The sequence below is a fragment of the Mytilus edulis genome, chromosome 8, assembly GCF_963676685.1.
Source record: "Mytilus edulis chromosome 8, xbMytEdul2.2, whole genome shotgun sequence".
Taxonomy (NCBI): domain Eukaryota; kingdom Metazoa; phylum Mollusca; class Bivalvia; order Mytilida; family Mytilidae; genus Mytilus; species Mytilus edulis.
In genome coordinates, this window is record NC_092351.1 from 30463121 (window position 1) to 30535209 (window position 72089).

At 32.2% G+C, this 72089-nt stretch overlaps 1 protein-coding gene across 1 annotated transcript; it reads right to left on the bottom strand.

The window, feature by feature from the left end:
* Nucleotides 1-946: 946 nt before the first annotated feature.
* Nucleotides 947-6834, bottom strand: LOC139485318 (uncharacterized). The gene is made up of 5 exons (XM_071269735.1): nt 6215-6834; nt 5283-5553; nt 4722-4910; nt 2802-3077; nt 947-1229 (listed from the first exon to the last, which is right to left on the bottom strand). Exons 1-5 carry the CDS (start codon nt 6698-6700, stop codon nt 1021-1023), a joined length of 1431 nt encoding a protein of 476 aa, XP_071125836.1. The 5' UTR covers nt 6701-6834; the 3' UTR covers nt 947-1020.
* Nucleotides 6835-72089: the final 65255 nt, after the last annotated feature.

Sequence of the window (72089 nt, forward strand, 5' to 3'; positions counted from 1 at the left end):
AAAGGGTGGTGGTGGTGGGGACGAAAGATACTAAAGTGACATAGATTCGTTGATATTAAATAGCCAACATTGCATTGAGAAAGGAAATAGGGAATGTGTCAAAGTAACAACAATCCAACCATAGAACAGACAACAGCCGAAGGCCACCAATTATTGGGTCTTAAATGAAGCAAGAAACTCCCGCCTGTACCAAGTCAGAAATATGACAGATGTTTTCTATTCGTTAGATTCGTAAGATGCGTTAGATTTTTCATTTTGCTATTTGATAAAGAAATTTTCCTGGAAATTTTTTGTTTGTTCTACTTTTTTTTCTAATCCGGTTAGAAGTTTGAAAAATAAAACACCAAAATTTGCAGTGCTTCCAACTTAAATATACATATGTAGTGCCCATGTGGTCGTGTGGTATAGCGGGACGGCTGTAGTGCGGCGATTTGGTGTCACGATATCACAGTAGCATGGGTTCGAATCCCGGCGAGGGAAGAACCAAAAATTTACAGATCTAACATTGTTGGGTTGATGTTTAGACGAGTTATAGATATACGAGTCTAAATTGAAACTTCTTTCAAGCCTATGTTTGCGTTGGATTAAAACTGCATTTTGTATACGTGTGCATGTAAAACAAATTTCGTTGTAGAAGGGTATAAAAACAGCAAAAATAACATTTTCCAAAAGACCAAAAAAGTTACAAAGTATATTTAAACATAAATGAAAGTCTTCCTTCATTCCTGTAATTTTCAATGGGCTAAGTGTTGGTACTTTATTCTGCAGTTTAACTGTTTTTAGTCGAGCACATCTGGTGAGTCTGGTTTCTGGCACACAATATATAAGTCTGGTATTTTGATATTTTTTTAATGAAGATGAAAATGAAAAACTTGGGTGAAATTGATGACAATCTTAATTAACAGAATTCAACAAATATATACAAAATTACAAATATCTTGAATGCAATATGACTTACAATTTTATATTTACAATTTTAAAATAAATCAAATAACGTTTCAACAACTGGATGATATTAATTCATCTCTCTTCAAATTTAATGTTATTTGTCTTCATATGTTCATTTTTACAAATCTCTGCATAGCATAACTCAAGTTTGGTTTTCATTGTTGCAAATTCCGTTATGCCTATAGGGACTGTTATGCACTGTGAATCTTTTTCAAAACACTGGACTTTATCTATTAATGGTAAAGCCATTTTATCATCTGTCGCGCCATTCTCAAAGCAATCTGTAATAATTATGAATTAAAGAGTTAATATTTTTTTTGGTATCGAAATGAGTGTTATTGATAGAATGGTTTGAATGTATTTAAAAGGCCGGACCAATTTAAAGTCATAAGAAACGAGTGACCGGTGAAAAATAATGTTCTTCCAATTTTTGAACTAATGCATACAAACATCATAAACTTAGTCTTTTGTGCACGAATTTTTCCTTTTTTTCGCATAAATTTCGTATAATCGTCAATTTTTTTTTTCAATCGGTCAGTGTTGTTGTGGAAATATGGTAGGTAACTAAAGTTCGTGTTTTGAAACCGAAGTTTAACGATGGTCACCTGTTTGTCAACAATCAACAAAAAAGCAACAAAAAAGCATGGAAATTGAGCACGTGTTTAGCATGTAAATTCAGATAATAGTTTATTTTAAGGACATCCATGCGTATTGCGATCACCGGATTTTTACGAGATGGGTCACACTGAGGTCACTTTGCATACGGAAAATATGTCGGGGAAAATTGCTTCCTGGAAAGGAAGCAATTAAAATAAAGTAAACTTCTTCTAAATATGAATAAATTAAAGAATTTTCTTTAGAAAAAAGTATATGTACATAAGTTTTATAATGAAAACTATCAATTGAGATATAAAAAACATATGCATTATTTTTTTTAATTTGAGGTTTCTTATGACTTTAATTAAGATATCGAAACTAAAAAAAAAATATAGAACACTTGCTTCATAAAACAAATAGTTTAAAACAAAATAATTAGATAAAGAGGCCAACTTTTATTTCCCGAGAAACAAATTGGATCTCTTATCAGAGATTTTTCCCCTTCAAGTTCGCATTTCAGATTAGGAAACTAAACTGTCCAAAAAATAAAAAAAGGTATCAATTTATACGAAGTGTTGAATATGTGATAATAAAATTTTGTCTTTGGCAATTCATAATTTTACTGTAACAACGTTGTTATAGTAAAATAATTACTTAGTGTCTTTTTGATGTGGGGATGTATACATATCCTGTCACGCCCACTATTTGGATTTCTAATTGTATCCATCTGATGAGTTGAGCCTTTTTCAACTGATTTTTATAGTTTGGTCTTATTATGTACAGTTACACCACTGTCCAAGTCTAGTGGGCTGGAATAGGCGCCTTTAAACTAGTTAAACCTCGCAACATTATGTATTTGCGTGTTCCATGTCAGGAGCGTGTAAGTCGGTCGTTGTCATTTTCGGCCGTGAATTATAAATGTTTTCCATTCACAATTTTGAACAAAATTAGGCTAACAATTTTTCTAGTTTGCACTGTTTTACATTTATCATTTCGGGGGCTTTTATATCTAACTATGCGATATGTGTTTTGTTCATTGTTGAAGGCCTTATGGTGACCTATAGTTATTGATGTCTGTGTCAATTAATCTCTCGTGGAGAGTTGTCTCATGATCAATCATAACACATTTTTGTTTTATTACTATTTCATATTTACAATTTAAATTTGATGGTAAGACAGTGCTACATTTTTGTACGTTGTATCGAAATCTGTTTAAAAAACGAAAGATTGTGATCATTCATTTACATATCAATTACCTTTAAAGTTTTCTGCCAGATGATCATGGCCAGATTCTCTCAGGGCTTTCACAAAGCAGGGAAGGGCGTTCTCACCAAGACCAGTTAGAGCATTTAACATTCTGAGTATTCGAGTACTTCTGTCAGCACCTGCGTAAATACATTCTATCATGTTTATTGGCATAACTAAATCTGTCTGTAGGTATGGAACTACATGATGTACGTCTATGATATCATTGATTAGTCCCTGTGTTCGTCTCTGAAGTATTTGTTTGTGGTACTCTGGCATTGGCTTATCTACAAAATATACATCAAAATTGCGGATCTAATGTAAATTCTTCTCAATTAAATTATATCCGACTTAGAACATTTGTATGTCAAAACTATGATGAAAAGATATTGATGTTTATGTTGCAACGATAATACAGTTTATCATATGTTTAGTAGTAAATACAGTAGTTTTGCATATGTGATAAATAGCCTGCTGTTTAATCCATATCGCGCAACGTTGATGCGCACCCTTTATCGCATACCCTTTATCACACCCCTACTTTTTTTTTTTTTTTTTTTTTTTTTTACATAAAGTCAGTTTTGTTTTTTTTTTTTTGCTTAAGAAAATTTTCCCTCAAAATAGGTAAATTTTTTTGAATGACGTCATTGTTTGGTATGTGACGTCACGAACGTCGAGTTTTCATATTGTATGTGACGTCACGAACGTCAAGTTTTCATATTTTTTGGCATACTAAATGCAACTATGAAAAATACAAAACACACAAATTAATACAATAATAAACAAAATATTTTTAAAACAACAGCACGCAAATTGTAAGGTAACCCAGGTGCTTCGGATAAGTAATTGAGCAGTTCTTTTAAGGCCTTTGAAACAAGACAAAAGTAGAACTGAAGGTAACCCAGTGCTATGGATCAGAAAACAGTTCATATAATATAATACTCTTCTGTTGAAATATATGATAAAGTGTATAATACATGGCAAAATCCGTATCACATGCCGTATCACCCTCGACCAATATCATCCCTCGGGCCTAAAGGCCCTTGGGCTGATATTGATGTCTCGGGATGATACGACATATGCTACGGATTTTGCCATGTATTATTCTCTATATAAAACTTTCGACTTAATAGAAATATTCACTCTATTCCAATACCTTGCAGTACACCTCACCCTGTGTATGCAGTTTTTGCTTGTTGTGTTATGAATATATTTACCTTTGCTACACTATGCGTATCAAGCAGAGTCATGGTGAAAACGTAAAGGGTGTTTTTACATTGCAATGGTAGTGGGAACCATTTTTAAAGCATATGCTATAATGTGTTCACAAATATTTCAAACTTCTCTTAAATAATCACACTGAAAATTTATTATGATATCCCCCTACATAAAACCGCTATAAAGAGCCTTTGATTCAACTTGACTGAAAAATGAGAGTTGACATCTTTTTTGGTATATAAAATCAAGAATAAAGAATATTTGTAAATCGTATTGAATGTATCTTTTAGTTGATTTAGTCGATTTAGTTTACTGGAGATACGTTCATTTGATACACCTTAACAGGTATCCAAGTAAGAAAGAATACTAAAAAAAATGTTCATTGGTTTCATGATCATATCCCAGGACAATAAGATAAATAATGCATTGTTAAGTTGAAAATCTATCTGGTTTTCGATAATAGTGTTCTGTTGATGCTAATTATGTAGAATTGTTTGAGTTAAATGCGCATCGGCGACTACAGAGCCAATACAAATATCAACTATGGGCACTTTTAAGAGGCAGATAACCATTTAACTTTAGTTGATCATCTTCAATGAAGAAATTTTAATGTAAACATTCTGTATTGTAGTATTCAGATTTATAAAGCTCAAAACAGATACATGGCGCATTCGTGGTAGTTAGGTGTCGATATCAATCCTTAAATAACTCACCTCGAACTATGTCGATTCCGATCTTCCTACATGCTGTGTTTAGGCTAGTCAGCGACACTTCTTGGTCGGAATTATACCAGTACTGAATTATTCTCCAAAATTTCTCTGCTGATGTAAGAGAACTATTTCCTAGCTCAATGTAACTTGGGGAGAGACCAAGGGCAGGTATAAGTTCTAGCCATCGAGGTCCTGAATCAAAAGTATGTAATTAGAAGAAATGTTATCATTCTGTAAAGTTAATTATATAAATCTCTTCAATGGTGTCTGTCATTGCATACGCTTGGTTTTAAATATTCGGCTTTGAGCGTTTTTGAGGAATGTTAATCCAGAAAATAACTACATATGTATAGCTTTTACACGGTTTTGTTTAGCTCGTTTATAAACATCAGCGTTAAAGCATTGAATAAATGTATATTTTAATTTCCGTATTTATTTTAATATACACAAACAGCTGCAGGGCATTAATTATATTAGCACTTGTGAATACTTGAATTTTTTTCAAATCAAGATTAATATTTTTACTTTGTTAAATCCATATTAATGACACACAGTAATAATTACCAATAAGACTTGCAAGTCTCTGTAAAGCCGACTTTACATCTTCTGGCAGTGATTTCCATTTTTTCTTCTTGGTTATTTCAGGTCTAAGTTCAACAAGTATCATCAGACTTTTTACATCGTTACTTGTTTCCAACGTTCTCTCATCAATCGTTGATAATAGTTTGGAATGATGGTTTAACTGAGAAGTTACACCTTGAATCAGTTGTTCTATGTTTTCTTTTACTGATGCAGTAGTATCCAACTTTGTAATATTGCCCAGTACATCAACCATCTATAGTTAAATCAAATACATTAGATAATGTAATTTCTTACGCAAGATACATTTAACAAAGATCTGCATGGTGCATTATCATCGATAATGACTCATAGACAAGTTTTAAAAGGAAGATGTCGACGGATATCACAAGTGTAGAAGGAACTGCTCAATGGTCAACTGTAGCTTAGTTTTTATCGATAGTCAGTAAGAACAATTCGAATTGCTCAATCTTCATATTTTCTATATACGGTATTTCAATTGTGGACTGTTGTTTTGGTTTTTTTTTTAAATTGGTTTGGCTTTGAAACCCTCTTAGAATTTCCAAAGAAAATTCGTTAGTCATTATATGTAACAAATGAACTTTTATGAGAGAAAACCTCTGCATGTATATTTCTATTTAATGAAAAAGATAACAAATTCTGCAGAACTGAATGTCATCGCGAAAAAGAAGAAAAAAGAAGATAATAAAGCAAAAACAACATAATGATTTTTAAAATCATTTTTTCTGTATATGATGACGATATATGTACGAATGTTTACAGGACAATTATTCAAATAAGCTTTAATACAAAATAGTATATATATTATTGTTATTCTTTAGTGTCTTTTCGTATGGATTATTATATGCTCTTACGTCAAAAATTACAAAAAGTATTGAGTCATATATTATACTTGCCTGTTTCTCATAATTATTGGACCGCTCACATTGTTCCTTGAGATTTTTTTCAGAGGCATGACAAAGTTTTTTGTACTTTTCCAATTCCTTTTCGAGTTTCTTGTTTTCTTCCTCCTGACTACTGTATAATTTTTCTAACTTTCTCCGCTCTTTCTGATGTTCATCTTCTCTATCGCGTCCCAAAACATTTGGCTGGTTTTCTTTAAAAGCTTCTAACATATTTGCTCTTTTTGTTTGGAACTCTTTTTGTTGTCTTAAATCCTTTAATTCTCCTCTTTGTAAAGTATTTAAATGGAGCATACCTTGGTAATTGTCCAAACTTCTTCTTGTAGATCCATTACGTGTAAACTCCGTATTTTTTCCGGATGATCTTCTCAGGCTTCCATTCCGGCTAAAACAAGACTGGTCTTCAGTATCAGAATCATTAGTATACCAATCCTCTACATCTTTCTTACGGCGTTTCCTAAACAATTTTCTAAAACTCATGGTTGTATAGAAGACCTGAAGATAATGCTCTGGTCAAAGTGTTATTGACTTTTTCTAAAAAGTATATACATGTACTTTATTGAATCTCTGTTCTTCTCTTTTTCTTCCTTTTTTATAAAGTTGTTACGTATAGTTGTAATCTGCAAAATAAAAGAAATTATTATACTCTAACTAGTTGATGACAGTCTATATTTAAGAATTGAGTGCTTCTTTTTGTAAATTCATTGGGGCTGTAAAAGCGTTGACCGAAGTACATTTTGTATGAAGCGTGAAAGCTCTTCATTTTAAAAAAGTGTGCACGGTCAACGCTTTTAACAACCCTATGAAATAACTAAAGAAGCATTCAATACTTATAATAACATTTTTTTGCTAAGAAAGTGAAAAATCGATTTTCGTTATTCATTTCTTTAAAAAAAACTCTGCAATTATTTTGTGGTAGCACGTGTTATCATGAATAATAAACTGCATCGGGATATAAAGGTGAATTGTAGTATGGCGCGCAAGCTTTTATATTCAATCAAAATAGCGGATTCTTCCGAAACATACATGTAATGTAATTATAGTAAAATTATGAGCTGTAACGACTGTGTTTATATAAAACATTTGCATACAATTGTTATTATTGTGCTACATGTAGCTACAATTGAAAAAAAAAAAATTTTACATAATTTTAAACTGCTTCAAATTTCGACGTTATTATTATAATGTCCTTTTACGTTCGTTTTGAATGTAAGGCACTTATGTACCTTTTTATGGATAATGTCCTATCTACTTTCGGATTACCTTACCTGTACGAAGGAGAAACAAAGCAGTGCTGATCACGGATCAATTGAAAGTCTTTAAATGTCAATCAGTAAGCGCTTTAAATATAATTTTAAAACAAATATTTACAGATGGATTTCCAAATATTTGTTCATTGATATATATAAGTCTACATTTTAATTATATACATATATGATCAAATATGTTATAGGCTGGATTATAAATTGGAGTTTGAATTCTACATTTAATTTACACCGTCATATATTAATTTCATGAATTGGTTTTCTTCAAAGATTAATCGTTACCTTTTTTACAAAACTCATAAATTGATTAACATGATGATATCTGCGTTTACTTCTTTTGAATTGCAATATACTGAAAAACGCCAAATTTTGTTGTTGTTTTTTTTTACTTTTCAATTTCCATCGCCATTTAAATCCAATATAACTAACGATTACTGATACTTTCATAAATCGTTGATGGCTGCACGACTGTTGTTTCTCGAAAGAATATTAAAAATACATGTAGAGTTTATATCAAAGCGATTGGCTCTCCCGTCGGCACTGGAACTCTAACAACGTGTAAAATACGAAAGTGGTCGTTAAATACATCCTATCAATTGCGAAGATATCAAGCATATACCGCTATACTTGGGCCCTCTCCCTGGATATGTTTGATTTTCCTTCTGCTTCCATAGTCGGATCCAGGGGCCTTGGAGCACCCCCCCCCCCCCCCCCCACTTTTTTTCGTGGGACAATTTGGTTAATTATATTGGGAATCATTGAAGTATGTCTGGAGCGCCCCTTTCCTTTTAAGTCAGTCAGCGGGCCTCCTTAGAAAAAGTTCTGGATCCGCCACTGGCCTTTCTTTAGAATTTTTGCACCTGTACATTAACCCCTTATTCAATCATTTCAATCATTGTTTTTTGTCATTTCATATATACTATCAATTTACATATTATAAAGCCTTACATTTTGAATTTAACATAAGAATTCGTTTAAAGATACCTCCCCCCCCCCCCACACTTAAAAGGGACAATTTTTAATCTTGAAGATAATACATGTTTGGACCACCAAATTAATAAATAGTTTTGTGTGTCTGAAATGTCCTTGTTTTTTCTCTCTGTCTCGGGTATTGTTAGGTGCATATCTTTAATATTAGGGATTCGGATATGTCTTGACAGTGTGCGTGCGTGAGCTTCCGTTATGAAAAAAAGCAAGAACAGCACGTCGAAAGCATGTGGTGGACGCAAGAAATTAACAAAGAGATATCTTAATCTGTAATACACGAGTATCGTTTTACATTGAGGTTACATAATAATCGAATGAAACTGGGTAGATTAAGTTGAAACTTTCCGTAACTCTTATTTTAATAAAAAAAAAATAAGGAGGAGGAGGGGAGGCTTATTAAGTATAAGGTAAAACACTGACTTAATCAGTTATACAGATTTGTAACAACAAAAAAACTCCTTCATTTTACGCAAGAATTGAAAAAAGGAAAAAATTAAAGTTGAATATTATGCAAACATAATATTGCTAAATGTTGCTCGTAATTACCCTAATGGTATAAATATTGTAATTAACTTCCACTATCCAATAGCATTTATTTATAGAACCACGTACTAGGGTATATATTCTATATAGATATATTGCATCATATATATATATATATATAGATGTGTGCAACTATATCTGACTCAACAAAAATTATTAAAGGTTTTTCTTAAGACTAATATTCGATTTATATAAATCATTGATTTATGTGACGTGTCACTACATGTTTAAATTGCAAAATAGAAATCAATTCTTTTTTTCAGAGATTAACATAGGAAGGAACTTTGTTCACTTCGATGGTCTTAGTGAATCAACGCGGAAATAGTTATTCTATTAATGATTTTTTTTAGGGAATGACATTTCTTAAAGTATACAGTAAGACAAATAATAAGTTATGCGATTATTATTTTTATCGTCAACATGTGTAGATATTTGATTTGTCGCATCAGTGGCATACAAAAGTATACATTTGTGTGTCTCTGGCAAAAAGACTAGTAGTTTCACGCCTAGTCCTTTTTTCTAAAAATATTTATCGATTGATACTAAGACCTTGTTGATTGAGTCTCACACAAAACAGTGAATTAGATAAAAATAGATAAAAATAAATAACAACAGTGAATTAGATGATTTACTGTAAATAATTGTTGAAAAGTTGAATAAAAAATTTAAAAAAATGTTTGTTCAAAAAATTCAAATTCACATTGCATAGGTATTGACAGGTATGGACCTTTATATTTTCCCATGGGAACTTCTAATATTCCCATGGGAAATATACTTTTAAACAGCTGTGGTGATAACATTGACGACAGTGACATGTTGAGCCATGTGGGGTTTCTTAAATTATATATCACTGAGCTAAAACAAAATATGTTTTTGTTATTTTGTAAAACAACAAAGTCATATTTGCCGATTCTGGAATACAAATTTGTCCCGCACAGTGTTTTAAGCTATAATATATGAGTATCATTTGAGGTTACATACTAATAGAACAAAACTGGGTAGATTTAGTTGAAACTTTCCGATACTATTATTTTCATAAAAATATTGCTCATTAAGTTTACACGGACTTAATCATTCATGCAGATTAGTAAACACAAAAAAATTCCTTCATTTTACGCAAGAATGGAACAAAAAAAATCAATATTATATGATATGCAAACATAATATTACTAAATGTTGCTTGTATTGACTATGATGGTAAAAGTGTTCTATTTAACCTTCATATTCAATAGCATGTATTTATAGGACCACGTACTAGGGTATATATTCTATATATTTATATTGCATCAGCGCTAAAATATGTCTATTATTATATTAAATTATAACTTAAATGGGTTTGTGGGTTAACCATACGTAAATCAAGGGTGTATATATACCACTATACAAATACCACAATACAAATATATATATATGTGCAATTATATCTGATTCAACAAAATATATTAAGGTTTTTTCTAGAGATTTATATTTGATTTATACACATCATTGATTTTAGTGACGTATCATGATACGCTTTAATTGCATTAAAGAGATCAATACCTTTTTTTTCATGTGTTCAGAGTCGAACTTTAGTGTGAAATTTTGTTCTTTTCGATTGTCTAGTGCATCAACGATGGAATAGATATTCTAATTATGATTGTTATTGAGGAAATGGCATTTCCTTAAGTCAACAGTAAGACAAATAATAAGTTAGATGAGTTGATTATTATTTCTATCGTCAACATGTGTAGACATTTCACTCCCGGTGTTTAGTGGAGTTCGTGTTGTTTCTTATTTATTATTTTTAAATGTTGATGTAAAATGGGTTTTTGAGTCTTTGTTTACTCCTTGGTTTTGCTTGTTATTGTCTTTGATTTGTAGCATCAGTGGCATACAAAAGTAAACACATGAGTGTCTCTGCAATACGACTAATAGTTTCACGTCTCGTCCTTTTTCTTAAAAGAAGTTTATCGAAATATACTATAAGACCTTATTGATTAATACTGCGTCTCAACTAAAGCGTATATGATACTGTTTTGATCCCATATTGAAATTTTGCTGACAATTTGCATAGAGGCTATTTTTTTGCCCAATAAAATCAAATATGTAATAAAAAATATACCATCATGTGCTACTTTTTGAGTAAATGAGGTCCAAATTTTATATATTTGCTCAAAATTCGGATTTGTAGACGTACTTTCCTTTCGACAGAAATACATAACTTTTTTGTTTTAAAAGATAAATACAAGCTGTTTTTTTGTTTGATTATTTGTAAATTCCTATTTTATATAAATGTCTTAAATTTGTGCAGTTTGTTTTTCAAATAACTCATATTTATCAAATGTTCACGAATGTAGTAAAAATTTAAAAAAAACCGTCATTTTTTATGCATGTTTATCAAATAAAAAAAAATTGCACTATTTACGTTTTCATGAAAATTGAGGGGTGAATGAACTTGTTTTCAAGTTCGATAAGTTTGAATGATAAAAAAACAGTCGAAAGCTGAATCTTTTCCCGATAAGTCATAGTTTGACGTCGCGAAAATAACAATTTACGTTTATTAACTCAGCAACGTCATTACCTCCCCTGTAACTGTATCGTATGCCCTTAAAATACAATTGATGATGGTCTTAAAGTATAGAATATATGTATTGACGTTGTTTATCATCTGAATTACTCTTTTTTGTATTCTTTTTATTTGTCTTTGTATATTTTTAACATTTACTGTTTAGTCCATTTTTGACAAAACGCTTTTGGCGAGACCCTTGTGTTACCCTTGTGTTATTTATCATTTTTTGTGTTCCTGTCTTTCATTTTTGCTTATGTGCTTTGTCTATAGACTGTCTACATGCCATTTTGGTTGTCTTTGTTGCCAAGGTTGTTTGTTTTTATGGTAATTAAGATTATAACACATCTTTACCGAATCCATGATTGTAAGTCAATGTCATTCTTTGACAAAAAGTAAAATAACAAAATAATCGGACTCCAAGGTAAATTCAATACAGAAATTCCTAAAACAAATGGCTCGATAACATCAAACGATTTTAGAACAACAGTCATATTGCGGATTTGGTACAGGCATTTCTTCGTGTTACAAATGGAGGGAAAAACAAACGTGTAACACAGCAACATTAGTGACAACCACCTGAGATAGCCACTGAATTACAGACTCCTTACTTGGTCGTTTAACACCAACGTGTAATCTTATTACAAACATTCCTATGACTTTGGCAAATGTAACAGAGATGGATAGATCAACATAAACAAAACTTAAAAGCATTTAATGTTGCAGAAAATAACATCTATCCTGAACGCTGATGCGCATTTTGTCTTTAGTTCAAACAGAAAGTGCCAAAAAGAATTAAGTTCAAAAAGATGTTTTAGACCTTCTCCTTCCTCACCCCATTCCTCGTACAAATATATTGCAATTGGTTTTTAAAGACACCGATACCCTAGACTGACTTAAGGAAGTATTCTTCTGCCGTTTCAGTCTCGTTGAAAAATTATAATCAAACTTAACTCTGTGAAACAAATTCATCAGAATTGTGAACTTTCAAATGACCATAGCAAAAAAGGAAGTGTACCATCATGTGATTTTTCTAAACCCATTACCTTTTTCCTGTCATATAATTATTTAAAATATGAAACCAGGTAAAGATAGTTTAATTCTAGAATGTCTGAACAAATAGTGGCTGTAACATTTTTGTTCTCCACAAACTAACTTCAATGAGTGAAACATGAGTATGCTTTGTTTATCGTCGAAGTCAGATATTCCTGAAAAAAGTATCACAAAAGCTATATTAATAATGTTTACCTCATAAAATGATTTAAACTTTAATTTTCTTTTCTATTACTAAAATTTCCCTTTCCCATTAACTTTTTACATATAACATTTTAAAGATCAAACAATTGCATTTTAGTGAACAGACAAGTCATTGGAATAAATGAATGTTATATAGCACACGAAATATATTATGGCACTATTATTATTATGATGATGATAGTTAAGGTTGATGATGTATTTACTTCTTATCATTGTAGAACTTGCATTAGGTTACCTGTCGCCCTTTGCACTTTACGACATAGTACCTTATTATAATTGTAAAAGTACTCACCAAATTTCTTTGGGAAACTGATTTTGACTAACTGATATTGTCCCCTTTATAGATTTAACTTTAAAAATTTCCAAATGTCGTTACATCATTCTATCTTTGAAATCGAAACTGTTATGTGTTTGAATAGGGTCATACTATGAGGTCACCCAGGATTATAGTTTACAGGCAACGAACTATAAACCTTATGGGATTTAAATAGAAATGGGTTACGTGTGGTATAGCTAGTCTATCTAAGGTTAGGTATACAAGGTCAAACAATTAAAAATATCTGTTCCAATATGCCACGTCAAAGTTTTGAACTTAAATATCTTATTTTTTAATATATATATAGCAAAACATTGCATATATATATTTGTAAGTTTTGAACATAAATCGAAAAACATTACATATGTATTTGTACGCTTGAACAAAAATAGAAAAATAGTTAGTTTTGAATAGAAAAATATTGCATAATTATAATATATTTGTAAGTTTTGAACATATTTTTTTTTCAATCAATATTTTGTTTTGCATATTGACATTTTCCATTGTTTTTTGTTTATAATTTATTCATAGTTTTGCTTTCTACAATTTAAGTTTAGTATTTTCTGATGAATATTTTACAAGTTGAATAGGTTTTGTGAATTTTGTATAATCGAAAAATATTTTCTACTTTAGTTTGTCATTTAAACTATTGACATTTTTCATAAGTAAATAAATGCCAACGAAGTTTACCGATGTATAATAACTGACTGCTGGTCTATTAAATGATTACGTGGTCCTTCATGTGTAGTCATGTGTATTTTCCAGATGTTGAAAAATCAAATGTTGGAAAATCCACGGGAAACTTTTCAAATGTAATCCGATCAGGATTATATTTCATAAAAATGGGTTATTCTAATCAATATAGGATTATAAATAACTCCTACTGTATTTCAACTATTTCACTGTGTTAACACGGAACCGCTGATTTAACATTTAAAATAAGATTTTTTACAAGAGATATATAATATACATATATTATAACATGGCATTTTTCATATCAGAACCCTTATTTGCCCTAAGTCATGATATCAGCCCGAGATCTGACGAGGGATAGTTATAATCCTGGTACCTTTGATAACTATTTACACCACTGGGTCGATGCCACTGCTGGTGGACGTTTCGTCCCCGAGGGTATCACCAGCCCAGTAGTCAACACTTCGGTGCTGACATGAATATCAACAATGTGGTCATTTTTATAAATTTTTTGTTTACAAAACTTTGAATTTTTCGAAAAACTAAGGATTTTCTTATCCCAGGCATAGATTACCTTAGCCGTATTTGGCACAACTTTTTGGAATTTTGGATCCTCAATGCTCTTGAACTTTGTACTTGTTTGGCTTTATAAATATTTTGATATGAGCGTCACTGATGAGTCTTATGTAGACGAAACGCGCGTCTGGCGTACTAAATTATAATCCTGGTACCTTTGATAACTATTTACACCACTGGGTCGATGCCACAGCTGGTGGACGTTTCGTCCCCGAGGGTATCACCAGCCCAGTAGTCAACACTTCGGTGCTGACATGAATATCAACAATGTGGTCATTTTTATAAATTTTCTGTTTACAAAACTTTGAATTTTTCGAAAAACTAAGGATTTTCTTATCCCAGGCATAGATTACCTTAGCCGTATTTGGCACAACTTTTTTGGAATTTTGGATCCTCAATGCTCTTGAACTTTGTACTGGTTTGGCTTTATAAATATTTTGATATGAGCGTTACTGATGAATCTTATGTAGACGAAACGCGCGTCTGGCGTACTAAATTATAATCCTGGTACCTTTGATAACTATTTGACCATGGGGTGATAAGGGGTCTGATATGAAAAATGATATGTTATGTTCTTTTTATCATTTACTTCAACAGAAAATACAGACAAAAACTATTTTTAAAACTTAACAAAAATGCTTTTTGTTGTAATATTTATTTTGCATGTTTTAATAATATAATTTCCTGATTCCCAAATTATTTTTTTGTATCCAACTTTGTTATGTTTTACACAAAGAAACGTACCAGTGAGGTATATTTTCTGGAATTTGCCGAATGACGTCGAAATGTCATCCGATAACGTTTTAGCAAAGCATGCGATAATAAACAGAAGCACTTAATATGAATATAAATACTTAGCATTGATATGATAGCTTTTGCATATGTGTAATGAGCGGAAGTACACAAGCCATAACTTCCCACCCGGGCTGATAACCCATATCAGGAGCAACACGTGCACAAAACCCATAATAGTGCCTCTCGTGCAAGTTACTTCCGGTGTTTCCGGTATCGGCTGTTTACTTTTCCATTGTGACGTCAGATGTTTTTTATGACGACGTCAAAATTTACGGGAACTTTTGACGGGATAGTTTAATACTTGCTAACAAATGCCATTGACAATTATGAATCATTTTATAGTACAACAAACATGGAGTAGTAATGATCGTAAAACTCTTCCAAATTTTCAATGTTTCACAATGCCTCTATAGGAAATGTTACCATAAATATATAAGGAGTTAATGATGCTGTTGTTGGACAACTATAGTATATTTGATTCATAATTTTAATTTTCTTTATAAAGTGTTTGAATGTTTTAGTTATTGCATTAGTTTATTTGCCTTACATAAAACTATTCAGAGGCGGATTAAGGGGGGGCCCCAGGGGGCCCGCCCCCCTTTTTTTGGGAAAAATTTGGTTGCTTATATAGGGAATCACTGAAGCGTGACTGGAGCGGGCCCCCTCTTAGGTCAGTCAGTGGGCCCCCACTTATGAAAATTTCTGGATCCGCCACTGCTATTGTCGGAAGTATATGATAAAGCGATTAATACATGGCCTTTTCCATATCAGCCTGGGCTGATATGGGGGTCTCGGGATGATACCCAGGCTGATATGGAAAAGGCCATGTATTAATCTCTATATATAAATATAGAGGTGTGCCTGAAAGAAAATATTACACATAATACAAAATACATAAAATGCGGGCGGAGAATGATATAATACTTAAATAAAGTGAGAACAAATATACTTTATAATGCAATTAAATTCTTATGTTTTTCTGCTGATTTAAAAAATGTACCTAAGTTATTCAATTCTTAAATATTTCTGAAAGATAACAACTGAAAAGTTTGCCGGTAGGTAGAAAAAAATCAATAGAGAATATTTTCCCGCCAAAATTTCAATCAATTATGGTTAATATCTCGAAAACAAGCACATTGACCTATATTTTTTCCTCATGTGGTTCCTTTAATAAGTTCCTATCAATATATCCTAGTTTTATGAAAAGCTTGTTATTTTGAAACTGAGTAGTGAACCTTATGAATGTCCGTTTTAACATGGTTGGTCACACTATAGGACCATGAATCACTCTTGAATATCCCACACAGATCATATAGTATGGAGTTTTAAATTTTTGAACCAAGTTATATCATTTCTAAATTTAAATATTAAATATAACCTGTGAAGAATTATAACCACTGCGTAAACGTTCCTTAGATTCAAATTTTAGATTTGAAACAGCTAGCATGTACATGTACCTAAATATAGTAATACGAAATTTTTGGGAAATATGTATGGAACTATTCATAAAAAAATGTTTTTATTGGATGAACGATAAATCTAAAAAAATATGTTATATAAAACAGTACATAAAAACATTTTAGGCTTATTAATTATTTCATTAGAATAAATCAATTTTGAGAAAATCAATACTAGAATATTGGAGATTGATCAAGAAGTTTAACAAACATAGTTTACTACGATAGATATCAACACAAAAATGTATTATTATCTCGGACGTTGGTCTCGGTGAATACACTTTTGGGGTTGATAAATCAGTTTCAACCTTTACAAAAAGCATAAATTGTTGATAATCATGCAGTATTGCTTAGAACTTTTTTTTTTATTAAATAGACCATTTAAATCTGACTTTGCATATTGCATAATATTATCTAATGCAAGTGCTTATTAATTAAAATGCGATGGTTACAAAATAAAAAAACGACTTGGTCAGATTAAATGGGTATCTTCCTCATATTCCCATTTTTTTAAAATAACCATTCCTTTTGTTCCGACATGCAAATAACAATAGACAATAGATGTTTTGATAAATAATTAGTTTTTACAACAATCAAGGGCCGTGTTCACACCAAACGCCGTGTACAGAAAACATGTTTACAATTGGTTTAATGTAATGTACATTAGTTTCACATTAAATTTGTTTACATCTATACACATTGTTTTACCTGTACATAAGATTTGTTCACACTTGTAACCTATATGTCATTTAAATGTTCATTACGTAGTACCGAATTCAAATTTTCGAACAACTTTTGTAGCAGTTATGGAACGACCATTTGACTTTAAAAAAAAAGGGGGGTGGATTTTTCCATAATTTGATTAAAAAAAAATCGGGTCATACAGATGATTAGAATGAACTAATATTCTGAATCCAAAATTTCCCATACATTATAGTGTTAAATATTGAATTGGTACCATCGATAAAAAAAAAACTAAATATAACTGACTATCGAGTGAGAAAAAATTCTGACTCAGGACCCCCCCCCCCCCCTTTTTTTTAAAGTAAAGTGGTTGCTCCTTTTAGAAAGTCATTTTGGATGATTTGCAGTAGTTTTTAAAAGATGTCTCGATTACGCATAAAAACGTAGGCTGCATCAGCGTGCTTACAGATGAAGAAAGGAGTATTTGGTAAAATGGGGGGTGGGAAGGTTTTTTTTATTTCTAATTGTATTTTAACGGATCTGTGATACTACATAAAGATAGATTAACCTAACCCTTTTTTCAGTAATGCATTGATGAGTGAATCGTTGTTTGAGTAAAGACCAATGGCAAATATTTCTGTCAGTGTGTACGTCACGCCGATTCGGAGACCTTTTCAAATGAATAATGTGTTCGGCAATGATGATGGATGAGTCTTGATAAGGTTTTATTAGGCTACGTAAAGTGTTTTTATAACAAATAAATAAATCAAGTTTGGACAAATATTTCTGTAAAGAACTTTATTAATAAGTGTTATAAGTATCAATGTTATATAAAAATCGTTTCTTTTTTAAATATACACGGGGAAATTAAAGTTGTGAATGTCTAGTTTAGTGTACACTTAACCTACACAAGGCCTACATCGACTATCGACTGCATGAAGACAAAACATGATTTAAACTACATGTAAACATTGAGTTTTATCAATGGGAACGTAATTATGTTTAGTTTACGTGTGAGTTACACTAACACAACACCGAGTTTAGGTCAATGTGAACACGGCCAAGGTTAATAAAACATTCACCTATGATTTACCTGTATTTTTTAAAAGAAAACAAATGTCCTACACTAAAAAATAATATACTGTTTATTAGTAAAAAAAATCAATTACCTTAAAAGATAAATATAAGACCCCGTTCACACTAGCATTTTTTTGTATCGATCTAATTTGAATCGATCTAAATAAAACCAGTTTGCGTTCACATTATCTTTAACCATAACGATCTCTATCGGTCTAATCTGAAACACTGGTGTTCACACTACAATTAAAAACGCAATCGATCTAACTTTTTACCCGTAAAACTGTAAACATTGTGTATACATAGAACTAATTTATCAAATTCATGTGTTGATACACTGATACACAAACTTGAAAAAAAATATTGGATAAAGTTATTGTTTCTCTTGAATCACAAGTTAAAATTTTGATACTGGTGTTATTGCAGTTTTCTTTTATTTTGAAAAAAATAACGGGAACACCGAAGTTACAACACGACGCCGGAAATACTGCGGTTCCTGCAAAGAAAAAAATCAACATAAGAAAAGAAGACACAGATTTCGCAAATCTATGCTACGGCGAAGACGACATGTTTTCAGTTTGTTTTAAAGGTCTTTTAACAGAGAAATATGGGTTAAACAACGAACTTCTGAGATATTTTTGCCGCTATACATACGCATACGTTATTTTCAATTTCATCGTACTAGTTTAAACCGATCTCTGCGTTAACATTTTAAAAAGTAAGATCGGTTTACTTTAGATCGATTCAAACTAAACTACCTCTTTTGGTGTTTTAGTTTAGACCGATTGAAGATCGATTCAAAGCGTTCACATTAGCCTTTAAACGGATCTTAAGTGAACCGGTCTAGTTTAAATCGATAAAAATGTCCTAGTTTGATTAAAAATTCATTGAATTTGTAAACCTAAAAAATTGTCATCCAAACACATAAATTGATGATAGATACTAATTTATGGAACGCCATAGCTGTCTTATGTGTCTTTTTTATTGCTTTTTTATTATAAGATGGTGGTTTTCTATTATAAGATGGTGGTTTTCTATTATAAGATGTTGGTTTTCTATTATACGAAGGTGCTTTTCTATTATAAGATGGTGCTTTTCTATTATAAGATGGTGGTTTTCTATTATACGAAGGTGCTTTTCTATTATAAGATGGTGGTTTTCTATTATAAGATGGTGGTTTTCTATTATAAGATGGTGGTTTTCTATTATAAGATGGTGGTTTTCTATTATACGAAGGTGCTTTTCTATTATAAGATGGTGCTTTTCTATTATAAGATGGTGGTTTTCTATTATAAGGTGCTTTTTTATTATAAGGTGCTTTTCTATTATACGATGGTGGTTCTCGTGATTAACCGGAAGTGTGGAGTTTATTTGAAAAAAGGGACGGACCAATAGACAACTTTCGAGTTCGATGCATTTCCGTCAAAAACTCTTGTTTTAGTGAACGTCATTTGTGCGTTTAGGGGCGTCGTCACTTCCGTTCCCACGTTGAGCGAGTGGTTGGAAAACTATAATTCTATATTGTACGAATTATTCGGCAAATTGAATTTTCAAAATTGACAATCAGCATTGCTGTCATTAGGGAATTGTCATTAAGTACCTACAGAACAACCATTATTTCATGTTTATCCTGCACAATGACGATCACTAAGACGCTTGATGAACGTAAATAGTGCAGGGATACAGGCGACCCCCTCTATCTGGTAAATGACGTCATAAAGGCGCGTGTAATTGACGAGTTTTTTCCGGTGACGGATGAACTCGAAAGTGGTCTATTGCTATTAATGAAATATGAAAAAAAAAAATCAAGAAAATCAATTAAGTCTTTAAAAGTTTTTAGGGATTATTATATTTTGAATAAAGAAAAATAATTAAACATAAATGATTTATATTAGTGAATTTATCAATATACCGGAATTCTACCACCTGCTAAAACCGGCATTGTTTTAGACGATATATATGGAAAAATGGCGGGATCTATTAAAAATGCTTTTAACCCAAGTCTAATAGTAAAAATATGTACATTCAGCTACATACTTTATATATAGCTAGTACCTCGGACAGTTTTGAAAAGTACTTTTTTTTAAACCATGGACTTGTGTACTCCCGCAATACTTGTGACACAGTAAAACCTGTCTAAACTGAACCGATTACAGTTAGTTGAAGTAGAGACATATAAAACAAGAGAGTGGAAACTCTGAATATTATACAATAATACCAATTGAAGAGGTTTCGGTCTGGAACATTTATGACAAAATGAGGTTTTCATATTATGACAATATTTTGAAACTTACTAAATAACAAAGTATTTTGATACTTCTTTTACAACTTCTGTGATATATTTAGATATCTTGTTAAGTTTTTGAAAAATTAAGGAATATTTCTGAAAACTTAACTACTTTCTTTCTTTATATATATATGATTTATACATGTTATATTCTTATCAAAGCATGCAGCTGCGATATTTCTCGAGATTTCACAAAGTTGCTTATCTCTAGTATTATATGTCTCTGGTTGAAGTACTTCTTAATTTGGCAAATTGTAAGACCAATGACTTAATATTCAGGACACAATGATTTTCAGTTCAAACAAAAACATTTAAATATTTGTTCATTATCGATCAAATTCTTTTAATGCATGTAAAAGTCACAGTTACATAAGTTTTCATTTAAAGCATTATCGAAGAATTTTATTTAGCTTAACCATGTAGCCAACCTTTATATATAAAAAATAAAGATAAAACAGGGAATTGGGATAATTCGATATAAAACATCAAACAGCACCAACACCACCAATCAAGCCATCAAAATAGAGACATACAGCGATAACACAAAAAGGAAAATGTACAGAAGGAAGAGAGAATTCCCAACTTGATACAGGCACTCTGGCAAAACTTGGCAGAGTGGTGGGGTTGAACCATGTTTATGGGTACACTAACCATGCCCCTCAATCTACTCGACTTCCTATCAAGATTTGAAAGACGCACAGCAAAAAGACTTGCACAATTCAATTGCCAACTCGGCGTCCTTATAAGTTAGAAAAATTGGTTATAATGTTTTTTACTTTTCTACATTGGCTAGAGGTATAGGGGGAGGGTTGAGATCTCACAAACATGTTTAACCCCGCCGCATTTTGCGCCTGTCCCAAGTCAGGAGCCTCTGGCCTTTGTTAGTCTTGTTTTATTTTATTTTAGTTTCTTGTGTACAATTTGGAAATTAGTATGGCGTTCATTATCACTGAACTAGTATATATTTGTTTAGGGGCCAACTGAAGGACGCCTTCGGGTGCGGGAATTTCTCGCTACATTGAAGACCTGTTGGTGACCTTCTGCTGTTGTTTTTTTTTCTATTGTCGGGTTGTTGTCTCTTTGACATATTCCCCATTTCCATTCTCAATTTTATAATAAATACTAAAATAGTTAGAGGATCTACAGATCTGTACGTTGTTCGTGTACTACCTCTACACAAAATGATACAGTTATATATAACCAATATACCACTTTAAAGCTTAAAGTTGTTGAAAGTCATGGGGTTTTATAAGATTAAGTATATAAAGAAGTTATGCAGTTATCCATTTACGTTCAAGATATGAAGGCAATTTAGTAAACTACAAATAAGTTTTAATAATCAGTTTAGTTATTTCTTTCAATGACTTCCAAACATTCAAGATATTAATCTATTCCAGAGTTAGTATTGCTTCTTTTCAATTGTGGAGTTAAATCCAGCCTGCATTAATTACTTATCATGTGTGCAAGGGGTCCAAATATTGGTCTCTCGCCCTCTTCTACATCATTTTGATCCACATAGCCTTCAATTCCATAGTCTTGCAAATTTGCTTCTCCTTCGGTAATTCCTACGGCATTTTGAAGTTGACCTGAAGTCCACAAGCTCAATGGAGATGAATTAACAGTGCGTAGTCTATGACCAGCCCATGCCTCTGCTCAAAATTTCAGCTTCCTGTTTATTTCGTCCATGAAAACAAAGTGGAGAGCAGCTAAGTTTGTCAGTTTTAGTGGGTCTAGATAACCTTCATCTTCCATGAAATAAAATAAGTTGTAAAAGTAACTAAGCACACCTTCATACACATCTCTCCATAGTCTTTCAATCCGTTGATTATGAGTGTTTTTTCCCGTTACCATACTGTTTGGGCCTTTTTGAATCAACATGTAGTTTGCCACAGAAACATTTTCCAATCCTTTGTCAGACCTAACTTTATTGGGTATCCCATACTTTGCAACACCGGAGAAGAAACAATCCAAAACTGTTCTTGATGTGTTGTTGTCGGTACATTTTAAAAATGTTATCAATCGACTAAACTCGTCAATGCCACCTACAATTACAAATCTCCACTTTTTAGAACAGACTTTGGAATATCAAATTTCGGAGGGCCGCATTCAGAGTTTATTTTATCAGGGGCGAACGTTCCATATTTTACACATTCAGTTCTTAACTTCATCATATCTGCCCTACTAGATACACCTAATATTTCCATTTCATGTGTCGAAAGCCTACATACAATGTCTGGAGTGATTTTCTCTCTCTCAAAGTTTGGAAATGCTTGCTGCAAGTTTAATTTCTGTAAAAAAAATTAACATTTTAGTATTCACAGCCATGGCCGCCATGTTGGTTCGGTGAGATTCAAATACACGCCACGCTTCCGGTTAATCACGGGAACCACCATCGTATAATAAAAAGCACCTTATAATAAAAAAGCACCTTATAATAAAAAAGCATCTTATAATAAAAAAGCACCTTATAATAGAAAACCACCATCTTATAATAGAAAAGCACCATCTTATAATAGAAAAGCACCTTCGTATAATAGAAAAGCACCATCTTATAATAGAAAACCACCATCTTATAATAGAAAACCACCATCTTATAATAGAAAACCACCTTCGTATAATAGAAAACCACCATCTTATAATAGAAAAGCACCATCTTATAATAGAAAACCACCATCTTATAATAGAAAACCACCATCTTATAATAAAAAAAGCAATAAAAAAGACACATAAGACAGCTATGGCGTTCCATACTATGGTAAATACTATAAAAAACAAACTTCAATGTTGTTGAAAAATCTTAAATAATGAACATTGTGATGAATTAGAAAATATTTGCTCTTTTTGTTGATCATAAGATTTTTTAAATGCATGACACACCTACTTTATATCAACAATCATAAATCAGGAAATATTTACATTTTTTGAAATCTTTTCGTTTGAACACTATGATCAATTGTGACTATGATACATTTTCATTTTTACTTTGAGTGAATAAACAGGGCTAAAAAGAGGCACACAAAGTATCATACCCTACAAGACAAACCAATAGGATGATAAAAGAGGGACGAAAGATACCAGAGGGTCAGTCAAACTCATAGCTTGAAAATAATCTGACAACGCCATGGCCAGACAAATAATAGTACAGTAGACACAACATAGAAACCTAAAGACTAAGCAACACGAACCCAATCCAAAACTGGGGGTGAACTCAGGTGCTCCGGAAGGGTAAGCAGATCTTGCTCCACACGTACACCCGTCGTGTTGCTTATGTTCTGTCAAATAGGGAAGAATGTTGTAGTTACGATAACTCATGCAAAGCAATACTGATATTCTAGATCTGCTTGAGACACACAAACACGTTGTTAACCATCTCTGTGCCATGGACTGTATTTACTAGTCACGGAATGCTGTGGACATTTGACAGTAACCCTTGAATTTCTTAACGCACATATTGAACTGATTTCTAATAAAAATAATTTCGTTCAAAAAAAAGAAACGGTAACGATATTTTTTAAAGTGGTCGGTTAAATGCATTTCTATGATGAGAAGACATTTGAATATTTACCAAGCTTTGAACAAGACCGACTCGCTGGGTCGGTTTATTCAAAATGCTAGTTCACGAAGTAAAATAAATAAGAAGATGTGGTATGAGTGCCAATGAGGCAATTTTCCATCCGAGTCAAAATGTATAAATTAAAATTTTAATGATTAAAGATCATTATACACCGAACACGGTACAACGCTCCCAAAATGACTCGTGTAAAATAATTCAAACAGGAAAACTAACGGTCTTATCTAGTAAATAAAAAAAACGAGAAACGAGAAACACCTATCAGCAAACGACAACTACCGGACAACAACCCTTAATTTGGATTGACCTGATGGTATTTTATTGTTCCTTTTTTCCTCTATATTTATATATTCATGTACAAAAACGTACATGAGACAATGTCTGAAAAAGTCTAATGTCCATGTTCCATTTTTCACCAGCAATTATTTTTTTTTTCGGGCATCTTTTTGGAAAATCTTAAGTTTCAGTATTAACTAGAGTATATCATGCACCAACTATTGCCAATTAAACACTCTTTCTTATATTTCTTCAAATAAAATATTATAATGTTCACCTCCCTCCCCTCCCCCCCCCCCCCCCCCCCAAAAAAAAAATCATGTTGTCCGGTGTTGTTTTCTGAAAACTAAATCGAAATTAAGTAAACGGGCTTTCGATTTTCACAAATATGATAGATTATATAGAAAACTTGTCCCTTTCTGGTCTCATTTTGTTGTAACTAAAGCATGTAATAAAATTTGCATTTTTAAGAGTCTTTTAAATTTTGTCCGAAGGGGTAATTTCCCTCCTCTTTATACCACTGGGTTTTTTCACCTGTGGAAAGGTTTGAAAGACCAAGATTTTATTTCTTTTAATGCAATGACAAGAGCATCATTTCCTGAATGACCTAATATGTATCACTGTGAATGGCAGCCAGTTTGAAAAATGTGTTTTTATAGTATCTTATTAAATTGATATATAGATGGAAGTAAACTTCTACACAATTCAAATGAAAGGAAAAAGTACTGTGTAATTCCTTTCTGTTACGTTCTGTCATGTTACCAGATAAAAATTAACAGCATAAGCATAATCAGTAACAGGAAGGATGTAAAAGACAATTCCACTGATGAATCACAAGTTAATATTCTATATGCCAACCATTTCAGACCGGAATGAAATTCAAACTACCATAGCCTGACTGACGGGCCCAAATAAAAAGTGTGGTTATGAAGAATTTGAAAGAGAAAAATGAAACGTTTGAGTTAGCAAAGGAAAAGATACAAATGGTTTAAAACTTCACTACCAGAAATTGTTAACGCCAAAGAAATACAGATGACATAAACAGTAAGTAAATTGACTGTCAAAGTCAGCGGTGACAAAAATTGGTAGCGTACATGATTTTTTAACACGCCCGGCGTACGTCGGAGCTATACACTGATGTGTGACGCCAGTAAACAGTATTACTCATCAGTAACGCTCAGATCAAAATAGTTAAAAAGCTATACTGCATGTATTGTCCATAAATTAATAATTTATAGTGAAAAGATATAAATGCCGGGTTTACAACATGTAAGTGTTTCTTGAATAGCATTCATCAAATACACTCAAGACCCCATGCTTATAATGTCGTATTCAATTATAAAAAAAGTCATTATAAACACTGTTGGATTATCCCAAATCGATAGAACCAAAGGCAGAAGGCTGGTTTCATTACCTTTTTCTTTTAAGTTTAAAAAAAAGGTAGCTTAGATACAGAGAAAATATGACTTAGCATACAGAATACCGTATAAAGCCGTTTTTTTCTGGTGAGAGTTACAATTTTATAAATAACATTTAAATACAGCAGAAATACTAAAAAAATCTGTCAATACTACTGGCTATGAGATTGTTGAAGTATACATTGCAATTGTTGTTTTTTAAAACCATCCAGTCTTTTATCATTGTAATTATAATTATATATATAAACATTGAACAAACGCATTTTTTTACTACGATTATGCAAGAAATATTATCAATACCGTGCACCAAAACGTTGTGATTGGTTAAAACATCCTCAGTTGAAACATCCTGTACAGGTGACAGAAATTTACGGAAGTGTATTAGCGCCCCACAACTTTTGTTTTGAATTTTTTTCTATGTTTGTGTTATATTGCAAAGGGTTTGCGTTATAAGGTTTGCGTTATAACGCAAAAGTAGGAAGAAATATTTTTTAAAAATTGTGTGGCGCTTATACTCTTCCGTAGAAATTCGTCCACTGATATGACGTTATTGTAATTTTGGAGTAATTTTACCCATGAAATGTCGCCTTTTTAGCTACAATGTGTATAAAAATGTAAAGCCCAAATGTCCAAAATGTTTTCAGCGCAAATGTCCTATCGTGTTACAGTTAAAAATAGAATTAAAAAAAAGCGCAAACGTCCTGTTCCCCTTATATTCAAGGTCAATTGTTTTTTTACTCTAGCAAAGACAATAAGAGAATAGGAACAACGTTCTGTACTCCCTTAACTGATAGCCGTTAATTACACACAGTAATCATCATACATTCGTAATTTAAAAAAAAAATGCATGAATTGAACTTATTAATAACAAACTTGATTATATTTTAAAAGAAATAGTTCGTGTGAAAAAAAATGAATATCTTTTAAAACGAATAGTTCCCATAGTGAATAGAATGTAAGTAAAGCTTCAGGTACTATATATAATATGAATTATTATTATTTGAAATTCGAGGCTTACATTTGGTACGATATAAAAGTGCCAATGATTTACTTTTCTTACAAAAAAGTGCCAATGATTTACTATTTAGCGTAATCCCTATACACTCTCCTTGCCTAATGATTATACCCCCGCTTTAAAAAAGGGGGGGTATACTGTTTTACCTCTGTCTGTCAGTCCGTCCGTCTGTCCATCAGTCCGTCCGTCAGTCCGTCCGTCAGTCAGTCAGTCCGTCCCATGAAACTTTCGTCACATTTTTCTCAGGAACTACACATCCACCCTTTCTGTAATTTGTTATCAACATTTATATATGTCAGCCACACCGTGTGATGCGTTTTCAGATTCATCACTTGACAACTTCCTGTTTACCGAACACTTGTCTGATTTTACACATGATAGCCAAGTTGAAAATTTTCGTCACATTTTTCTCAGGAACTACAATACAAGGATTTCTGAAATTTGGTTTCAGGATTTATATTAGTCAGCTATACCGTGTGATGCGTTTTAAGATTCATCACTCGACAACTTCCTGTTTACCGAACACTTGTATGATTTTACACATGATAGCCAAGTTGAAAATTTTCGTCACATTTTTCTCAGGAACTACAATACAAGGATTTCTGAAATTTGGTTTCAGGATTTTTATAAGTCAGCTATACCGTGTGATGCGTTTTCAGATTCATCACTCGACAACTTCCTGTTTACCGAAGTCAACACTTGCATATTTTTACACTATTAATATTATCCACTTGCGGCGGGGGTATCATCAGTGAGCAGTAGCTCGCAGTTTCACTTGTTAAATCTAAATACAGTTACTAATGATTATATAGACAATAATAGTGCATTGACTTGACATATCAACGATATAAGGATTCGGCCCGAAACGGGGAAAAAGCTCGGCAGAGCCTCGCATTTTCCCGTTTCTAAGCATCATCCTTATATCGTTGATATGAAAAGTCAAATTAATGCACTATTATTGTCGTTATACTGCAATCTAAAAAAAACATTTCAATTGTTATTTAATGTGTTAATGATATTATTTGATTTAAATATTGGGAAACATCCCTCTTTTATAAAAAGGCCTCATATCATGCAGGCGGAGAAATATACATCACAATGAAATGTACATTATCTGTTGAAACCCGCAATCGATGGTGAACGAATTTGTTTGAGAATTAACTAAAATATCAACAATAAGCATAAAACATAAATTAAAATGATTAGTTTGCAAACCAAAAATATTAATAAGTGAAAATGTTGTTTTTTTTTAAATTCCAAAAAGAAATAAGTTTGAGTCGTTGTATACATTGGAAACAAGAACAGGTTGAATAGATCGTATGAATAATTGATTACATGTATAATTTCGGCAATTTCTATTTAAATATTCATGAGGAAAAGTCATATCAGGTCAGTGACTGTATATGATATAGAAACATACAGTCAACGCATTTTGACTGCTCAAAGAGAACGAGTGCAGTATTATAGTGTTATTAACTGGCTGTTTCTGTATTGGCACTGTTATGCTGTATAACATACATCAAATGTGAATATAGGGCCAATATTTCCAATACGGACTGGCAATGAAACGTGAATTACCTGCACAATATATGTTTACATGTAATTCAGGATTCATTGCCAGACCGTATTGGACCGGGCCGAAAAGCAATATAGATCACGTGATTTATAAGACCAGGACGACGTCACCAGTATGACACATGCCGTTTTAATACATGTAGTATTAGGGCTGTTTTAATCGTATTATTTGATAAAATTTCGTATACCATAGACGTTCACAAATTGCTATGCATGACCAAAACATGTTTAGGATAGATAATATGAAATAATAATTCTCATTATTGTAGAGTATTTACAATTCATTATTTGCAAGAGTTAGTTCTCATGCGAATACTAAAAACCAAACTTAATTCAGAAATACTTTTTAGTAATTTAAGTGAAATCTTTAGGGAAGTATCAACTAATGAAAAAGTAAATAAATCATGAGTTTAAAAAACAAAAATGACCACTTAAAAGTAAATTTATTTTAGAAAATATAGAACTATTCAAATATATGTAAGTCACAAAGACATAAACTGTCTATCCATACTTGTCAAGTAACTGGATTACTGCTGATCATTAACAATCATGTTATTTACGCTATATCCAAGATTTCCATATGAACTAAACATAATTGCCGGACCTGTTTTGTCGTATTTATCAGCATTGATGAATATTTTTATAAATTTTGCTTTTAGTGACCGGAAATTAAGATCGCCGGCAACTATTACAGTAATGGAAGTATTGGCTCTTGCAGATGGATTGACTGCATTATGTACTTACGGCCTGGAACCATACTTCAATTTATTTTATAAAACCATTGATGTTCCCGGTTCACGTGACAACCGCAGTCTACTATTCCTTTGAACCTGAATCTGATTTGAAAATTTCTATTTTAGAAGCCAAACAGCTGGTCTACCTGAAATATCCTTTATGTGCGGTACATTATTTCTTACAACTGTTCGCCGACAACTTTCACGTTGTGTCTATTCTGCTGACAGCTTTACTCGGAATGCAAAAGCTAATAGTTATAGTATGGCCTTTTTATAGATTTGATATGGACGTTAGGTCAAAAAGTTGATTAACAACTAGATTTTGGCTTCAGATTACATTTCCATAATGGTGTATCAACTTTGTACTGCAACAACGTAATCTACATGTATAGTTTACCTTGAAAGTATATATAAAATCTCATGTGATGAACCTATTGTCCTTGCAATGTATAACCGTTTGGCATTTCTTATTTTAGGGTCAACACCGTACTCTGAATCTATAAACTATATGTTAAACATAATATGGGGTCATGTGGATATAAGTTTAGAAGATTTGAAATTATTTACAGATGTTTTGAAAATTTCCATGATAGTAGAATGCGGTTCAAATTTTGTGATTTATATTGTTATGAGTAAAAAGCTAAGAGAAGCAATATCAAAGAAATGTACGTGTTGCAACCAGTAAAAGGCATTTACCCAATTAGAGAAATGTAAGTGTTGCAAACAATAAAATGCGTATACCTACTTTGAAGAATATTAAGTGTTGTAAACAATACAACGGCGTTCATGAACTTTAAAGAAATTCAAGTGTTGTAAACAGTAAAACTCTTTAACTTAATTTGAAGAAAAGTATATTTTGCAAACATGAAAAAACGTTTACTTACTTTGAAGAAATTTAAGTGTTGCAAACAGTAAACGATGTCTACTTACTTTAAATAAATTCAAGTGTTGTCAACAGTAAAAGTTGTTTACTTTCTTTGAAGAAATGTAAGTATTGCAAACAGTAAAAGGCATTTACCGACTTTGAAGAATTATAAGCGTTGTAAACAGTAAAAGTTGTTTAGTATAGTACTTACTTTAAAGAAATTTAAGTGTTTTAAATAGAAGAAGTTTTTTTTTTTACTTTTGATGAATGCACGTGTTGCAAACAGTTAAAGGCGTTTATCTACTTTGAAGAAATGTAATTGGTGTAAACAATATAATGCGTTCACAAACTTTGAAGAATATTAAGTGTTGTGTACAATAAAACGGCGTTAACGAACTGGGAAGAAATTGAAGTGTTGTACACAGTAAAACTCATTAACTTATTTTGAAGAAAAGTAAATTTTGCAAACATTAAAAAAAAATTATCATTTATATTGTTATATTTATAAATTAACTGTTTACAAAATATTGAATTTTTAGAAATACTTAGACTTTTCTACCTCAGGCATAGATTACCTTAGCTGTATTTGGCAACACTTTTAGGAATTTTGGATCTCAATGCTCTTCAATTTCGTACTTTATTTGGCTTTTTTCAACTTTTTTGGATTCGAGCTTCACTGATGAGTCTAAGTCTTTTGTAGACGAAACGCGCGTCTGGCGTATATATAAAATTTAGTCCTGGAATCTATGATGAGTTTAATTGTATTCTGTAAAGTTTGCGTCTACTTCCAAGAATTTTTTTTTATAGAGATCACCTATTACAAAAAATGTGAAATATATCAGTTAGTCCCAAAAAGTCATTAATTTTCAATCATAAAAATAAGAAGATGTGGTTTGATCGCAAATCAGACAGTTCTCCAGCAGAGACGAAATGATATCGAAGTTAATTTCTATAGGTCAACGTACGGCATTCCTCAATGAACAAAACCATCTTCACAATTTTTATGTTAAGATAAGATTCACCTTTAACCATTGAGTGGTCTATGAAGTCACTGAAGTCTTGTAGATTTCAGTGATGACCCGGCATATACTCATTGACATACGTTTCACTTTTGTTACCCACCAGTCCTTGTTGAAGGCTAAACGATAACCTTTATTTCTTTAAAATCTAGGTCCTTTTGGTTTTTAATCGATAGTTTATGACTAATCCACATCTTCTGATTTATAAAAATAAAAAAGGTCAATCACAAAAATACTGAACTCCGAGTAAAATTCAAAATGGAAAGTCCGTAATCAAATGGCAAAACCAAAAGCTCAAATGAATGGATAACAACAGTAATATTTCGTACTTGGTGCAGGCATTTTCATATGAAGAAAATGGTGAATTAAAACGGTTTTTTTAGTTAGCTAAATCTCTCACTTGTAGGATGGTCGCATTAAATTCAATTATATTGATAACGACCACCATTAACCAAAACAGAAGCATGTGATGAGTCTTTTGTAGACGAAACGCGCGTCTGGTGAAAATACCAAATTTAATCCTGGTATCTATGATGAGTTTATTTGCAACCACTGGGTCGATGCCACTGCTGGTGGAGTTTTAATTCACAATATTGTGGGTATCACCAGCCCAGTAGTCAGCACTTCTGTGCTGACATGAATTATCATTGCTATTGTCATATTTATAAATTAACTGTTTACAAAACTTTAGAATTTTTAAAATACTAAGGCTTTTCTACTTCAGGAATAGATTACCTTAGCTGTATTTGGCAAAACTTTTAAAAAAAATTGTTTCTCAATGCTCTTCAACTTCGTACTTTATTTGGCCTTAATAACTTTTCTGAATTCGAGCGTCAGTGATGAGTCTTTTGTAGACGAAACGCGCGTATGGCGTTTATACAAAATTTAATCCTTGTACTGTATCTATGATGAGTTTATTTGCACAGCTACAACATAATTATATTCAGCTTGAAATTTAAGTATTTCGCGCTGAGCTGCACTTTATATGAAAATCAGCTGCAATTCAGCGTGAGATTTTTTTATAATTAATTTAGCACTAGGTACTTATATCGTGACATCGATCTTACATTTTCAGCGCTGCACATTAAAATTATTTGCCAATCTGATGGTCAAACTCGTTCAAATTATTATTCTGCTGTATTGTTTTACTATTGTATCAGGTTAGGAAGAGAGTTTGTCGTCTCAAACATATTCAATCCTGTCACGTCATCCCATTCTTTAAGTGCATGTCCAAAGTTAGAAGCTTCTGGTAAAGTGGTTGTCGTTTTTTACTGTCAGCAATATTTGTTTTTGTTTATTGATTTAGTTGAAATAGTTATCAAAGGTACCAGACTTATAATTTTTCACCCAAGACGCGCGTTTCGTCTACATAGAACTCATCAGTGACGCTCAGATCAAAATAGTTATAAAGCCAAACAAGTACAAAAAAGAAGAGCATTGCGGACCCAAATTTTGTTTATTACCGTTTTAAATTGGTTCACTTTTTAATGCCAGATTCTTTTATAGCTTACTATTCGGTGATCGGTTTGCTCTTTGATGATACATTGTATCGGCTAAGATATTTCATTAATTACTGAACTGTATAATGCAAATATCAACGCGAAATCCAACTTGTTGTTCAACTTAACCAAAATGAAATTTCTACTTAAATAAATTGTATATTAAAATTTCAATTCAAAAATTAACTCGATCTAAATATAATACTGAATGGATTTAAATGTCGCGAATTTTCACGATAACTTACTCAGAGATACCAGGATCATACTTTGGTATGCCAGCCACGCTTTTCATTTTCAAAAGACGCATACGCTTTAATTATAAAAAAAATAAAAAAGGACAAATTAAGTGTGAAGTTGGACAGCATTGAGAAAGCTGAAATTCCGAAAGGTTTTACTAAATTGTGGCTTAAATTAATTAAAGACTTTAAAAATGACCTCGACCTATAGCAATAAATTCGAACCAAACAAAAACTTAAAGGATTATAATCTAATACGTCAGACGCGTTTTGTCTACATAAGACTCATTAGTGACACTCATATCAAAATAGCAGCAAAGCCAAACATGTACAAAACTGAAGAGCATTGAGGACCCATGATTCCAAAACGTTGTGCCACATACGGCTAAGGTAGTTTATTCCTGGGATAAAAAAATCCTTAGTTTTTCGAAAAAAAGTTTTGTAACAGGAAATTTATAAAAATGTCAAATTCATGTCAACACCGAAGTGCTGACAACTGGGATGGTGATACCCTCGGGGACGAAACGTCCACCAGCAGTGGCATCGACCCAGTGGTGTAAATAGATATCAAAGGTACCAGGATTTAGAGATTTAGATCGTTTATTTAAATTTCATAATTGAAATAACTGCGAACCTTAATGTTCGAATTAAAAAACAAAATCATTGCAAATTAAAACATTTTTATCCTTATTTGCCTTGTAGATATTAACTCAATGAATGTACATTTAGCATTGTATTACTTACTATGGGTACTCTATTAATGAAGTATTCCGGGAAAACATATGTGATATAACTCATTTCTGTATCGGGTTTACAAAACACCTACATGTACATTGTATGGAATATATTTCAAATTCGAGTTATCGCTCGTTTAATGAAAACAATTCTCGACTAAACCAAGTCATTTGTGATACATTATGAACGATATAGATATTATAAGATGTGGTATTAGTACCAATTAGACAATTCTCTTTCCAAGTTACAATTTGTAAAGGTAAACCATTATAGCCCAAACGTACGGCCTTCAACCAAAGTCTTGGCTCATAACGAACAGCAAGCTACAACGTATAAAGGGTCCAAAAAATCACAAGCACAAATTCATTCAAACAGAAAATACAACGGTCTAATTAATATTTTAAACAAACACGAGAAACGAGAAACACTTATGAACCGCACCAACAAACTTCAACCACTGAACATCAGGTTCCTGACTTTGGACAGATGCAAACAATATTAAAAAGACAACCATAACCTTGCACATAATGCAGGCAAAAAAAACAACGTACATAAATAAATATAATGTTGTTGTAAGGTATGCCTGTAAGGTCTAGTACTAAACCACTGATGTAATCTAATATAGGAATATGTAATGTGCATGCCATGGCCTACATTTACGACGTCTGTTCTGAATCACGTTTAGACACGGGTTAGGTTTAACTCTAAAGATTGTGCCAAAAAAAAATTGAAACAGTTTGTATTATCACTGTCTTGGATGATACTACTACTGGTAGACTGCTTGTCCCCAAATTATTCAACAGCTAAATCGTACCCTAAAATTCTCTTTTGGAATAAGTAGAAGCTCCCAAATGCAAAGTATGGATGGATTTGACTATAAGTCATATTAGGTACTTTTTGGTCATGGCCAGTCTACAATATCCAAGTTTAAATCGTTGGTTTTTCAAATGTTAGGGTTTGTAGGTGTATGGTAATAGGAAACAGAGAACGCGTTCCTGCTGAACAAAATAAATAAAGTGTTATTGATCCGTCCTATGTTTCTTATTGTTATTGTTAATTTGACTTTTGCTGCATATTATGCATATGCGTTTCTGTAAGATTCTTTTAATGTATTGCTTCAATGCATTATAACATTTTAATTCAAGTTCACCATATGCTACTGTACTGCGCTTGTCATATATCCATTTAAAGTTCTGTGGGCCATATCTTAGGATATTTTTAGGAAATACATCTCGTTGAAGGTAAAGATAGCAAGTTAAATGTCGTAATGCTTGACCCAAATATTTATCAATATTGCATTGTACGAGATAAGTTATAATATCAATACAATAGACTAAAAACACTGCACTAGGGTGAGTACACATTCTATATTATAATGGACTTTACAAGTAAAAGCTACAATATTTGTTTTGCATATACCATCCGTCCATATTAATTTCTGTTTTTCTTCACTGCGTTGTTGAATATTATTGTTTCTTCGATTTTAAAAGGTAGATGTTTAAAAGGCTTTACATTTTGATGAAATTTAAAATACAAGTTGCCATACATACCTATATATCTAAATTAGAACACAATGACCAAAGAAGCATGTAACCAAATGTATGGAAGGGTTTCAAGCATGCTGTATTACATTAAATCAGATTCAAATTCAAAACAAATATTAAGAAAAATAAAAAAATATATATTTGTAAAAAAAATTGATAAATTATATTTATTAAAAAAAAATCCCTCTCGCCTTGACGTCCGAGTTTAAAAAGTTTCAACTTCAAATTCAATTGGCTATAAACAAGACACACATAAATAGAATTAGTTGCTCGCTGTCACATATTATTTTCTCTTGCGATAGAATTTTTATCTAAAAGGATTTACAGAATTTTACCATTGAAAAACATATAAATACATGTAATAAAAGTTGCAGCAACAGTATATATAATAATGTGACTAACTTTGCTCTTACGCAGCTGCGAGCATCTTCGATGATAATGCATTTAAATGCATTGAACATTATAATTTTATAGTACCTCAAAAAAGACCACTCGTAAAAAAACACCCAAACTTTTTTCCTACATCAAATTTTAATATTTAATATAATAAAAATTAGTAAATACTGTTGCAGAACTAGTTATACTAGTTCTTATCGATATATATATAAATTATTATATGTATTTATATATATTAGTATGAAAGCTTATTTGGGTTAATCGATGGAATAGAAAATATATATATATAAATCGTGGCCACGAGTTACTAATTTTTGGCCACGAGGTACTAATTGAGTTACTTATTCGTAGCCACGATTTACTTATTCGTTTGAAGAACGTCATGTTAGAATTTTTTCTAGAGCATCGAACGACCCAAATAAGCTTTCATAATATTAGTCCTACAAATAGCAAACAGGAAAATCCGAATTTTTAACGAAATGGATTATTTGTATTATCACCTGTAATTTATTTAATTAAACTTAGTATCTATTTTAAGTGATTAACAAATTATTAGGAGGAAATATCAAATGCATCAACGCATATGCACAGGTGCATTCTTTGAACCAAATAATATAATCACGGTTATACAATGTAGCTCTCTTTATAAATAGGGTGATTTTAAACTTTACGGACATTTCTAGTTTACTGTACATGCTATTTAAGTCTTGTGTAGAGTTAATTTTACTTGTCTCTTCTTGTTGACTTGCGCAGTATTTTATTTTAAATAAACAATTAAAACAGAGGGAAAAATTCATTTGATTTGAGGAGTACTCATGAAAGGTGATAATCACCTTACTGCACAATATCTCACAGACCGTTCCGTTATATATCTGAATTCTGTAAATAGATAAAGGAAGATGTGGTGTGAGTGCCAATGAGACAACTCTCCATCAAAATATCAATTTATAAAAGTAAACCATTATAGGTCAATGTACGGCCTTCAACACGGAGCCTTGGCTCACAACGAGAAACGAGAAACACGTATAAATTACATAAACAAACGACAACTACTGTACATCAGTGCGATGGTACTCTAAAGTGCGATGGTCCCGCTGAAGTGCGATGGTCTACGCTAAAGTACGATTATTATAGTATCTCACGCTAAAGTGCGATGGTTGTTTGGTCGCTAAAGTATGATGGTGTTTCACGCTAAAGTGCGATGGTCCAAAGGGTAAGATTCGAGGGATTAAAACATCAAGGTTAAAAAAGTCTTTTTGCAAAAGCTAGTATGCTAAGGTATAAAATACGTGATAGGATTTATAATTTGCCGGTAGGCTTAAGTGATTGTTTCCTATTTAACAAGTTCGACCAAGTAATAATCGACAGCACTTTAACAGGGATCACAAAGTAAACTGCCACATAAACAATGATTCAAATATATCCGTTCGCTTCAAATAGAAGCAGGATAAGTATGCGTATACTGTTTTGTATTTATATAGTAAAATGGTCGAGTGTAGGATACAAGTACTTCTTCCAGCACTCAAAAAAATAAATAAACATCGTGTTTCAGCCGACAAGGAACGGTTAAGTTTAAATCAATTACTAGTAAGTCATGGACATTTGGTGTAAAAATTGTTAATCAAATATTCCTAATCTATCTTCCGGCATGTTAATTTTTGGTTTGTTTAAACGACTGAAAACGTCATTATCAAACTACGTTTCTAACGTCTATATTTTCACGGACCATCGCACTTTAGCGTATGGAAGCATTGCCCTTTAGCGTAGACCATCGCACTTTAGCGTGACCATCGTACTTTAGCGTCCCCATCGCACTTTAGAGTCCTACATATATATTAACAAGAACTGTCAATGTACTTGCATATTTTAAACTACTGTTGACCGCAACTTTGCGCTTTATCACGTCTACTGATATAACAATGCTATACTTCCGATTAACAAATTAATATATCTTTTTGTTATATTTAGGGTTAATACCATCAAATACTAGTCCATCACTACCGTTTGCATACGAAAAAGGATCATAAAAAAATATTCCTTTGATTTTGACAGTTGCAGGAAATTGTTCCTACATTTGGTTGCAGTTAAAAAAATCTGTGTCATAAAATATATCTTATATAAATATATAAGTGAGAGGTTTAGCTAGCTATAAAACCAGGTTCAATCCACCATTTTCTACATTAGAAAATGCAGGAATATGACAGTTGTTATCCATTCGTTTGATGTGTTTGGACTTTTGATTTTGCCTTTTGATTTTTGATTTTCCTTTTTGAATTTTCCTCGGAGTTCAGTATTTTTGTGTTTTTACTTTTTGGAAGTGTCAAAGCACCATTTTTTTTTTATTTGGTATTTCTATAGAATATTTTAAGAACTTGAAGTTACATGGTTACTAAATCTTGTACTCAGGGAAAAAGGGTAAAATTTGATTGGTTAACCTCAAGTGATAGTTATTTATATGCAATGAAATCTCATGTGAAGTTTGGTCTATGTACTTGACAGGATAAAACTTGGCTAATGCCAATTATTTCTTTATTTGAAATAAAGATAAATTATGTACACTTGTTTTTATTTAAAAGTGTAAATTGAACCAAGGGGGTTATATTAGAAGGAGAGTGAACACTCTGCTTGATACAAAATTAGCATCCCCAGGATAGCAGTTCGATCAGAGAAAAATGATCAAATTATAAAGAAACCGACATGTTTATCACCCACTTGACATGGCCCTCTGATGTACCGGGCTGTTACCGCGAGTAGTTCGGCCTATTAGATAAATAGCATATGTCACGTGATTTTTATCAGTGACTGGGTCATTAAAGTTCAGGTGTATTTTCGGTAACAATGCAGTGTATAGGTGTTTATGATATGGAAAAAGATCGGACGCGCAATTTCAAAATCAATCGTCTGTCTACCGTGAAAAAAGATAAAGAAATGACAAAGTTATGAGGGTTTAAAGGAAAGTTAGTGTACGATTTTTATTCAACACTACATTGCTTTAAACAAAGATTTTAGCTTCACCTTTCAATTTCTGTTGATCGGAATTGGCAGGTAATCTCGAGCAGGTAATAATCATAGAAAATATACGAATATGCAAAGTAATTTAGTTACGGTGACCGGTAACGACCGGAAGGAATATTTGCAATTGAAACATAGAGAAATTTATCGGGAACAACGTAATTTTAAGTGATTTCTGTTGATATTAACATTGACGATAATGAGACAGATTATGACATTCGTTTCATTTCTATTGGTAATAAGTTTACTTTTAACATAAAATTTCAATTTTTAATTACTTTATAAAAAATATCACAAAAATCTTATTAACATGTCAATAATTGTATATCCGGTCAGTTTATGACACCTCGGGGGTTTCCGTTCTTACTCGGGTATGTAATTAGGACAAAGTCTCCCTCTGTGACAGAGTCGATCTCAACTAATTAACACCCACTTACAGAAAAGTCGGTAACATTTTATGTGTAATTATCGTCTTTCGTCCTCTCTCCTTCTAATATAACCTCCTTGATTGAACCAACACTAATTGGGAAAATCAATGGTGGTATTAAACCTAATATGTTAATGATGTTGTTAGCCGGAACCTCAACGTATACACAAATTAAGCTGTGTACTTGTTTTTTTAGTAAGTATTAAACGACTAGAAGACTTACGGCTAAAGTCTTGGTTTTGTTTGCGTTTGTGTGTGTCTATAGGCGTGACCTCAATATGTATCTATTTGATTGAAAACATCTCTAACATGAAATGAATTATGAGATACTGAATCTACTTAGTATTATTATATTCCGGTCTATCAAGATACTAGGTAGATGGTATAGACACTTTTTCTATTTTAAAAACCATTTCATGAATCCCGCAGATGCTTGTTTTAACATACTACATATCTATTTGTCTACAGTCTTAATATAAAAGTGAGCAAGTAAAGTATGATTGTCAATGAGTGATCTCTCCACTAGAGACACCAAGACGTAGAATATAATAAATAGTAACGTTAGATCACCGTAAGGCCTCCAACAATGAACAAAACCCGTCTCGCATGGCAAGCTTTAACATGCCTTACAATGGCAAATGTAAAACAATTGAAACTAGAAACATAACGGCTGGACTTCTGCTCAAAATATTAAACGAAAACAAATACAAAAATGAACATCATATACAGCAACAGCGCTCTATGTTTCCTAGGCATAAATGTGATAGAAATACAGACGAATTGGTGGGTGGTTGTCTTCAGCTCTTTGGTTTGTCTCTGTGACACATTCCCAAATACCATTCTTAATTTTATAAGCACAATGTATTAACTTGAAAGTATTATTAAGAAAAAGTAACCAATAATTATCGTAGATTGTCGGTCCAATATTCAATTCGATGTGGTTCGTTATATTTATCTTCTGTTATTAACCAGAATAGATTTTTTTTTCTATCATTATATTTGAGTAATCTTTCCTTCTAATAATATTTTCCAAACAACATCTAACCATATAACATCATTGTAGAGGGAAATTTTTACCACTGAAGTTTTATTATTTTTACAGATGAGGACACTGTTCTTCCTAGTATTCATACTCTGTCTTCTATTAGTATGCTAGCCAGTATCAACACGAGATGACAATCACCACAGACTACATAACGAAATAATTCGGAAAAACGCGAAGTCGAATAGTCTCGAAAGTATTGTCAATGTTCTTGTTACGACATCTTCAGAATTGAAGGATTTGTTTGGGGGTGGTGGCAACGATTTGTCGGATTCGGGAGATCTTATTTTAGATTTACTTGATAATATTCCATACGTTGGAAGGGTAATTGCCTTTATCCAAAAAGGTGCTATTTTAAGAGGGATTGCACAGATAAACAGTAATTTGAAAATAATTGAGCAACAAATTAAAACCATTGGAAACAAAGTAGATAAAATTTTGCATGCTCTTCAGTTGTCGATTTTTCAGAAAGAAGTTGCAGAAGATATAAGGGAAATCGAAAACTGTTACAAAAGCTTTTTATTATTCGTTCAAGAATCTGCAGGACAATCAGAACGTGATAGTCTTATACAATGTTCTAGTAGTATTAGTCACGTGAGAGAAATAGGAAGGATTCTAAATGATGAAACTGTCACCTTTCTCCAAAAACCACTGTTTCCAGAGATTATCGAATTAATCGGGCATTGCGACGGGAAAAAAATAAATGATGTTTTTAATTATTTGCTCGGCTTGTATTCACAGGGTTGTACCGCAATAATTGCTGCTGAAACTCTAAAATACAATGGTTCATCAAATACCGTTCACAGGGAATGTACGAAAGTAATAAAACAATCATTACGACATATTCGTTTGCTTTATGACACCTGCAAAGTTCAATCTTGTAACAAAATGGTTAAGGTGATCGAAACATTAGCAAAGGAGTCTGATATTGTACAGCTTGGCAATACTCTGCATATAACATTTCCATGGTTTCATTTCGTTGTTTTGCAATTTAACCAACAAGACATAGCTAATGTGAAGTTCTTTGGAGGCACATTAAATAGACTTATTTTACCATATACAGGCTTTGTTAAATCAATTATTATGTGGTCCGAGTATGAAAGTGTACAACTTAAAACGGAACCTAATCTTTATGAATATGGCGTTGAATATACAAAAACTTCATTGTCATCAAATTTTGACCAGCTGAATCTTACATTACGATTTTTACCCGGAAGTGGCCAGATTGGGTTAATAGGTAACTTTCCAAGAATTTATGAAAATAAAATATCGCCTCAATGTATTCGTGGTAACAATGCAACGAAGTCGCGAGAAGACGATGTAGATAAGTATATAAAAAATTATAAGGAAAACAAAAAGTACTGGTTTACAATCGTTGAAATGCCAATTTGGGAAGGTGCTACAATCATTGGGTCGATAATGATACTTTGCTTATTTTCTGGAGGAATAATTCGTTGTTGCAGAAAACGACATCGAAAGAGGAAAGATGAGGAATGCGAATACTGAATTGTATTTTTTAATGCAGTTAGATAATAGAGTTAATTCTTGTAAAATACTAATAGTATATGCTAATAATTGCTCATATTACCTTTCGATTCTTATTGATTATGTATAATTTCTGTATGGAAGGACCGAATCCTTGCTTTATATCTAACTTTCTCATCAGACAATAGATTAATTTTTTTTAGAAATATATACAATTATTTGTAGTTATGTTATTAATAACGGTGCACCAAAAAAATCTTATTTGCAACACAAACTAAGTTTCATATACGCCAGAATTGTACATTTCAGTTTAGCAAGTAATACACGTAAATGATACAAATAATAGATCTTTATAGAAAGAGACATTTGGTCATTTTAGGGCAAACATAGATTTAATAGCATACTGTAATATATTCCTCATGCATTATAGTCATCAATAAACCAAAATGAGAACAGTTAACACTGAAACTTTTTTTTTTCATGGACCCACAACGAAGTTGTCGGTGCCATATAGTTTTACCCTTGTCCGTAATTCCAAAATTCCGTCATTCCGTCATTCCGCAACAAACTATTATACGGAGTTTTTTCTAAACGCCTTCAGATATTTGGCTGATTTTTGGTATGTGAGTTATTATGATGAGTTACAGATCAAGTTTAAGTTTCGTTCCGCTCCGCTAATTTTTTGCTGAAATTACGGGCTTTGGACTTTGATAAATTGTTGAAAATCACAGTTATACGGACTTTTTTTCTAAACGCTTTCATATATTGGGCTGATTTTGGGTATGTGAGTTATTATGATGAGTTTTAGATCAAGTTTAAGTTTCGTTCCGCTCCGCTATTTTTTTGCTGAAATTACGGGCTTTGGACTTTGATAAATTGTTGAAAATCACAGTTATACGGATTTTTTTTCTAAACGCTTTCAGATATTGGGCTGATTTTTGGTATGTGAGTTATAATGATGAGTTTTAGATCAAGTTTATGTTTCGTTCCGCTCCGCTAATTTTTTGCTGAAATTACGGACTTTGGACTTTGATAAATTGTTGAAAATCACAGTTATACGGACTTTTTTTCTAAACGCTTTCAGATATTGGGCTGATTTTGGGTATGTGAGTTATTATGATGAGTTTTAGATCAAGTTAAAGTTTCGTTCCGCTCCGCTAATTTTTTGCTGAAATTACGGGCTTTGGACTTTGATAGATTGTTGAAAATCACAGTTATACGGATTTTTTTTCTAAACGCTTTCAGATATTGGGCTGATTTTTGGTATGCGAGTTAACCATAATGAGATACAGATCAAGTTTAAGTTTCGTTCTGCTCGGCTTATTAATGCCGAATTTACGGGCTATGGTCTTTGATAAATTGTGGAAAATCACAGTTATACAGACTTTTTTTTTATACGCCTCCAGATTTTGATACGGAGACTACCATCATGTTTGTGTCCACATATGTTATTAAAATTGTGCAGATTTTTCTACTTTTTGAGAAGGGGCCATTCGTGTCGCTTTGACACATTTAGTTTAAATGCTGAAATTGTACTTTATGGAGATATAAACCGTGGTTGACTTTATAATTTTAATTTAATGTATATGCTATTATTGTCAACTTTTGTTGTGCTTCTGATTGTACAATTTCCTTGGGTACAGCTTTAAGATAAGTTGCATTATTTCAATGCATTAGATATCCTAAATGTGAGGTTAATACAAATTACAGATGCATATCCTCCTCTATTTATATCAATCATGTAAACAGCTTACAATACCTTTAAGGATGTTCGCTACTCTGTTAAAAAATAACAAGCTTTTTAAAAGACTGTTATGAAGTGATAGTATATAAATAAAGAAACTAAAAATGAAGAAAAAAATGGAGGGTCCGTGTGCTCGTTTTCGAGATATAAGCCATTGAAAATTTGGCGGGAAATACATCTCTCTAGATTTTTCATATATTTAACATTGGCACCTTATCTGTTTCAAAAACTATGAAAAAATAACAAGAATATTATAAAAATTTGAAATATGGCTTTTCAAGCTTTATGTAATACAATTATGAAAAGAAAAGTAGGGGTTAGTGGGCAATTTTTTTTAATGACAATACATGAATAAAACCAGAGGATTCCGAAAATCTGGCAAAAAATCAAAAAATGGAGGAGCAAACATCCTTAAGTGGCTCTCAGTTTTGTATGAGAAATAAATTATTAGGGCATGACAGGAAATAACTCGGATAATTTTACATTTATAAAGGAAAAGTAAATTTGCCTGCTTCTTTTTTCAGGACACAAATTTTCCTGTTTATTTTTTTCACGCATCTTTTAGGGCTGTTTTCTCATATTTTATTCAAAAGTTGACTGTGTAGTTTCTTTCTATTAAGTCAAGCATAGTTTGTCAATGAATAATATATACAAAATCTCATAATTTTGTACAAACTCTGTCACAAGTGTTTGTGATTTTATTCAAAAAAAGTAAAATCACCAAAATACTGAAGTCCCTAATGAAATGGCAAAATCAAACGTTCAAACACATAAACGAATAAATAACAACTGCCACATTCCTTACTTAGTACATGCATTCAGAAAGCATAATACAATTTTTTTTAGCAAGTTATTATAAAATCCTAGGAATTTCAGCCGTTCAGTTATTTTGCAATTAAATTAAGGACTTTCCTTTAGAATTTTCCTCGGAGTTCAGTATTTTTTTAATTTATTTTTTTCTCTGAATAAATATAAGATTCTAATTTATCTCGAATTAAACTATTTGGGTATTTATATTTTTTGGGGTTTCTTCATTTTCTATATTATGCATTTTGATCTAGTAACTGATTTCGCGTTTATTACGACTGAGTCGCATAAAAAAGTAATACGCTATGACAAGGAGCGATTCAAAATTCATTGATGTGTTGAAGAAAAAAAAACAGCTATCATTGTAACGAAGTCATATTGGATTGGATAACCCGTTTTTCATAGCTTTTACTACCTACTTAATACTATTTCATTTTTTTACCATTCATATATAAAAATTTAATACTGGTATCTATGATGAGTTTATTATATATAACATCAGTCGTAGTATCCCAGTAAACCAGATCAGACCAGTTTTGATTGCAGAGTAAAAAAAGCCTTTGCTAATTGTAATGGAATGTACAAATTTTAGAACAAAATTACTAGTATTTAAAAAAAAATTCTATAACAATTAGTGAAAAATTTATAACAAAAACTCCAAATTCGCAGTCCCAAAAATATGACTTAATCAAACGCTTCACTATACATCCAACTGGATGACTAAAATATGCATAATATTCATGAATTCCTCACATGGCACAGAAATTAATGAATCGGCTATTCGTTAACCGGTCATCTTTACAAGAACATTAATTTTTAAAATGAATTTATAGGTTTAAAGTTTAAAGTTTTTAAGTTTTCATCTCAAAAGACTTCAACAGGGATATATGGATCAATAACACAAATCAACGCAAGTATTCATAATATAACAAAGTAACACAGTTACAAATAAAGGCATCAGTAGTATACCGTTGTTCAAAACTCATAAATCGATGGAGAAAAAAAACAAATCCATGTTACAAACTAAAACTGAGGGAAACGCATCAAATATAAGAGAAGAATAACGACACAACAGAAACACAACATTAAAATGTAAAACACACAGAAACGAACTATAATACAGCAATGGCCATATTCCTGACTTGGTACAGGACATTAATAAATGGTGGGTTGAACCTGGTTTTGTGGTATGCCAGACCTCCCGCATTTATGGCAATGTTCAATATAACATTAAAATGACAACATTACATGATAGGACTACAATACAAATGAATGGGAGAACATATAGGACATAGAAACACACGAATAAAAGCTAACAAAAGGTACCAGGTTTAAACTTTAATACGCCAGACGTGCGTTTCGTCCACACAAGACTAACCAGTATCTCAGATAAAAAAAAGTTTGAAAGCCAAAACAAGTACAAAGTTGAAGAGCACTGAGGACCAAAAGTTCCAAAAATTCCTCATTATTTACAATAATTCATGTTTTTGCAAATAGTAAATTTTAAAAAATTACTATATAATAGATCAACATGATAAAATCGGGGCGGTGGCTAACTACAGAATAAAAACAGATACATTACATAAAACAATCTAAACCAGCACGTAAAAATACACAGCTGAGTTAGCCAAAGCATCGATGCACACAGTGACGTCACATTTGAAATTCTACAAAAAACACAAAGTGACGTCACATTTGAGTTTCTAAAAATATTTTCGAAAAATAAGATAGAATTAAGATTGATTCCAGATAAAATTTGTAATACTGATATTACGTGTATTAATAACAATAAAATTACAATACTAATTAATATCAAATTGTGGTAGTAATTAGATAATTGATTGTATTATCTAGTTATGTCGGGGTTTCTTCGGAATCTAACTGTAAACCAAATATATCGTATAAATTTCGTTGAACCAAACTAAAATCTAATAAATGAAGGGGATGAATAATTATCTTTACCATAACGCACGAATATAACAGAAAAAAAGACTACTATCGGTAGACATTTGACAAAATCCGATGAGAATAACAAATATAAAATCAACACTAAATACATGAATTTGCGATAGAAAAGTACCGTGCAACGTCTTTCTGCAATGCGAATTCACACTCAGCAAAACAGTCACAATCGGGAATGAATGACGTTCAGCAAATAAAAGATCAGACGACGTAATGACAAACCGCAATCTAACACGTGGTAAAAATGTCGTCCTTAGTTACTAGTAGTTTGGACAAAGACACATCGTATGGATCAACCAATTCGTGATGGTGTCCGTAAAATTTACGGAGTGTCATTTTTAATCTGTCTTCCTCATAACTTTGTTGGAGCAGTTTCTGCGTAAGTAGCACACTCCTGTAGATGAATTCCGTATAGTGTGAACAAGCACAAGAATAACGTATCAATTGAGATATGTAAACACCATACGAAGGGGCAGAGGGTATGTTACTGCTGAGAAATCAGAAATTGATAATTGGGAAGTTGAAATCGTCTCGTTTATCATAGATTTTCGTGTGAAGTCGTCCATCTGTGTCAATATTGAAGAAAAGATCAAGGTATGAAGCAGCTCTTTTAGTATCAGTATTATCCTTAATTTCAAGTTCACTGGGATATATGAGATGTAAGTATTGGCTGAAATACAGGTTATTCAATGATAGAACATCATCAATATATCGGAAAGTAAAATTAAAGAATTTCGCAAGATGCTTTTTCTTTGTTTTTTAGAAAGTTCTGAATGAATTCTGCTTCATACGAGTACAACAACAAATCGGCCAGTAGGGGTGCACAATTAGTACCCATTGGAATACCGACTGTTTGTTATAAACGTTCATTAACATGTATACATGTGAAAAAGTAATGCGTTTTAAGAAAGACGGTAATTTTCAAATAGACATGTCAGACCAGTCTAATTTTAACGCATCAATGTAAAAATATCGGAAATTGATGAGACTGTCATTAAAGTGAGAGGGTTAGCGCTATAGAACCAGGTTTAATCCACCATTTTCTACATTTGAAAATGCCTGTACCAAGTCAGGAATATGACAGTTTTTGTCCATTCGTTTTTGATGCGTTTTGTTATTTGATTTTGCCATGTGATTATGGACTTTCCCAATTGACCTTCCTCTAAGTTCAGTATTTTTGTGATTTTACTTTTTCATGGATTAAGAAAGTAATGAAAGCTGTTAACTCGAAAAAAAATCAGTCACTGTATTCGCTCTGCGATGGCTTTATAAACTATCAAGTGGCATTTTAAAATGTCAATACCAATCACTTTTTTTTTCGGATGGGAATTAGTTAATATGAAAGTATTAGCAATGTTCGACTTGGGATGTTTTCAAATACATTTTTTCACAATTTGTATTTGTATAATTTAAAATATTAATCGTTTTAAAAAAATAAAGTAAAAACATACATTTTAACAATAGGATTAAAGATTTTTAAACAAATTACTACAAAGATCATTTCGTACCTAATTTTGCTTCCAGCAGAAATAAAAAGTGGAATGAACGAAATATCTATGTTTGTGAAAGTAAGACGAAAGATATATATAAAAAAATATTATCAAAACAAGTATAATACAAATACCGAACTCCAAGATTAATTCAAAAAGGGGGAAGTTCATAAAGATCTAACAAAAAACCCGATATATTTTATCTACCAGAAAGAAGAATGGAAAACAAAGATACAAGACTTATACATATATACGTCTGATGCACATGCATTTCATGGTATTGGAAAAACCCTCCCCCTCAACCGCCGTGACATATAATTTTCAATGTCTGTGTTATTTCTGTCGTATACTACATAGTGTTGTATATCCTACAACGATTGTATACCAAATTTTCACATTGTTGTGATTGAGGTAATTCACAACTGTTATTGTTTCTAAAATTCATAGATTTCGCTTTAATTTTTTTTTACAGTATTGGGTCGGCCTATCAGTCCCCTAAGTCATCATAAGCTCAGTCAGTTCTACGGTAGTGACATGACTGATAATGTTTCCGTTTAAATATTTATATATTATAAAGAAACACAGGTTTCAACTCCTACAGGCAAAGTTGAATATGTATATGGTTTTGGCTATTTTGAATGTCCTGTTTGGTAATATAGTTATTTAAGTATTTTGAGTCTTGTACATCTTTAGCTTTGTAATATTCGACTTAAAGCGTGTAATTAAGGTAAAATTATTAATGTGTCTCTGAGTTGTTATATTAAGCTGGGGTCACACATTCACGATTTTTACTGCCGTCCTTGACAGGACCATTCCCGATTAAAATTTATCAAAAGTCTGATCAAGATCCTATGAATCGTGGATGTAAATTTAAACTTTAAAAATTTAATCACGACAACAATCAGATATTGTTCAGGAAGCGTCGATATTCAACCGTTTCCAAGCGAATTTATCCCGATAATCCCGTTCTAAATCCGCTTCTAATCCGATTTTTATCTTTCGCCAGCTAAAATTCGACCGAGTCTGTCACGACTGCGTCCCAATTCTACCGAATGTAATCCGACAGAGATCAGATAGTGACAAGACAGTGAACCGACGCTGACGGAAGTTATCCGTTCGAACAAATTTCTCCAGATCATTCCCGTTCCATAGGACACCGTCCCGAATACACAGAACATTGTTAGGAATTCGATCCGATACAGCAGAATCTGTCACGACATAGGCACGATTGTAATACGACTAGACAAAATCGGCTGAGTTTCCCCGAATGTTACGGGACGCACCTAACTGTCGGGGTGCTTTGCCGAACTATTCGGACCCTTCCCGACCAGTAGGAATCTGTTACGAACTAAAACGACTGCGTTCAGACAATAATAGGACATTCCAGATAATTGAGGATACTAATCCGACCTTTTCACTTTTCGTGTCGTATCTCTGTCTGATCTCAAACGGGAGTAATATCGGCAATGTGTGAACCCCGCATTAGATATAACGCCACTTTTCCAGGGCATGCATTCTAATATAATATCCTTGATAGATTATTGTTTCTTTTAATACAATGAGAAGCTATTGTATCAAGGTCTGGGATTGATTGCGGCCAACTAAATTACATTACCACAACAGCAAGGTCGAACAATACTTTAAATGTTCACCTCAAAATTTGATAAACTCTTGCTCGATCGACAACTCGTTTGAGAAGGAAAGACTAGAATTGCATCAATGACTAGTTATTTAAGTACACGTAGGTAATTTAATCATGTTCAATGAAAGAATTGTTTTGAAATTGTATAACAGTTTGCCGATCCCGGGCAGTCATCATATTGATCACAGTGTCAGCAGTTTTACAGGTTTAGAAGAAGCTACCATCTTATCAATTTGTCTTGAACTGGAATTATGATCCCTGGTCTACCTTAGTGAATCAGTAGTGAAATAATGGTCCATTGATTACAAACACTATTAAAATTAAAAACCAATTGTTCAGAGAACAATTGAAGGTCTTTCCACATCAAAGAAATTTTGAAAAGAAGCAAGTTTATTAGACTGATGCGATAAATAACTGGTTTTGATATGCTTTAAAGTGAACTAAAGGAGATAACTTGCTACTTCCGGTTAAGGAAATGTTACTTCCGGTCTCAAATGATAGCTTCGTTCACACTGATTCCAAAAATATATAGTTTTATATACTTTTGCCTGTACACCCAGATATAATTGACCACTTCCGGTTTACAGAAAGTCATTTCTAGTCTTTAGTGATAAGTCAATGTATATATTTTACAAACTATATCGATTATGATTACTTTTATATGAAAAAAGTGCAAAAATAGCTACTTCGGGTTTTCTCAAGGTCACTTCCGGTTGTCATTTTTTAAGCTCATATGTCACTTAACCTTTTGTTAAAGGTCATATAGCTTTATAATGCACCAAGTTAAAGTAATAATCAATTAAACTTATAATTAGACATTTCAGGGGTACTAACTCCTATGAGATGTCATTTGATTGTATCAGACCAAATGTAACATATATTTATTACAATGAAGCACATGTTTTGCACTTGTTCTTATATATGTATCTTTAAAAGCGTTGAAGAAAATGCAAAAACAAGGAAAAGTCAAAATTTAGAACTTGACCTTGACCTTTGAACTTGACCTCATTTTCTAAGTTAGGACCTAGGGATCTCAAGTAAAAAGGTTCAAGGGTTATATGGTTAAAGGTTTATGAGTTAAAAAAACAATTTATTTTGTTAAGGTAGATAACTCCTGTAAAATTTCATCGAATCTCTTCGATCCAAATTAGCCAAAAATGCATTGAGGATGTAACGGACAATTTAGAAAAATAATTTTGTCGATATCTTATTTTGTTACGAAGCAAAGTAAATGGTTCGGCTTAGCAGGGTGAAATTTAAAAGCGTATTAACTATACGATACAATATGAAAAATATCTAAGCGACATCTTGCAAAACAAAAATTTCAGAATGTGGCGGAATTTTTTTTTAATAATTGTCAGAAAAAATACAATAGGTCTTTCCACAGAAAAGTGGAAAGACCTACTTAAAATATATGTGCAGTGCATATACAAAAAGAATGAGAATGTTGCGATACATTTTAAGTATTTATACAAATCCCTCTTACAGATCAAAGATGCGTAATACTTTGGATACAACATTTAAGAAGTAGCATCTATCAAATAGAACTTAACGTAATAGTATACAGTTAATTATGTCTCATTACTTGACTTTCAATTAGAAATTGACCATGAAGGTCAGTTGAAACAAAATGTTAAGCTTCGCAATTGTGAACTTTCATTTCTATGTAGCAACATTCCAGCAACGCTTGCATACTGAGTATATATCGACCAGTCTATACGATATTCCAGGGCTTGTATTTTCTGTAATGATTTCCTTGATAGAGGGTTGCTGCTCACAAGGAAGCTATTAAACCAAGTGTGGAAGTTAAAGTTACTCGTAAGTTTTACTGACACCATCACAAGATGCGTGACCGTTATGGAATATTCATTTCACTGATGATAACGGATATGTTTCTTATGTCGAATTAACAACAATCCTCTATCCTTTCTCCAAATTGAACCTACCGACTCAGACTTTCAATCGGGTGCATCAAGAGTACCTGCGATCACCTCCAATTTTTTGTCGAGCCATACATGCATTCAGGGATAGTGATCCGGCGGCGGCGGCGACATTTAACTTTTAAAAATCTTTATATTTTAGAAGGTGGAAAACCTGGATGTTTCGAACTTTGTATATATGTCCGGTCTCAAATCGACGTCCAAATCTGACTTTGCATTCTGAAATCGACGTCCTATATTTTGATCCTCAAACCGAAGTCCAAATCTGACGTCACATTTTCAAATCGAAGACCAATATGTTGATGCTCTAATCGACAACCAATTTAACGACATGTATTGACAAAACGACGTCCAGTTATTTGTTATCTGATCGATGTCTAATATCAATGAATAATAAATAAGTGCACTTACACTTATACATGCAAAGACTGATTTCAGGTGAGGGGCACCATTTTATTGGAAAAAAATGATTGATTATATAGGGAATTACTGAAGTATGACTAGAGCGTGCCCCGTCTTTTACACTCAGTGGACCCTCTCTCATGAAAATTTCTGGATCCGCCACTGACATGAAATGTTTTGTAGGCATCTAATGATTGACAACAAAATTTCCAAACATTTGTACCTACAAGTACCTTCCATAAAGATTTCATCAATCCGAAATAGGTAACATGCATATTGACATTTAACTTGATAGAAGTTAATCCAATCGATCTACATTGTAGTGTGGCATTCCTGTTTATATCAAATAAATGACATGCATGATAGTGTAAATCAATAAAAAAAAAAACCTAATCCAACGACAGAGAGAACCGAACGATATCTAAAAGGCAGTATTCAGTCTTCAACCATTTTTTTTCATTTTGCTTTGATTTTTTTAGGCTCCCTTATGCCGCTTTGAATCTTTGCTTTGGATATTGCCATTTAATACGACATGTCGCCACAAAATGTCTCAGCGTTTTGATCTTCACATATTCTTGTTCGTTTTGGTTTTTTCTTTCCAAAGCAGTTAAAACAAAAATATTCTTCATAAGGTTCTGTGTCTTGCTCTATTGTTATTGCTCAAAATCATTTACAATGCCATTTTATAAAGTTATGAAGTCATTGTTGCAATTCTATAAAACGGACGTCGATTAGAGAAGCTAAAAAGTGGACGTCGATTTGAGAACCCCAAAATTGGATTATTTGATGGGACATAAAATTGGCCGTCGATTTGTAATGTTATATATTATTGTGACGTCAGAATTAGACGTCGATTTGAGGAACGGACATCGATTTGAGACCGGACGTCGATCTGAGTCTTACATATACAGCATTATGTTACGAAGTTTCCGTCTGTCACATGATCATGTCTTTGACCTTATTTTCATGGTTCAGTGACAACTTGAATAAAAAGTTTAGATTTTTTGTAATGTTAATTTCTCTCTCATTAGGAGTAAAAGGATAACTATATTTGGTATTTGCGTACCTTACAAGGTCTCCATGCCCGTCAGACTGTTTTCATTTGACCTCGACCTTATTTTATGGATCAGTGTAGGTTAAGTTTTGGCGGTAAAGTCCATACCTAAGATACTATAAGCAATATGTCTACTATATTTAGTGTATGAAAGGATGGTAAGGTGTACATGTCCAACGGCAGGTGTCATCTGACCTTCACCTTATTTTCATAGTCCAGTGATTAAAGTTAAGTTTTTGTATTTTGGTCTGATTTTCTTATGCTGTATGCAGTAGGTCTTCTACATTTGGTGTATGGAATTATGGTTGTTGAGTTTTGGGGTTTTTTTTCAAATGCTTTATGGAAAAGGTCTACTATATTTGGTGCATGAAAATATTTTATGATGTACATGTCAGTCTCGCAGGTTTCATTTGACCGTGACTTCATTTTCACGGTTCATATTGCTCAGTGTTAAATGTTTGTGTGTTTGTGTGTTTTTCTTTATATATAATTGTTGTATGGAAGGATTGTAAGCTGTATATGTCTGCCTGGCATGATTCATCTGACCTTGACCTTATTTTCATGGTTCATGGTTCATTGGTCAATGTTTAGTTTTTCTTAGTTAAGTCTGTTTCTTAGAAACTATATCATTTGTGTAAGCATGAGGTCAACTTTATTTAGTGTATTGCATGATTGTAAGGTGTACATATGCCTGTGTTTCTTCTTCGGTTGAAATAACCTTGACCTCATTTTCATGGATCATATTAAGTTTTTGTGATAGTTGATGTAAAGCTTGATATTGAGGACTATCAACATAATATTAATTGTTAGTAAAGAAGGCGAGACATATCAACGGGTTTTTATTTTAGCAATTGCGTTGTCTATTTTGAGTTTAAATGTCCCATTGGTATCTTTCGCCCCTCATTTGAAATAAAAGGGAAAACAGATACAACTAAGTGTGCCTCATATCATGACTTACATCTAAATGTTAACTGAGGGTCGCTTGTTAAACAAACTTTACGAAAAAAGAGATGATTTCAGATCAAATTTCAAAATTTTCCTTTTCTATATTGCAACTTTCAAGCAGTGCCTGCAAATGGAGTATAAATCTCCCAGTTGATACGACATTCCACGTTTAATACCCCCTTTGGTTTTCCCTTATAAGTATTTGTTCAACTTGCACTTTTAAAACAAATTTTGCAGACTCTATTTTTTTTTCGAAAATCCAAAAATACTTGGCATGAGTAAAGTTTTATTCTATAAAAAGAAGATGTGGTATGATTGCCAATGAGACAACTATCCACAAAAGACCAAAATGATACAGACATTAACAACTATAGGTTACCGCATAGTCAGCTATAATAGGCCCCGATAAGACAATGTAAAACAATTCAAACGAGAAAACTAACGGCCTTATTTATGTAAAAAAATGAACAAAAAACAAATATGTTCTGTCCAGTACTATAGACAAAATGTAAAAGAACATTTTGTTGCATCAAAAGCATGAATCATTCCTGGAAGTTAACCAATCAAATTCTCACCTCTTTTTTCACCCGTGTACCAGCTTAGAACCCATGCACCCTCATTTTCCCAAAAATTCTATAGAAACCCCAAATAAAAATATAATGGTGCTATAAAATACCATAGATATATGTCTTTCATCCAGATTTTTTTTTACTGCAATATAATGAAGAATTAATTATCTACATCTTCCATAATTCAAGGGAATATCATTTGCGACATTTTTTCGTATGCAATCGGTTGTGACTTGCTATGGTTAAGTGATATTACACCTCCATGGTGATGCTTGTATTTCCTATCATGATTTCTTTAGTAAAGAGTGACTGCTATTGAACCAAGAGTTCTAAGTGGTTCGTGTTACTTAGTCGTTAGTTTTCTATGTTGTGCTATGTGTACTATTATTTGTCTGTTTTTTTTCCCCCGCCTTTATCTTTTGACCTTATTTTTATAAGTCATACATGAGTTGTATGTACGCCATCACAAGTTGCTTGACCGTCATGGAATATCCATTTCACTGATGATAACGGATATGTTCTAAATGTCATAACTGCAACCCCCACTCCTTTTCGCGAATGTGTCTAACCGAATGAGAGTAAATACTGGGTCTGTACTAAAATGAGCAACTAGACGGTTTGCCTCATGTAGAGCATGATCTCCTTACTCTTCCGAAGCACTTCTATCGATCTAAGTTTTTGGTGGGGTTCGAATTGCTCAATCTTTAAGATTTCTATGTTATGTTTTCTATCCTATTGTTTGTCTGTTGTTCTTTCTCTTTTTTTTTCATGGCGTTGTCAGTTTCTTCTTGACTCATGAGCTTAAATGTCCCTCTAGTATCTTTCGCATCATCCTTTTAATTCAACAGTTGTGCAATTATTATGAAAAGTTTATATTTTCCATAGTTAGTATATAAATTTGACTTCATATAATAAGAAAAATATGTGGGTCCGTGTGTTTTTAGAAAATGCCACGCTGCAACGTTGGTTAAAAACATCAAACTTTCACAGATTTGAAAAACAAAATCAATAACAGAAATTTAACCTTTCTTCTTTCTCCCAAATCACATCCCATTTCCAATAGTTTTATTGTGTATAAGGCTCTTATTAATTTAATAATCCCGGAAAAATGCTTTAAAAACTCAAATTGATGTCAACATCGATATGAAAAGCATTGAAAATATAATTCATGTGATTTATCGCACTTCAGCGTTACCACCATCGCATTTCGTCATAGATTTTAACATGAAATCTAAGGAATTATCGCACATTGAACAAAAATAACATCAATGCAAACAGTTGCACACCAGCGTGATATGCTTAAGAGTACCATCTTAGTTGAGGGTCTTACATATTTATCATAAAAAACGACTAATATTTGTTTTTCGTAAATTGTTTAGACGTCAAAAGTAAAATAACAAAAAAATAACCAACGATATGATATGGGGGTTACCTATTCAACACTGTAATAAGATCCTTGAATGGTATTAATATTGATTTTGTTATCAGTAAATTAAAAGCTAACTAAATATTACTAGTATGTTATATGCATATATACATATTCATGGATCTACAATCTGTCAATACCTGTAACTTGGCATTGCACAAGGTCATGTTTTTCTCTGGCTGTTTATGACGTCTTTACACTAAATCCATTGGATGTTGGATGTGCACGGATTGATAGTTTAGTCTTAGATGCATGATTTTTTTTTTAGATGTTAGTGGCTTTGAACTAGCTGTCAGGTAACTGCTAGTACTCTCAGATCTGTTCATTGTGTCTTTTTGTGTCGGGATGTATAAGTACCGGGCCACGTCCACTTGTATTTTTGTCCATCTGATGAGTTAAGCCTTTTTCAACTGATTTTTATAGTTCGTTCTTATGTTGTACTGTTATACCACTGTCCCAGGTTAGGGGAGGGTTGGGATCCCGCTAACATGTTTAACCCCGTCACATTATTTATGTATGTGCCTGTCCCAAGTCAGGAGCCTGTAATTCAGTAGTTGTCGTTTGTTTATGTGTTACATATTTGTTTTTCGTTCATTTCTTTTACATAAATAAGGCCGTTAGTTTTCTCGTTTGAATTGTTTTTCATTGTCTTAACCGTGGCCTTTTATAGTTGACTATGCGGTATGGGCTTTGCTCATTGTTGAAGGCTGTACGGTGACCTATAGTTGTTAATGTCTGTGTCATTTTGGTCTTTTGTGGATAGTTGTCTCATTGGCAATCATACCACATCTTCTTTTTTATATATTTTGTCATTACAAAAGGCTGTTCGGTGGATTATTAAAACTGACATCAACATCGTTTGAACTCTGGTGGAAAGTTGTCTCATTAGCTGTTATACCATATCTCCTTTTCGGCCATTTTTTATTATACAAAAAATAAATCATAGATATAATAAGAAAAAAACATCGACTTTGTGTCATGGACCCACCAGAAAAGGTCAAACCTGACTTGAAACATTAAATTGATATTAATGAAATGAAATTTGCTTTGTCACTAACAAACTTAAAATTAAAAACAGGTTGAACTTTCAAAAAAGTTATCAAAGGTGCCAGGTTTATAATTTAATACGCCAGACGGGCGTTTCATCTACATCAGTGACGCTCAAATCAAAATAGTTTAAAGCCAAACAAGTACAAAGTTGAAGAGCATAGAGGATCCAAAATTCCAAAAAGATGTGCCAAATACGGCTATGGTAATCTATTCCTGGGAAAAGAAAATCCTTAGTTTTTCGAAATAACAGGAAATTCATAAAAATGACCATATAGTTGATATTAATGTCAACACCGATGTTTTGACTACTGGGCTGGTGATACCATCGGGAACGAAACGTCCACCAGCAGTGGCATCGACCCAGTGGTGTAAATAGTTATCAATGGTACCATGATTATAATTAAATACGCCAGACGCGCGTTTCGTCTATAAAAGACTCATCAGTGACGCTCAAATCAAAACAGTTTTAAAGCCAAACAAGTACAAAGTTGAGGAGCATTGAGGATCCAAAATTTCAAAAATTTGTGCCAAATACGACTAAGGTAATCTAATCCAAAACCTTACACGCGTATTCAAAATTGAATTACAGGTACATTTACGGCCAGAACAGTTTTTGCAGTAATGAACTCTGAAGCTTGCAATCGTTTTATCAATTAAATATTTAAAAAAAAACTTAATATAGGTATATCTTTATTTGAAAATAATTGATCACTTGGATTAAGCTGGCACTGTATTATCTGTGACAAACCACACTACAGCACGGTACTTTTTGATCTACATAGTATTGATTTACCGAATCTATTTGCAAGTTCTTATACTCGTAACACCAATAACTCAAATCCTACATCAAGTGCAGATTATCAGAATCAAAACATTAAGCCTCTTCATGCATCTAACGTAACGGTACCCAAATTGCACCGAGTACCCAAATTGCACCTATTTAGCAAAACTAGCAGCGAAAATCTTACAAGATTTTCTAGAGACTAAACAATTTTTTTTTTTTTATGATTTGATACTAAGCACATCTTTCAACATAGGTAAAACTATTTAGATATGCACAAAACGTTCACAGTATCTATCAACAGATGAAGTATTTACTGAAAAAGCAAAATGTACTGAAACGTCACCATGCAACGTCATCAAAACATCATCTTTTTAAAATGAGCAAATACAATATGTTACAAGTATCCATTTAAAAAATAATGAAGAGTAAGCATGGACTAATATCCAATTGTTCAAAATATTTAAAGAAATTAAACAAAAGCTCTGTTATTAGACTTTTGACTATGTGAATTTAAGCATGGAAGCAATTTGGGTACTCCTCATTTCAGAATCATTGATGGTTTGGAGGTCTGTTTAGACCAATTTTTCTATGATTCCATATGGAATAAAAATCAAATTGGTGTACCTTTATAATAAAGAAGGATAGAGCTACAAAATAAACACAGAATGGACATTTTTGTTTTCATCATAAAAAAACGTAGATGAAAAAACTGTCAAAATAGGTGCAATTTGGGTACCGTCACGTTACACCAATACGTAAAAAAACTCGGGTGTCATTCTTTAATAAGCTTTTGAGAGTACTAAATATTAACTTTCAGTCAATTGAAAACAAGCAACATCTTGTAAATAACATCATTGACTGCAGAAAGCCTGGCATAATATTTGGCTCAGAAACTTGGCTAAACCAAAATATAAAAGATATCGAAATATTCCCTGACAATTTTAAATTGTACAGAAATGACAAAAAGAAGACAGTAACAGACAATAAAAGGGGTGATGTGCTTATAAAGAAAGAACTTATTAGCTCTGAGGTATATGAACTTGCACCCCTCCCTCCCCCCGGACAAAACAAAAATGGTCTGTGCAAAAGAAGACATTGTTGGTTCGAAACATTGTACTTAAGCTCTATCTACAATCCAAAAACATCTGACAAAATTTGTCTCAAAAAATTTGACTTAATGATTAGAAAAGCCACACAAATATAAAAATTCTACGCTTATCATAGGGGGGGACTTTAATCTCCCTGGTTGGGATTGGAACAACAGAACACTAAAACCAAAGACTTATTACCCATACCTTCATTACTTCTTTGGATACTCACTTGATGACACATGTCTCACCCAAATTGTTGATGTCCCTACACGTAAAGACAATATTCTTGATGGGAAAATCACAAACTTACCAAACATAGTACAGCATGTTGAAGTTATTCTCGTCCTATCTGATCATGATATTGGGTTTGCCAAATTTGCAAAAGCTTCATCAAAACTTAAACAAAAGCCAATATAATATTCCATTTTATTAAAAAGCAAATTGGAGCACATTTAAACAAGAAATAAACACTTCGTTTAAACATCTCTTTAAAAACAGCAACACCTTTGTGTAAATGAAATGTGGAACTTTTTTCAAAACAACATCATACTCATCAATTACGCTTTAATTAAAAAAAAAAATTTAAAAAGCCAATAAAGTACAAAGTTGATTATGTTACAAGAATGGTTTACATGAAACCAAGTTTAATTCACCTTGATAGTTGTTATTCGTTCGTTTGACGTGTTTGAGCTTATGATTTTGCCATTTGAATACGGACTTTCCGTTTTGAATTTTTCTTGGTATTTTTGTAATTTTACTTTTTACGATGTACAAAAGCGTGATTAAATGATATACACCAGAAAACCCATCAAATGAGTCTATACGTGTCTCTTAATGATTTTAAAAAATCTTTTGCTTTTAAGTTTGTTCAAAATTGTAGTGTTTGATATGCAGTTAAATACATTATTGGGTTTATACGAATAATGTATACATGGTAACATGGTTTTTAGTTTGTCGTTTTTTATATAGATTAGACCGTTGGTTTTCCCGTTTGAATGGTTTTACACTAGTTATTTTTGGGCCCTTTATAGCTTGTTATTTGATGTGAGTCAATGCTCCGTGTTGAAGGCCATACATTGACCTATAATGGTTTACTTTTATAAATTGTTACTTGGATGGAGAGTGGTTCATTGGCACTCACACCACATCTTCCTATATCTATAAACATATAGTATCAGGACTTGATCAACTTGTACGGTATGTTTTGTTTTTAAACAGAAACAACGAAGTTATTTTAAATGTTTTATGTACGTATTGTTTTATTTTTTAAATGAGCCCTTATCACACAATCAAGTATGTCACGCACATTTGAAAGCACGTTAAAGTATACTTACGAAAACATATTTTCATCATTTACATTTCTGGACCTATTATAGCTTTCTGTATGGTATGTTTTTTGTTCATTGTTGTAGACCGTATACTGACAAAAAGTTGTTAACTTCTATGCCATTTCGTCCTTGGTCGAAAGTTGTGTCATTGGCAATGATACCAAACAATATTTTTGTATATGCCAAGTCTGAATATTAACTGTTCTTGGTTGGATCTTATATCTCATAGGCGTCGAATTAAAATTTTAAAAAAATTATCAATAGTTTTTATATATTATTTTTCATTTAAAAGATGAAAAGCTAATAAAAATGTTATTTAAATTTAAGAAGCGAAAAAAAAATGATTACTATTGTACTTTTATGCAAATATATCCAAAGAGTTTGTTTGCAAGAAACTTTTGCACTCGCTATGAAGACCCTAAATTACATGTAGCAATACAATAACATATAAAGAGGCATCCACACGCTACACTTCCAAATATTGTAGCCATTTCCCATCTTGGCATTTTGATATTTGAGCCATCTTCATTGTCATCAGCAGAATGTACAGAAATACATCGAGAATGAGTCTTGCCTGCTTTGGTGTACTCCCGATAGCCAATTAGACTTAACTGCGCATTTGCCCTCGTATACGGAATTGTCATGTTCATTTGATCAATTTCTGCCTTAACTAAAGCCTGTGGATATCTAATCCCGTATGCATAACGATCGGTTCCGCCATGTGTATACTTGTTTGTAAATTCTGACCACATAATTATTTTTTTCACTTTTCCACTCCTGGGAATAACTAGTCTGTTTAGCGTTTCTCCGATAAATTCTATATTGGAAATATCTTCGTCATTGAAGTATATGACAACAAAATAGTACCAAGGAAATATGTTTCTAAACCTGTTGCTGAGAATATTTACATCCGATTCGTTACTATATTTCTGTATTACATTGAAAAGTGTATCACAAGGTTGAAATTTGCAATTTGATATGATGGTTGTGTATTTGATGAATGCACTTTTAATAACATTTTGGCACTGATCATGATGCTCGTAAATGCTAGAATTAGATCCGAACTTTAATGGTTCTGCAGCAATGGTGATCAAACAGCCCTTTGTGAACATGCCTAAAATAAATTTGAACATATCTAACATCTGCGTTCCATCACAGTAGCTTGTCTCGTCCATAATTCGATGAAACATGTTGCCTTTGAAAAATGTTACAGACTGGCCCTTCAAAAGTTTTCCAATTTCTAATGTATATGGTGAAATAACATCATAACAAGATATTAGGTTTTGTCTGTATGAGGAAGAATCTGATAGGTATTGTTTCAAAAAGTTGAAACATTTTTCAATATCTTCTTCATATGCATCAAGTGTACGACGTAGTTGGAATAAATGAAAAAAATTGAGTAGTCTTTTCACCTTTTTTCCTGTTTGAAATACGTTATCATTCCAAGAAGTTAAACTGCTTTTTATTGCTGAAATACGATCAAATAAAGTCACGTTTCCTAAGCCATAGCTAGTTGAAAATCCGTAGAAGACATCCGATAAAGCAGAAACTGCTGATTCCAAATCGTTTCTCGAAAAAGAGGTTTCCAAGACTAATGTTGAATTATACAGCAAATTCAGTACTTTTGCCTGTGGTAAAGCTGGTTTTGTTTGTGACTTAGTCGAATAGTATGCTGTAGAAAAGTCAGCAGATGACGTGACCACCTTCAGCATAAGTACAAGAACTATAAGTCTCGAAATCTGAAATTTATAATACTTTCTTCTTTAAAAAAAAACAACCCATTAACATACATTATTTTTAATTGACGAATCGATGATTTAAAATTTAGAATCAAATATAAGACATTTAAAAAATGTATATACCGAAATATACGGACAAAGGGATTCAGATATGTATCATTAAACTATACGATTCCTCTTGTCGTATAACACACTATAGGGATGTCTTTCATTTGAAAACCCTGACACCCCTCGGTGTGTTAAACGATGATAAAACCACGATGAAAAACTAACGATATGCATTTTCTGACTTATGTACCGTAAATAATATTGATTTAAACGAATATTTGCAGGATTTGAATTCTATTCTACCAGCAACATTAATGGCCATTAGTTTATGCCTTGAAGCTAATTTCAAAAACGTGTTATCTTCCAGGTTGAGTCTTTAAAAAAATGTTTATCTTTAATGATACTTTTCATTCTGATAAGTTGAAGTTTTAAAAATTAATATAGTACGGAATGATCTTCAAAAGAAAGACGTGTCGTTCTTAAAGAAAAAATTCGGTATCAGAATCAAAAACTGCATCATTGGAATAATTACCTTAATGCTATTGCTAGTACCTGTGTTCATCTTGTATGAAAGGACCATCAGTTAAAAAAGACCCAATATGTAACTAAAACCTATGGTAGAAATACAATAATCAATGTTACATATACTAAAATACTACGAAATAGTAACTACGTGTTAAAATTGATTTTTGTATGTATTTTTAATACTTACATTTTCACCCTATTATTTACTATTGCTTCGTAGAATAAGGTGAACATTTTTTCATGTGTATTCGAATTCTTTCTTCCCTTTAATTTCATTTAATAGCGCTATGAAGATACTGTTGATGGTACACTGTTAGTCCACAAGTGCACCATCATCTCAGTAGCTGGTGTTTCGAAACTGACACTATTTATAAAATATACTGATTCAAAATTTCCCGTTTATAATTGAAAACATATTAAGAAACTAAAGTTCCAACTCCTAAGGCTTAGTTATCAATAGATTAAATTTGCTACTGGTGTTTTGTTGAGGTTCTTTCTTGTCATAAAGCAATCAAGGTTGCAGAATATAATCACATCCCTGGCTTTTGCATATCATAGTTTGAGCGTTTATAATGAACGTTAACCCTGAAGAGTTCCTCCGACGCCCAAAAACATATCCAAGGCGTCGAATTATAAAGTGTTTATTTCATATAACAGAAACGAAGCACAAATTTATTCCATATCAATAATCTGTTTATATAGATACAAATTGATATCTATTCAAATCAGTGAAATCTAATTCGGCAAATAATGCAATTGACTAGAAACCTATACAATTTCATCATTTCCAAGTGATTAAAACAATCGCAAGAAATTGGACACATTCTGACCGATAAAGTTTGTAAAATAAACTTGTCATCTTTAAAAATTAAGCTACAACAATACTGAATTCAGAGGAAAATTAATAAAAGGAAAGTCCCTAACTAAAAGACAAAATAAAAAGCTTAAACACATCAATCGAATGGATAACAACTGTCATATTCCTGATTTGGTTTAGGCATTTTTTTCTGTTGAAAATTGTGAATCAAACCTGGTTTTATAATGAGATAAACCTCTCACTTGTTTGACAGTCGCATAAAACTCCACTTTATTGACAACGATATGTGAACAAAACAAATAGACATCATTGGTATAAATCTAAAAAAATCAAAAAGGGAACAGCAGTCAAGATTGTGTTATTATATTAATCAAAATAAAAATAAACAAATATATGAACGAACATTTACTATGGCATAATAACACAAACAATGACGGGATTGATATGCACATAGTCACGTTATCTGTTACAAAGAAACACAATAACGCATATGTTGTACTCAGTTTTATTACTACAGCTTTCGACTATTACATTTTTAAATTGTTTTTCCCTTCTTACTGTTTAATCACAAAACTACATGAATGTAAACGTTTATGTAGTACAATTGCACTGCTTATAAATTCTTGCCGGAAAATTATGTTTTCTGCTATCCTTTTTTTTTTTATATTATAAGACAACAAATGTTGAGATGCGAGTTTCATTCTCAACAAACAACACTTAAAGGGAAAGTTGCATGTGAAGCTAAGATAGGGTGTTTATATCAAGATTACTGGTTAGTCTTGTGTGGACGAAACGCACGTCTGGCGTATTAAATTTTCAACCTGGTACCTTTTGTAAGCTATTATTCGTGTGTTTCTCTGTCCTATATGTTTTCCCATTTATTTGGAGTGTAGTCCTGTCATGTAATGTTGTCATTTTAATGTTATACTTAACATTGCCATAAAAGGTTTGGCATGCCACAAAACCCGGTTCAACCCACCATTTTTTCTTAAAATGTCCTGTACCTAGTCAGGAAAATGGCTATTGTTATATTATAGTTCGTTTCTGTGTGTGTTACATTCTAATGTAGTGTTGTAGTTCTCCTCTTATACTTGATGCTTTTTCCTCAGTTTCAGTTTGTAACCCGGATTTTTTTTTCTTTCTTTCAATCGATTTATGAATTTCGAACAGCGGTATACTACTGTTGCCTTTATTTATATCAAGATTATAACAGGACCAAATTATTATAGAAGAGAAAATAAACGTCGATCAATATCCAACATCCCTGAGGTAAAACATGACCTTGATTTATTAGACATATGGCGCCTGTCTCACCACTTTGATAAGAGGTACTCATGGTGGGGTCAAAATCTAATACAAAGTTGTTTTGAACTACTTCATGATTAACTCTGATATAGAAGCATTCTTTATTTAATCAAGTTTTAAGGTACATTTATAGATCTTATCATCTTCTTTCATTATTAATTTATGCATTTCGAAAAAAATAAGAGGGAAATACATTGAAATTAAAAACAAAACAGTTATTTTTATGGAAGCTGATTTGTTGAAAAAGTAAAGGGGACATAAAAACTGTCATTGAAGAATATTAGTATGGTCCATGTCTGTATATTGCGACAGAGCATAACTAGTTAAAAATAAGCTATCAGCTTTTATGAACAAGATCAAGATCACAATCCGCGGATCTGCAATCTCAACTTTATCTTTTCAGATAAAGGAAGGAAATAAGAAAGAAAAGGAATTATTAAATATGATATCATTATTAGATTTTTTAAAAACTCTTGGGGAATATTTTGCCATCAGTACATCAAGAAATGGAAGGGTTTGAAACTATAACTAAAAGAATTTCGGGAAAAAAGGTCAAAGAGCTAAGGGAAGATGGCAAATAGAAGGACGAAAGAGAAATAACTATCTTAAAAGTTTGTAATTTGGAAAAAAAACCATTACATAGGCAGACAAAAATTATTCCGAAACTTACACTGGAGGACTGATCTGAAGTACCAGATCTTAGTACTATTATAAATGAACAAAACCGGTTTCTTAAAAAAAGGTAATACTAATTCATTGTTACTTGAAACTCACAGGGACACATTTATTCAGCCTGACAATTTTATTTTAATACAAAACCTAACGAGGAAGGGTTGGATTACTATGATGGACATTCAACAATGCTGGAATGTCTGTCTTCTCTTATACATATGACAAATCACCTAGTATAAATTGATTTACTTTTGAGTTTTATCAATATTTGTGGAATACTTTAATTATATACCACTGATAAGATGTTAAAATGAGGCTTTCAAATATGCACAGTTATGTAAAACTAAAAGACATAGACTCATTACTTTTATTCCAAAATTAAAGGAAAGTCAATATTTTATCTGAAGAACTGGCAACCTATCACACTGTTGTGTGTAGACTATAACTATGAAGTATAATATTTTAATCAGTTTAATAAAGGTATGGGGCTAGCATGTGTATAACTGCTTGCAGTTTTTTGTTAATTTTTCTCGGAAGATATATACCAATAATTAGGATTATAAAATGTTTTTAACCCCTGCAAAAGAAGTAAAAATGGATCAGAAAAGGCATTTTTTGAAGTAGCTTTTAATCAATAAAATCAAATGTAATATACACATCTTATAAAATTATCAATTTGTGTATTTTGACTAATTTGATTCGTTCAGGAATGTTCACATGTTCAACTATATTCCAAAAAGGATAAAACATTGATATTGCACGATTATTTTAGAATATTTAAAAACCGATATACCTTGTAACGTCATTTAATGATTTTTTATGATATTCTTAATTATTTTATATAAAAAGTGTATATTTATGATTTATTTATTAAACACAATGAACCCTGAAATACATAAAGTGTACAAAAACTTACTAAAAAGTAATTATAATAACTACTTATAGGTTGTTATTTTCATAATGAATTTTTTTTTATTTTTTGGTTATTTTCCAACAAAATTAAATGATAAATATTGCTCTGACGATTTTGATAAGAATATGGTAGGAAACAAATAATATAACAATTGTAGCCTCTGTGTGAGGACACTACATGATAGATCGAACTCGGACTACGTTCCAAGCTTATACGTTTCTTTCAGATATTGTAGTACTATGTTTTTTCACATGTATTATCATGAAGAATAAAACAATTACAAAAAATATAGGTGCCTAAATTTACATACTCCAACTTTTCATATAATATTTTATCAAACAATAATATATTGTTTTGTCTTTTTATATCATAAATGTCTGATTTTGCATAATTATTGTTCTGTTCAATCCACAAAACAGATGCAGAAACACGTCTGATTCTGTAAAAAAAGGTTAATCCATTTTTTTTAATAAAACTTAAATGGTTGTTCTTTATACTCTTCATGCATTTACAATACAGGAGTGCAAGGCAAGCATTGCATGTAAACGAACGAACAATAAAGTATTTTTTTGAACTTATGCACTGTTAACATTCATTTTAATTCTTAATTTGTATCTTATAAACATCATTATAAACAATGTCAAATTGCTCTCAGAACAATTCCAAACTATGATATATACGATAAAAAAAAATAGATTAGCGGAGCACTAGAGATATGTAAACCTTATATCGGTATATCTTGCCTCCTAATTATAAAACTCTACTATTTATAATATTTAAAGATTTCATGCTAGCCTTCATGCGTCATATAGACCATTGGATAGTAACGAAAGGACCATCCCTCTTTGATGAAGATCATCGCACTTCAGCGTCCCCATTGCACCCACGAGTCCTTCACGTAGGACATTAGGCACACTATATAGTGACAGAAGATCAAGATCTTCCCTTTTTACATCGTCCCGATAGTAGTAATATGAAACTACTGACAGATTTACCATTTTCACTTAGGTAGTAAAAAGTAAAGAAATGATCAACATTTCTGTGTAACTGATCCAGTTTATCAGACAATGTACGTTTTCCAGCTTTCTTTTAACTTTCGAAAATTTGAGGGAAAAAACGAATTGGTATAACTGCTGTCGCATGAAGTGTTTATGATGTCAATGCTTTTATTTAAAGTCTTAGTTTTACATTGATTGGGTTCAGTTTTTAAATTTTAGAATAAGATACATGTAATATCTATATTGAGCTATTTTATTTCAGAACGACAGGTCATTTAATATAAAAAAAAAGACGATAACAAGTTTCGATGTAATGTGATTCAAGGTAAAAAAAATATTGACCTGCGTCAGATCATTATTTTTCCTAGTAAAAACCTGAACTACATAGTAAAAATATTTAATTCGTAGGTTTCCTTTCACAATTTTCTATCCTTAACATTTTTTTAAAACTGTTTCTCTCTGTGTATTAGGCAGACATACATAAACTTTACTCTATTAAGGTGGTACATAATAAGACAGGGCGATAACTATGTTACAATCAGCTGAACATTTCAATTTCTATTGTAAAGGGAATAGAAATCTTTTCAATCATCAATAATATATTTGTTTAACTGCATTATATCCTAGATAGTTTTTCTATAAAGTGTGTGGTTCAATTTTCAAATGGGAATACTTTGCCAAAACATTATTGATTAAAAGCCAAATATCAACTATACCAAACTCCAAGGAAAATTGCAAACCGAATGTCCCTAATCAAATTGCAAAATCAAAAGCTCAATCGCATCAAGCGAATGGATAACAACTGACACATTCCTGACCTGGTACATGCATTCATTATGTAGAAAAGGTTGGCGCTTCAATATTTTATGCGATTTTCAATATTGGAAGAAGAAAACATGGGTTCATGATAAAAGAAATACTTGAAATAGAATAAAATTATAAACATGATAAACATGCCAGAAAACATAGCTCAACCTTTTATGTAGATTATATGATAAATTTCTAACAAAGTGAAATGTATTTTTCGTTCATCTTACCAATTCAGTTGGGTCTTGCTTCTTTCAATTATCATTCCATTTATACTGTCACTAGACAATGACATCTAATTTTTTTTATCGAAATCAATTAGTGTGTTTTTGTATCACATTATCAATGAGCCGTCCCACTTCAATGTGATCTGTAAAAAAGGGCAGAATCCCTGGACATTTTTTGGAAAATAATATTTTTGACGGAATATTTTGTCAGATAATGCATACTTTAAGGTATGTCTGGTCGTATAACATTTCTCACGGGGTCAGGATTGTCAGAATTTTGTGAAATCCTCACACTCCTCGGTGTGTTATACACCGAGAAACACCTTGAAATATGCATTATATCTAACATAATCGACCGAAATTGAAGATGTTTGCATGTCATTAACATAACCAACAGAAGAGGGGCTTCGCTTTTATGGCTATTCCTCATTTGACTGTCAAAAAAATCCTTTAACAAATTACTTTCAATTACTTTTCTAATCCTATTATCTATAATACTAAAATTACGAGGTCCAATTTGTCAGCCGTCATCGGGTAAAAACGACAAATCAAAGAATTCAACTCTATATAGAACTAATATAGGACAATGGTGTAGATTAAAAATTACACCACTCCAGACCCTTTTGTTTTCCACATAATTAATATTGCCCATAATTAACAAGTTCCGGGTCGAATCCGATACCGATACCAATAGTATATTCACCTGTTAGCTATTACCTTATCTGTACGTTCCGCATTTGACAGGCGCACCACCAAGCGGTGTATTTAGGATTTTGCTATATACACGGGTCATAATCAAAGGGATGACACTACTAAATTCTATCATTGTCAAATTGTTCCCTATTGTAGTTTTATTCAGCAATCAGCAACTTTCTAAGATAACTAATATAGGACAATGCTGTTGATTAAAAAATACTCCATTCCTGGATAGCCAGGACCTTTTGTTTTCCAAATAAATAATATTACCAATAATTGATAAGTTCCAGGTCGACGGGTTCAAACAAAGATTTGAAAGCAAAAAAAAACTGTGTATCTTATAATCGACATGACTTTATCAGATGACAATACCAATTACTAAAATAAGGCTTAGGCATAGTTATATACTTTAAGTCAGTCACGGACCCGCGATATCACGGGTGTGTACTTGTATATAACATATATCTGACAAGTGACACTGAACAATGTTTTCATTGCTTGACTTTCTACATCTATGTCGACAAATATTTCGTAGCTGATGGTGTTAATTTGGCGTCAACAAGTAAATTATACGAAGCATAAATATATTTATGATATTGCATGATTATGTCATGTTTTTTTATATTCTTTACTCTTGTTTTACCGTGAAAGTTATATTATATACAGTCAGTGACAAAAAAGGAGCAAAATGATTAAAATGAAATTATAACAAATAAATAAATGTCAAACAATACTTAGTTAAAAACGTTTGAATACTGTCGAAATTTCATGGTAAATTTTTCTTTATTTTAACAAAATAGACTCTCAATGAATGACAGAAAGAATTAAAAAAAAGGCTGCCATAAAATTTACATAAACCAGTAATACAAAAAGTTGCTTGTTAATTTGATATGTAATAAAAGAATAAAAACTCCGTCATAAATTCTAAACTGCATTAAATATCAAACTTAATTAATTCTATAATTAGCACCGTGATAATGATTACATTTTTTTCCATACATTAACTTACCTTAATTTCGTTCCGAAATTGATATTTTTCTTGATGAAAAGACTCGTGTAATTTAAACTTGAAATTCAAAATCTTTTGCAAATATCTTGACAGTGTGATCAAAATAAACAGCTATACTTTATCTAGAAATGTTCATGAAGGGCAACATTTAATCTATAGATTGGAGTTATATATATCTTGAACCTATCGTGCACAAATCTATGACATGGCCACAATTTATTTTTGACAACAAGTATATTTAAAATAATCAAGGATAATCTATAAATCCAAATGGTTTCATTATATGAAATGTTGACGGTGATACACTATAACCGAAAATGATTAAACACAAAACGTTTGATCATTACAACATAAGCACGCATAATCGTATGTTACATGTTTATGTTGTTTCATTCCCATTTTTTTCGTTAAAGAGAAACAAAGCAATTCAAAGCAATTCAATTTTTCTTCCGTTGAATATAAAAGATCTAGCTTTAAGTATTTAGAACAGATTTAGAATGGCCAACAATTTTATGAATATCATTCAAAGCAAAGCTAATCGCATTAGCTGCATTCACAAATTAAAAAAAACAGAGTTGTCTCATTAGCAATAATACCACGTCTTCTTTTTTTTTTTATAATACTCCTTATTTTAGAATGAGAAATAAACTTCAAGTACTCGCAAAGACACAGCAGACAAAATCCATCAATGTGGTGATGTATGACTAACATACAGCAAGGAAGTTCATAAGAATGAAATAAAAGATTCAGGTCAGTTCATTTAATAGTTATCCCACAAGGACGCGGTGTGTCAGTGTAAGATCACCCCGATGGCCGGAGGTGTATAACAGATTTAGAATGGCCAAAAATTTTATGAATATCATTCAAAGCAAAGCTAATCGCATTAGCTGCATTCACAAATTAAAAAAAACAGAGTTGTCTCATTTGCAAAAATACCACGTCTTCTTTTTTTATAATACTCCTTATTTTAGAATAAGAAATAAACTTCAAGTACTCGCAAAGACACAGCAGACAAAATCCATCAATGTGGTGAAGAATGACTAACATACAGCAAGGAAGTTCATAAGAATGAAATAAAAGATTCGGGTCAGTGCATTTAATAGTTATCCCATAAGGACGCGATGTGTCAGTGTAAGATCACCCCGATGGCCGGAGGCCAGAGGGTGATCTAACACTGACACACCAAGTCCGAATGGGATAACTATTTTACATCCCAGCTGTTTTAGATTAGATGGAAAACCATTTACAATGCATAAAATCTAGTTTAGAATGCCACACAACCATTATAATATACTTTATATATTCCTATATGATGTATACCCTTAATGACCCTCAAAGACGATGTGTAGATATCAAATAATGTCAACTCGCCCCACTTGCCAATTGGCCCACACCATATCGCCACTTTATAAAAAAATCGCCCCACTCTTGTTTACCGACTCTTTTGAAAAAGTGTAAAATCAAATTGAACAATCAGTCTGAAAACTCACTTATTCATGTTATTAACGAAAAAGGTTTAAACCCCACTGAATAAAAGTTTGACAACTCGCCACACTTATAAAAAGATCGTGCTTCCTTTAAGTATGTCAAATTACTATTAATTCGTATCCAGTCGTCCTGGTGTAGTGGTATGTGTCGTGGCTTGATATGCTAAAGGTCTTGAGTTCGAATCCCAGCGTATACACTGGTTTTTTTCTACGTGAATTTTGATAGATAGTCTTTTCCGTTTTTTCCGTAATTAATTGTAAGTTTTATAGTTGATTTGCCAAAATGTTTCAGAACAAAGGAAAGGATACATAACAAAAAAACTCAAACTGGGGAGATCTAGTAGGGGTGATCCGGCTCAGATCACCCCTGTTAGAACAAAGGAGCTGGGATGAAACCACAGTGATTCATTTAATAAATCATACCATTTCTGAGCATTTGAAGGCCCCTACTATCTATCAATTACCTCATCAAACTACAGACAAAAAAAGCCGTAAAATATCGCTTCATGTCGACCTTTAGTAAGTGTTCTTCATTTATCTGTCAAGGATTTTGAAATGGTTCCTTAACTATTACAAAAGAACTAAATCATTAACTATTGTAATAAAACATATGCAAGTGGTTGATTAATTTTTTTTTTGGAGTGTACAATAATCTTAGGATGTTCTATACAAATAACGTGCTTTTGCCTGTCCATTTCGGTGGCCGAGTGGTTTAAGTATCCAAATACTGTATCACATTTCGACATAAGAAAATGCCTGTACCAAGTCAGAAATGTGACAGATGTTATCCTTTCGTTTGATGTGTTTGAGCTTTTGATTTTGCAATTGCTTTTGGACTTTCCGATTTGATTTTTCCTCACAGTTCCGTATTTTTTTGTTTTTATACTCTTCACAAGCTAGTCAACATTGTTTTATTCAGTTTGAATCCTGCACAAGGAAAGGTGCACTCGACTGCATTCTTAATTGACTAGGATTGTCAGTTTTCATACTTAAGGTTGGTAGTTTTCTCTGGCCACACTGACTGCCTAAAGCAATAAAAATTCACCGCAACAAAATAGCAC

Bases quoted from the DNA above. Each gene is read 5' to 3' on its own strand.
- LOC139485318 (XM_071269735.1), bottom strand. From the start codon at position 6,700: ATGAGTTTTAGAAAATTGTTTAGGAAACGCCGTAAGAAAGATGTAGAG. The intron at 4,911-5,282 runs GTAATTATTACT...CTTTTGATTCAG, and splicing joins GAGACTTGCAAGTCTTATTG to GACCTCGATGGCTAGAACTT. The intron at 1,230-2,801 runs GTAATTGATATG...TAATTATTACAG, and splicing joins TCTGGCAGAAAACTTTAAAG to ATTGCTTTGAGAATGGCGCG.